Source organism: Henckelia pumila, chromosome 4, assembly GCF_033568475.1.
Source record: "Henckelia pumila isolate YLH828 chromosome 4, ASM3356847v2, whole genome shotgun sequence".
Classification (NCBI taxonomy): Eukaryota; Viridiplantae; Streptophyta; class Magnoliopsida; order Lamiales; family Gesneriaceae; genus Henckelia; species Henckelia pumila.
This window is the reverse complement of record NC_133123.1, coordinates 28852678-28924766: the sequence shown is the minus strand read 5'-3', so window position 1 is coordinate 28924766 and position 72089 is coordinate 28852678.

The following is a 72089-nucleotide window of genomic DNA, read 5'->3' as shown; positions in this document are numbered from 1 at the left end:
TCCCAAAAGGGTGCGACCGCCCCCTCTGAAGTTATAAAAAAAATTAAGTACTATATACATAATATATCTTTTAAATGTAAATTTAATTGTGCGACATCCTTTTTGAAATTTTTCAAAAAAACTTAGTACTATATATAATATATTTTAGAATGTTGATTTAATTTTATATTGATTAGGATGATCTTTGATGAATAAAGATAAGAATATATTTATTTAAGACTATAACAGAATTGACAGTATGCTTTGTATTGACCCATAATTGTTTTTGAAAAACGAAAAACCTTTTATGCTTGAATGTGACGGGGGAAATTTGATTCGGTTTTCTCAATTTTATCCAACTGATTTCTTTTTGATGGAGTTAATTCATCTTGAGCATCAACTTTATAACTTTATTTTTGACATGCAAAGTAACGATCTGTTCCCTAAAGCTGCGGGAATTATCGAGCTTGCTAAAATGATGTTATAATCGAAGAAATATCGATTATATCATTTGGTATATTTGTTTTGAAAGTTAACATTGTTATTACTCGTTGCAATTGTTACCGTATAAAGAGTGTTTCAACAATAAAAATAATCAAAATATCACCTCATAATCGGTTGGGAAATGATGTGTTATATGATGTTTTGATACCATAGAGCATGATGTGTTTGATACAGTTGATATTGAAACTATTATTCAACATTTTCAAGCTATAAAATTTCGTATTGTGTTATTTTAAAAACATATGAAGTTGATATATGACTTATTATATACTTTGTGTTGTAATAATTATTTTAATTTATTGAATATGCCCCTCCTCGTTGAAAATCCTGAGTACGCCACTGAGAACACCGCTCCATTATCGATAGCTAACAGAGCAAGAGCAACTGCAGGTCAAGGAGCATCATAAACCCAAGATCACAACATATTCAAGAATTCATAATTGCGTAATTATATGTTCAAAAAAGAAAAAAAGAAGTTGAAATATTACCAATCATCGACGATTTGTCTTGTTCATCTTTCTGGGGAGGATAGTTTATGCTACTTGAGGTGTCGATGGATTAACTGAACTGTTTGAGTGGCTCTGAAAAGATTATTAATTGACTTGTGATTGGCCGACCACTCGTTAGAATCCGAGCATATTATTAGGTGAATCAGCGGTCAGCCATTGACGCGTAAAGTTTTTTTTGGCAAATTGAAATAATTTTTGGCGGAAAAAGAATTTTTTTTTAATTTGAAAGGGGTTCCCGGAGCTGTGACTTTTTACTATTAAAAAATGGAGTAAAATTTTTCAAGGTGATGTGTGTTTTTTTTTATTTTGTGGATTCATTCTAATTATTTCGAGGATACGTTAATCGGAATATACAACCTAATGAAATTATTACTATTTTATCAGAATATTTGAATGATTTGGCTGATACTTATATCCTTCTTTATGTCCTTCAACTTCGTCACCACTCACCACTATGCATTGTTTTTGTGATACATATTGATTTGATAAATCACATTTTTTTAACGATATCTCAATGTAATTATTTGAATTATCATGTTTAAACGAATTAATTAGATATTTTGGCTATTCTTGGAATTTTAATTGATCAATGGGTTTATTAATTTACCATCGATCTTCAACAAAAACTCATAATTTCTACTTTTATTTCTCGGATTCAGTGTTTTGGTTTTTGCTGATTGAAAAATGTCAATTCGTTGCAAGTCATCAAAAACTACTGATGGTAATGGCTTTGAGTCCCAGCCATATAAATATTGGATACTCCCACAGTACCATATGCCATGAGAGTAATTTTGGTAACAAAATCAATTTATGGTAATTTTTTTAAGATTTGCTTTTGATAACCATTTTTTTTTTTATTTTCCCACGTTTTATAATTTTATTGATTTGTTTTCTAAATTTAAAATTTATTTCAGTTTATTACTTTGTATTATTATGTAGATTGATACATAATTTTTATTTCTTATTACAAATAATAATTGATAATGATAAAATTACAGATAAAAAGTAATAATATTATTATTTTTTTGTTGCTATAATGTTGGGCACCATAAAAGAAATATATATATATATATATAGTTTTGTTATACTACCCACCAACTATGCCCATCTCCCTGCCCACCATGTACAAGCCATGAGTTGACCCATACAATAAATGAGTTGACTTGTATATGGTGGGCACAAAGTTGGACATAATTGGTGGACAACATAACAAAATTATTTATTTATTTATATGTATATACGCAACGTGTACCAACAACACTAGTTAATGATTAATATTTTGGATTTTATGTCAAATAAAATCTAAACAAAACAATTAATTAATTGAAGGATACATTTGTGCGATATTAAATTCCTGTTAAATTTATTACCAAAATTATTTTTTATGAGTTATTTTCTCACAAGTACGCGTTTTTTTAATTTTCAATTTCATCAAATTAATATTATTTTACAGAAACAAAAAATAATAATATTATTACTTTTTATTTGTAATTTTATCATTATCAGTTATTATTTGTAATAAGAAATAAAAATGTATCAATCTACATAATAATACAAAGTAATAAACTGAAATAAATTTTAAATTTAGAAAAACAAATAAAATAAAACTATAAAACGTGGGAAAATAAAAAAAGTTAGCAAAACCTAATCTTAAACCGTTACTATAATTTAATTTTGTTACCAAAATTATTCTCACAGCATATGGTGTTGTGGGAGTATCCAATATTTATATGACTGGAACTTCAAAGCCCTTACCATCAATAACTTCTGATGACCTGCAACGAATTGACATTTCTCAATCAGCAAAAAATAAAACAATGAATCCGAGAAATCAAAGTAAAAATTAAGAGTTTTTGTTGAAGATCAATGGTAAATAAACCCATTGATCAATTAACATTCAAAGAATAGCCAAAATATATATCTAATTAATTCGTCCAAACATGATAATTCAAATAATTACATTGAGATATCGTTAAAAAATGTGATTTATCAAATCAATATGTATCACGAAGACATGCATTGAAAGGGTCCGTGTCCTGATTTAATATTTAATCAAACTACCAGGATTAATTAATGTAAACAGCGAAAAACGAGTTAAAAATTTGCGTTTTGGGCCTACAGAGAATTCGGCATGACCTATTCGTAAATAGGACATCCCAAAAAAACTGTACAACACAACCAGCAATATATACTCGAAAATAAAGACACAACCCCAATTTATAAACATATAGCCGCATTGGCCAGGACTAAACACATGCAGAGCCGGCAAGGCTCGATCACACAAATAACAATCCAAAACAAAGTCCAAAACTATCGATACAGATACACAGGGAATCACCCCAGCAATTATAAAACTCGCCAAATTGATATATACATATATCTTGGAACTTGACTCTACGCTCGACTCACTGGGTACCACTAGATCACGCTCCTCCAGATGCGTCAAATCCCCCTGGATAACCTGCTATGGAATCACAAACAACCACAACATAAAAAGAAAATAGGGGTCGGACCCCAGTACGACGAACTAGAAAAATTACGACAAATATAATTGACATGAATAAAATCAAGTACAATGCAATGAAATTCAATGTAATGCGTGACAGGTATCAATGGAATAAGGGATACCAAATGGAGTCCAAATAATCGTATCACAATAATCTCAGTGGCCACCCGTGCCAGGAACGCAGCAGACCTCGAATCATCACTGCTAATCCACACACGTAGCATCGAGGGCGACAAGAGATACCCGTCCGGCCTCATGCTGTCATCAGGAGTGTCGTACGTAGCATCGAGAGCATGGTTGCTACCCGCTCGGTCTCGTGCTAACTCAAGAGTGCACTAAATAATGTTACTCGCTCCATCAATGACTCAATACATCTCAAGAGATCAATATCAATAGCAATCAAAGGAGTCAAGACTCAACGTGCGATGAAAAATTGTAAATGAGTGAATGCAATCATATAATTCACATAAGCACATAAAGCACGTTATCACTCATTACAAAATATTAAATATCATTACATGTCATTATAGGCGTCGTAATATAAGCAGCTCATACGTACCTCAACCAACACTTAATTTACCACGGAAATATCTCAAGTATTTCTCGGATATTCCAATCCCAAATTTTCAGAATCTGTAATTCCAGAAAAATTGCTCATAAATCCTAAAATTCATATTTCATATTAAAACATCCTATCAATGACCAAATATCAAATATACGACTCTAAAACATCGAAATACTGAAATTAAAACAATCTGAATTTTTCCGAAAATTCCTACAAATTTCAAAAATTCGCATTTATATTTTCTAGAGCATCTAAACACTCCATTAATGAATAATCAACACTAAAATTCGAAAATCCCCAATTATAATAATCTGAAAATTCGAAATATTGCCCCAATAATTTCTGAAAAATAGTCAATACCTTCAATCGACTCCGATATAATACCTACAACCAATAATAAATCAAATATCGATTATCGAAAGTCAATTGAATCGAAATACCCAAAATTCGAAACCCTAGCTACTGAAAATAACCTCAAAGCGTGGAATTAAAGGGTTAAACAACTAACACAACCTACCCCTAAACTCCGGCGACGATCGGCGGTGGCAAACGGCCGCGAACAGTGGCGGCTGGACGGCGGCTGTTGAATACGGGTTTTCGAGACAGCGACGAAACCTTACGAAATTGGTATCAAAAGAAAGTTTACGTCACGAGGATTCCGGAACTATATTTATTTTTGAAAATCGATTACCGACGGCAAAGATACGAAGATTTGAAGCGATAGGAAAATTTTGAAATGAAAAGGAAAAGAAACAGACGAGAGAAGCGGTGGAGAAGATGGGTTTGAGGAGAGAGAAATGGTCTGACTATATATATCCATATCTATTAAATTAGATATGTATTGCTTTAATGTGTATCTTATTTTTATTCATTCGGGGTTAAATCTTGACCCGGTTCGAGTTATTTTAACTTTTGTGTGCTCGATAAATAAAATATGCATTTTAATATCGTCTATAACCCGATATTGAAAAATACATACACACAAATTAATTAACATCTTAAAATCGGGTCCTTACATTTCTCCTCCTCTAAAAAGAAGATTTCGTCCTCGAAATCAAACACACATCAAACTTATATACATAGTGGTCAAGCATCTACCACTGATAGTACATAGGAAAATCGGAGTACATGGCATAATTCATCACATTGTCAAACAAATGAGGCCATTCTTGACGCATTCTAGACTCCAATTCCCACGTAACTTCTTCTCTCCCATGTCTACTCCATTCCACCATAACTAAAGGAATCGTCTTATTCCTAAGTTGCTTTTTTTTACGATCAAGAATCTGCACTGGATACTCAATATAGCTAAGGGAACTATCCAACTCCACATCATCAGCCCTCAAGATATGAGAAGGATCTGGTTCATACTTTTGCAGCATAGATACGTGAAATACATCATGTATCGCAGACAAACTCTGCGGCAAGTTCAAATGATACGCCAAAATACCAATCTTCTCAACAATCTCGTACGGACCGATATAACGAGGAACTAATTTCCTTTTACGCCCAAATATCATAGTACCACGAAATGGTGATATTTTCAAGAAAACAAAATCGCCAACCTGAAATTCTAAAGGTCTACGCCTGTTATTAGCATAGCTGGCTTGACGATCCTGGGCTGCTTTCATTCTTTTTCTGATCAATTCAACTTTTTCTTTCATCTCTTGAATAAACTCTGGTCCTGACAACTGTCGTTCTCCTACTTCTTCCCAACATATCGGAGATCTACATTTTCTGCCATACAAGGCTTCAAATGGTGTCATCCCGATAGATACTTGATAACTATTATTGTAAGAGAATTCACCCAAAGCTAATGATTCTTGCCAACCACCACTGAAATCCATCACAACAGCTCGTAATAAATCTTCAAGCGTCTGAATAGTTTTTTCAGATTGACCACCTGTCTGTGGATGATAGGCAGTACTCATGGCCAATTTAGAACCCAAAGCTGATTGCAAACTAGACCAAAACTTAGAAGTAAATCTGGGATCACGGTCTGATACTATAGTAACTGGCACACCATGCAATCGCACTATCTGATCAATGTACATTTTCGCCATTTTCGTATATGTCCAAGTACGATCATATGGAATAAAATGGGCAGATTTAGACAATCTATCCACAATAACCCAAATGGCATCACAACCACAATTAGATCGAGGTAGGTGTGTCACGAAATCCATAGTAATGTATTCCCAATTCCACTGTGGTACTTCAAGACTAAGTAACATACCACCTGGTCTCATTCTTTCAGCTTTCACTTGTTGACACTTCAGACACTTAGCCACAAAGTCAAAAATATCTTTCTTCATACATTCCCACCAATAATGGGCTTTCACGATATGATACATCTTTCGAATTCCAGGATGTATACTATGTCGACTACAATGAGCTTCTCGTAGTATCTCTTCTTTCAAATCTATCAAATTTGGAACCACAAGTCTACCATTATAACGCAAACATCCATCAGAAGCAACAAGGAATTTCCCTGACTGACCAGCTGGAGTTAATTCTTTCAAGTGATGAATGTATGGATCAGTCTTTTGTGCTACTTTGATTTTTGAAATTATTCGTGGTTCAACTTGAATAGATGAAACTATGAAATGATTACCTTTAGCTCGATAAGTCCATCCTGAAGTTCCCAAATGCTCATGCAGTTTAGAAATAGTTAAAGATGCCAACATCTTAGTATGAACTTTTTTGCTCAAAGCATCTGCAGCTTGATTCACATTTCCTGGCTGGTATTGAATATCACAGTCAATATCCTTAAGCAGTTCCAACCATCGACGTTATCTCATATTCAAATCAGACTGTGTGAATAAATATTTCAGACTCTTATGATCGGAATAAATCATAAACTGTTCACCGTACAGATAATGACGTCATATTTTCAATGCATGCACAATGGCAGCCAATTCTAAATCATGAACTGGATAATGAGTCTCATGTGGTTTCAATTGACGAGATGCATACGCAATCACGCGTCCATTTTGCATCAAAACACAACCCAGTCCATTCAAAGAAGCATCTTTACATACAACAAATCCACCTGAGCTAAAGGTAATGCTAGTACTGGAATCGTAGTCAATTTTTCTTTCAAAGTCTGAAAACTAGCTTCACATTCCTCAGTCCACACAAAAATTCGATCTTTTTGAGTCAATATCGTCATAGGTCTTGCTATGCCAGAAAATCCCTTAATAAAACGCCTGTAATATCCAGCCAGACCCAAAAAGCTACGAATCTCAGAGACATTGGTTGGTCTAGACCAATTAAGAACAACTTCAACTTTACTAGGATCAACAGATACCCCTTGTGCTGATATCACATGTCCTAGAAATAATACTCTATCCAACCAAAACTCTCACTTAGAAAACTTAGCATATAATTGTGATGTTCTGAGTTTCTGCAGAACTAATGTCAAATGTTCTTTATGCTCCTTCCTTGATTTAGAATAAATCAAAATGTAATCAATAAACACGATAACAAATCGATCTATAAACTCCCGAAACACGCGATTCATTAAATCCATGAAAACCGCTGGAGCATTAGTCAACCCGAAAGGCACAACTAAGAATTCATAATGTCCGTAACGCGTTCGAAATGCTGTCTTGGGAACATCATCCTCTCAAACTCTAAGTTGATGATATCCAAAACGAAGATCAATTTTTGAATACACAGATGTACCCTGCAACTGATCAAACAAGTCATCAATTCGTGGCAAAGGATACTTATTCTTCATAGTAGCCTGATTCAATTGCCGATAATCGATGCACATTCTCATCGTTCCGTCTTTCTTTTTCACAAACAAACTGGAGCACCCCAAGGCGACACACTTGGTCTAATATAACCTTTTTCCAGCAAATCTTGCAATTGTGTCTTGAGTTCTTTCAATTCTGCTGGAGCTAATCGATATGGAGCTCGAAAAATAGGACTTGTACCTGACATCAACTCAATACTAAGATCTATTTCCCTCTGAGGCGAAAAACCCGGAATCTCATCAGAAAATACATCAGGAAAATCCTTGACGACAGGAATATCTGAAACTTTCAATTTCTCCTCCTTCATCACATCAAGAGCATAAATCATAAATCCTTCATTTCCTATCGACAATAATCTAAACATTTCCATTGCCGATACTAATGGAATGCGAGATTGTGAATCAGTACCATAAAAATTCCATTTATTGCCATAATACGGTCTAAATCTCACAATTCCATGGAAACAATCAACAGTAGCTCTATAATTCATCAGTGTATCCATACCCAGAATACAATCAAAATCAGACATAGCTAGTTTGATTAGATTGGTTATCATGATCTTATCCTCAAATCTAATCACACAATTCAAAGCTATCTCATTAGACATCAAGAAAACACCAACAGGAGTAACAACAGACACAGTATCCAATAACGGAGTAAAAGCAATCTCATGCTCATCAGCAAATGTAACAGATAAAAATGAATGAGATGCTCCTGTGTCTATCAAGATACGTGCAGGATACTCAAAAATATAACAAATACCTGCAATAACTCCCCTAGGTGCATCTTGTGCCTGATCCTGAGTCATAGCATGCACTTAAGCCTGCTGTGGACCTGAAAAACGCTGCTGACTCTGAGAAGATGGATACCTAGGCTGATGCGTTGGCTATACCGAAACATAAGGCTGTGTAGGAGCAAATTGCGGTACAGGAGCATATGGCCTGAACGATGGTCTTCCAGGAAACTGACCAAACTGTTGTGGTTGAGACTGTTGTCTTCCCGCATTTGGACACGCTCTGGCCAAATGTCCAACCTGACCACAGATAAAACAAGTCCCTGAAAATCCTATACAATGTGCACTCAAATGGTTACCACCACATCTATCACAGTACACTCTACTAGTCGATCCAACTGAACTTCCACCACGACTACCACTGGAACTCGATGAACTGGACTGCTGTTTCTTTTTAAATTGTTTTCCTCGCAGTTTAAACCAAGGCTTCTTTGCTTGCTGAGCAGACTGAGTAGGCTGATATGGAGGTAAACCCATCGGTGTCTGTGAACTGCTTCCAGCTCCTTGAGGAACAGATGCTGGAATTGATTATGGTTCACCCCTGAGTAGACTTGCTTCAATCTTTTTTGCCTTTTCTACGGCTTTCATATAAGTTGATGGAGTTCCAGTAGTTACCAACGTGTGGATAGTTCGTGTAATCCCCTTCAGAAAGTGTGAAAGCTTTGACCGATCATTCTTTGCAACATGTGGGACATAAGGCAAAAGAGCAGAAAACTGAGAAGCATATTCAGCAACAGATTTATTGACTTGCACCAACAGATTAAATTCATCTTCTTTAGCAGAATAATAGGAAGGTGGTGCATATTCTTGTGTAAACTGATTACGAAATACTTTCCATGTGATCTTTTCACCAGAAGCAGAAAGTGTTTCTGTCGTCGTTTCCCACCAAAGTTGCGCTCGGTCTTTAAGTTGAAAAGGAACTAACTTCAATCGAATTTCATCATGATACTCTAGTCCATTAAACATATTGTTGAGACTTTTCAACCAACTAGCAGCTTTCTCACTTCCATCATTGCCAAAAAACTTTTGAGGACGCAACTCCTGAAATTGAGAAATTATTAATCATATTCCTCCCATTTTCTCAGTCAATTGGGCTACTGGATCAGCCTCAGCCTGAATCGATTTTCCTTTGTCAGGATTTACCCGTGGCTGTTGTTCCACCTCTAATTCCACATCTCTCGGAGGATGAACAGCTGGTCGACCACGTCTTTCCCTGAAAATATCATCAAGATTTCGAATATTCTCTGCTGCAGACTCTTTTACAACTTCCTTTCCTTTTCTACCTTTTCCTCCTGGTGTCATTCTACAAGATACAAGGATTTAAATACAGACATAAAGAATGTAACGAACAGAAAACTATGATAGGAACTCAGAGTTCTAAAGATAATTCATAAACTAAGTTCTAAAGCCAAGAACTACTGGTTCAATCAGATAAGTTCAAATAATCAACACAACAAATAAGTCACGTAAGAACAAGTAGTCACACACATACGCAACCATTTTGTTAGTGTCTAAACTCGAGTGTCCTAAACTCTAATTCGAGCATATCCCAGTTTATGCTCTGATACCAAATGAAAGGGCCCGTGTCCTGATTTAATATTTAATCAAACTACCAGGATTAATTAATGTAAACAACGAAAACGAGTTAAAAATTTGTATTTTGGGCCTACAAAAAATTCGGCATGACCTATTCGTAAATAGGACATCCCAAAAAAACTGTACAACACAACCATCAATATATACTCGAAAATAAAGACACAACCCCAATTTACAAACCTATAGCCGCACTGGCCAGGACTAAACATATGTAGAGCCGGCAAAGCTTGATCACACAAATAACAATCCAAAACAAAGTCCAAAACTATCGATACAGATACACAGGGCATCACCCCGACAAATATAAAACTCGCCAAACTGATATATACATATATCTGGGAACTTGACTCCACGCTCGACTCACTGGGTACCACTAGATGACGCTCTACCAGATGCGTCAAATCCCCCTGGATAACCTGCTATGGAATCACAAACAACCACAACATAAAAAAAAAACAGGGGTCGGACCCTAGTACGACGAACTAGAAAAATTACGACAAATATAACTGACATGAATAAAATCAAGTACAATGCAATGAAATGCAATGTAATGCGTGACAGGTATCAATGGAATAAGGGATACCAAATGGAGTCCAAATAATCGTATCACAATAATCTCAGTGGCCACCCGTGCTAGAAACGCAGCAGACCTCGAATCATCACTGCTAATCCACACACGTAGCATCGAGGGCGACAAGAGCTACCCGTCCGGCCTCATGCTATCATCAGGAGTGTCGTACATAGCATCGAGAGCACGGTTGCTATCCGCTCGGTCTCGTGCTAACTCAGGAGTGCACTAAATAATGTCACTCTCTCCATCGATGACTCAATACATATCAAGAGATCAAACGTGCGATGAAAAATTGTAAATGAGTGAATGCAATCATATAATCCACATAAGCACATAAAGCACGTTATCACTCATTACAAAATATTAAATATCATTACATGCCATTATAGGCGTCGTAATATAAGCAGCTCATACGTACCTCAACCAACACTTAATTTACCACTGAAATATCTCAAGTATTTCTCGGATATTCCAATCCCAAATTTTCAGAATCTGTAATTCAAAAAAAATTGCTCATAAATCCTAAAATTCATATTTCATATTAAAACATCCTATCAATGACCAAATATCGAATATACGACTCTAAAACGTCGAAATACTAAAATTAAAACAATCTGAATTTTTCCGAAAATTCCTACAAATTTTGAAAATTCGCATTTATATTTTCTAGAGCATCTAAACACTCCATTAATGAATAATCAACACTAAAATTCAAAAATCCCCAATTATAATAATCTGAAAATTCGAAATATTTCCCCAATAATTTCTGAAAAATAGTCAATACCTCCAATCAACTCCGATATAATACCTACAACCAATAATAAATCAAATATCAATTATCGGAAGTCAATTGAATCGAAATACCCAAAATTCAAAACCCTAGCTACTAAAAATAACCTCAAAGCGTGGAATTAAAGGGTTAAACAACTAACACAACCTACCCCTAAACTCCGGCGACGATCGGCGGTGGCAAACGACGGCAAATGGCGAATGTTGAAGTCGGGTTTTTGAGACAGCAACGAAACCTTACAAAATTGGTATCAAAAGAAAGCTTACGTAGCGAGAATTCCGGAACTATATTTATTTTCGAAAATCGATTACCGACGGCAAAGATACGAAGATTTGAAGCGATAGGAAAATTTTGAAATGAAAGAAAAAGAAACAGACGAGAGAAGCGGTGGAGAAGATGGGTTTGAGGAGAGAGAAACGGTCTGACTATATATATCCATATCTATTAAATTAGATATGTATTGCTTTAATGTGTGTCTTATTTTTATTCATTCGGGGTTAAATCTTGTCCCGGTTCGAGTTATTTTAACTTTTGTGTGCTCGATAAATAAAATATGCATTTTAATATCGTCTATAATCCGATATTGAAAAATACATACACACAAATTAATTAACATCTTAAAATCAGGTCCTTACATGCATAGTGTTGAGTGGTGACCAAGGTGAAAGACATAAAGAAGGATATTTGTATTAGCCAAATCATTCAAATATTCTGATAAAATAGTAAGGGCATCCACAATGGCAGCTCAGCTCTTTGAGCTGCCATTGGGGTTACGTGGATATTGTTAAAGAGCTCCTCTCATAGTGGGAGGAGCTCTTAAAATGTAAGAGCAAATGGCGCTCTTGCTGTCAAGAGCACCCTTTGCTTTCTTTTTTTTTTTTTTAAATTATTTTTTATTATTTAAATATATATAAATATAACCATTATTATATATACATATATACATTTTTCTTTTGTCCTCTACCGTTTCTTTCTTTCTTTTTATCGGTTACTTTCTTTCGTTTTTTATGTTTTTAATTATTTTTTAATTATTTAATATTATATTATATATTAAAAAAAACTTTGAAATTGAATTAAAATTATATTTATTTTTTTATGAAATATATTTATTAAATATTTATAAAAATTATATTTATGTTCTTTAATGATAAAAAAAATACACAATTTCATTAATAAAATTAAATTATTTATATAAATTATGTATATATAAATATATAAAATAAATTGATAGTTGAGATATTTGAATTGAGTGTGGGTCCATAAAAAAGTTGTTTAAGTTTTTTGTTATAGTGAAGAATTGAATGAGGTTTTATGTTTTTGATGTGGCGTTGACGTGGCGGAGTGAGAAACACGAAAAAGCTTTCGGGTAGATCTTACTACTGTGGAAGCCCTAATCATTTTATTAAGTTATATAATCCGATTAATGTATCCTCAAAATAATAGAATGAATCCACAAAATAAAAAAAAAAAAATCACACCACCTTGGAAAATTTTGCTCGATATTTTCATAGTAAAAAGTAACAGCTCCGGAAACCCCTTTCAAATTTATGACTACTCATTTTCACGAAACCCTGTTCCGTCAAATGAATTGATTTCCTTAATTAGCTCATCAATTTCTTGAGCATTTATAAAAGTTTTGGAGTAGAGTGAGTTAGGTAAATGGTTGTTTTCTTGTTTTTCTACCTATTTACAATCGTATATATGGTGCTTACAAAATTATTACTAGAAAAAAGGCTTATAGTGACACTTTAATGTCAACATTTTTTAAAAAAGCGTCGTTAAAGAAATTTAATAATGACACTTATAAAAAACTCTTGATTTCAAAAATAAAAAAGCTTATTTTTTTATTTTTGAAACCGAAAATAAAAACGCTTATTAAACCACTTATCATGACACTTTTAATAAATGTAACAATTATTAATAAAGAAATCCATTAATTTAATTAAATATGAATCATAATAACTTATTTATAATGACAATTTTACCACTATGTCATTAAACAATTAACTTTTTTCTTTTTATTATTTTTCCCTCCTCTATTTTCAGAGTTCCCTCCATCTTTTTCTCACTCAAATAACATAGGGGTGTGATTGGGTCGGAACCCGTCCCGTAACTCCCTTACTTGATTTCCGTTTCGATAGGAATTGAGATTTTTTTTCTTTCGATCCCGCACCCGAGAAATATCGGGACCCGAATGTTCTGGATCCCGTCGGGTCGGGAGAGGGTAATCCCGAACAATAGTTTTTTTAAAAAAATTCTATTAAAATATTTTTTTTAAAAAAAAATTATGAAGAAACTCAAACAATTTTTTAGTACATTACAAATAAATTAAAATTTCTTTGTATATAACAATTAAAAAACTAAAACATCTTCTTAGTAAATTACAAATAAACTAAAACAACTACTTGATTAATACAATAAAAACATATAATTATTCATAATAATAAAAAAAACAAAATAAAAATTAATATCTCAATGTTAATATTAAGAAAGATAAATATAAATATAAAAAAATAATTATATGGTAAATAATTATAAAACATTAATATTAAAACAGAAAATTACAAAAAAAATTTTATTTTTTTAATTAAAAAATATTATTAAAAAATATTATTTATATATTCGGATCGGATAGGGTCGGGTCGGGAATTCCGTCGGGAAGAATTGTCTATCCCAATCCCGATATTGATCGGGTCGAAAAAAATCCCGACCACTCGAATCGAAAAAATTTTGGGAGGAAAAAAATTCAGGACGAGGACGGGTTGAATATCGAAAAGAATCGAGATTTTTCTAAAATTTATCAGCCCTAAAATAACATATACAACGACTCCTACACTAAAACACACGAAAGATGATCCTCTACAGTAAAGGGTGTTGTGGTGTGCCGTTTCTTCTTTCTTTCTTTTATGTTTTTTTATATATTTTAAATTCATTCTTTTTAATTTTTTGTTTTCTTTTCTGACGATTTAATTTTTAATGTATATATTAGCGTTGTTTATATTTTCAAATTTTATTGAGTAATTTTATTGTTATAATATATAATAACAATTTTTAGCATAACTACACAATTTGTTTGTAAAAAAATTTTTGGGGTATTTTTTTATAGATATTTTATTTTAATTTTTTTCCATTTTTTTGGGCTTTATTTTCCATCTATATTTAATTTCCTTTTTTTGAGTTTATCTTTAATTTCCTTTTTTGAGTTTATCTTTAATTTCCTTTTAAAATTTTCATTTTAAATTTTTTTTAGCCTAGTTTTTATATATTTTATATTCTTCCATTTTTTGGATTTTTTTCCCCTTTTGGCATTTTGTTTCTCTCTTTCTTTTAGTTTGTGTTTTATTTTTACTCATATTTCATAAGTTTAATTATTCTATTTTTCATTTTTTTTGATTCTATACATTTTAAAAAATTTATAACAAGGGATTATAAGATTTGTATGTGAAAAATGTGATTTTCTTGATCATTTACATTTCAGTTTTTTTTCTAATTGTTTGGATCCAAATTTATTTACTTTTGGATTAAAATATATAATTATTTATTTTTTTATTTTTATATTGACATATTTAATCAGTTTATGCATTATATTCTATTTATAATAGATGATGATATTATAGAAATTACTTTGATATATCAAGAACACACTAAATTCTTTGATATATCAAGAACACACTAAAATATTCTTTCACAATTACCCTCTTTACATTAATTTCTCTTTTAATTTTTTTTTAATTTTAAATATTTAAAAGTTTCTTATATTATTCTTCTCATCCCTAATCACTCACTAACAAAAAAATGAAAAAAGAAAACTTGCACTCATCTCGCCACTATTTCACGTCTGAGTTTGATAAACTAGTTCTTCAAAATTACTTCTTGAATACAAAAATCAAATTTTACTCCATGATAATTATTTTTTCGGCACACATTCAAAATATGTGTTCCGATTATTAGTTATATATTATAGAAGAACAAATTATAACAAAAAATTGATATAAAAAATTAACAATATAAAAAAATATTTTATAGTGTATAAAAAAAGTAAAAGGAAACAAAAGGCAAAAAATGTAAAAAAATGAATTTAAAAAAAGAAAGAAAAAAGAAAAATGGGTTGTGGTGTGAAACGAGCACCCTCTGCTGTGGGCTGTGGCCTTGCCACAGTAGATCAGGATCCACATACGTATAAAAGCTGGAACTTGTCTGAAGTCACGTATTCATTTGACTAGCTTTTAATATATTTAGTGGATTTTTTTGTGACTTGATTCTGTATACGAGTTGCCATTATTGTCCAGCACATCAAGAAATTGAGATATGTTTGTGGAACTAATTAAGTTTCTTGATTTTAGATTGTCAGAAATGAAAGTCCCTAGCTTTCCGATGGGAGAACAAAAATATCAATCAAATGGAAAGGGAAACGAATTGAGAAAAAGATCAGAAGTGGTTAGTTACAGATGCGACTCATTCAATGTTTCCATGAGTTCAATTTATACATAAGAATTTGGCGTGTTGACTTTGCGTACAAACAATGAGATTGGATGTTTGGGTTGGGCTGGCTTATATATATATGGAAAGTTAATGAACTAAATCGGATCGGAACTGTCTCTCACTGCTTGGGTATGCCTGTTGGGAGCCGCAGAGGGCGCGGTAGTCGCACTTGTGATGGAGAGGAATAACTTCAAAACATGATCTATACAATGGGATGCTAAGCTCTTTGCTGCTGCCTACAGTGTATATATGTGATAGATATCAATATATCATGTATTGAAAAAGTTTCATGCTCATTGTTATTTTTATGAGATTTGATATTGTGACACAAGGAAAAATGTATGCTTTTTTCTATATATCTAGCTAGGGTATATTTTGATCGGGCACTGCGAACTATCTCCAAGGGATGGTGCGATCGACCGCGTTCAGCCCGCTGACTATGGTCATTGTGGCTGCCTTGAGCCCTTTCATATATACTATCTGAGCAAATGTACCTATAAGGTACGTAAAAATCTCAACTTTGCATTTGGTCTCCAAAATCAATTTTGGAGAAATAAGATATATAATAATTATTTGGAGTGTGTAGGGTAATTGGGGTAAACAGAAAGAGAAGCCAGATCTGAAAGTGGACCTATCAGTTGACCACCCCCACGAAAGAAGTAATCATTCCGTCGAGCAGGAGCTACAACCCGCCACCACCGCCAAAACCGCCCCCCTTCCCCCTGAGTTTTACCACCATTAATCTCCTTGGTTGTGATTCGAAGTTTGCAGTTATCATTTTTGGGGGGAAAAAATACTTATTTTCTTTGGGAAAAAAATAAATAAATGAAGTTTGTTGAAATATTAATTGAATTGCTGGAGCAAAAATGAGCTTCATGGATACATTGTAATTGAAAAAATGAATGTTTTCAGAGGACCAGAACTAAGCTATAGCTAATTGCCACCTATTTATACTCCTCACTTTTACAAAAGCGGTAACACTTTTTATACAAAAGAACACCACAAAAGCAACTCTCGACAAAAAATTAGTGGATAGATGCTTTATTGTTTGGCCAAAAAAAAAAAAAAAATAATAATAATAAGTTTTGTTTTTTGATAAACAAAAAACAACGGTGCAGGAAAACCACACATCCACTTCAAAAATCATGGTAACCTTTGAAGGGATGCTAAGGTTTATATACCACACACACATATGATGTTAGCGATGTGAGACACTAGTCAGAAGTGAATCACCACGAAAGCTATCATCTAGCCACACCACTTCAATAAACATTTCAGTTTTTTTGATAAACAACACACACACGTTAGAGGAAAACCACGCATCCACTTCAAAAGCCATGGTAACCTTTGAAAATAACAAGTTTTTTGATACAATAACTTTACCCCCTTTAGGTTTTGGTCCATTAAATTTTTTGATGTGGGTTTTGGTACACTAACTTTGCATTTGCAGTTTTTTTGTCCAATGCATACGTGTCAGCTTTTGATTGATCCACGTCATCATTTAGGATCAATCAGAAATTGACACGTATGCAGTTGGACCAAAAAATACTGAAAATGAAAAGTTAGTGTACCAAAACCCATGTCAAAAAAGTTAATGAACCAAAACCAAAATATAGACAAGTTAATGAACCAAAAAACTTATTCTTCCCCAAAAAAAAAAAAAACTATCTTACTGTTATCTATCCTATATATCATACAAACGAAAGGATAACAATAAAGTAAAGGTTTATAATAAATCAAATTTATTTTGTCTCATAATATAAAACCCTCGAATTTTTCTGAAGTCAGCCATTCATTTGACTAGCTTTATCATCCTACGATCTTTGATCATGCATCCACATCTAGGATCGAAGTCGGAAGCTCAGATGCTAGTTAACATTGAGAATGCAAAGTTTTTTGTGACTTGATTCTGTAAGAGCTAATGATGCTAGCTAACAAAAGCAAAGTTTTTGTAGCAATCGTAGCTGTTTTGCCCCTCTTGTCGTTGGTGTTAGAGACACCGGAGACAACACTTAGTATATAGTACTGTTGATCTACGATTTTGATGTTCTTCAAATTTATTTAGGGTAGTTGAATCTGATTTCTTTATTATTCTAATAGTTTAGGATGCAATTTGATTTCTCAATCTATTGAGAAATTTAGTATTCACTGTTATTCTTTAGTATTACTTTGTAAGACTAATATACAATTTTCTAATGATTACTTGTGTATAATTATCTCTAGTCTTATTTATTTTACTCATTATTTTTATTATATTTTATTATTTTTCGCGGAATGTCATATATATCGAAACAGTAATCAAAGTTAATAATGTGAGTTAATGAATTTAGAATCATTAGTTGTACGTAAATGATAATATATTTAAATGTTAAATTTTATCATTCACAAATATTGTTTTTTTTTTCTCCTGAAATTGGATTTTATTTATTTTTTTATTGTGATATTCATATGTTCAGTCCAAAAATCAACATGTTATCGTTTCTTTGTTATTTTCTAATATAATACATATTTAAAAATGTTATCTTGAAGCGGAAAACCCAATATAATTTTATAGACAAATCCAGTTCTGTTCAAATTTTTAAATAGTATATTTTCATGGCTTATCCGATTATACAGTTCTTTAGTTCGTTTAGCTCTTTTATTTGGGAAAAAACACAATATTCCAAGAATTCAAATAATACAATGCTACATGATATAGAATTCTTAATTACTATTTTTTTTTCCAACGAAGTAGTATCATTCCACTTAAATAAATAAGAAGTATAAACAATCAAAAACATAATGTTATCATCTAACTAAATAATAATTAATTTATTAATCCTTTTCAAATCTAGGAAAATACTCGCATTGCTTATCCGCCACCGTATTATTTTGGAATCAAACTCCATGAAGAAGCAAAATTAGAGCAAGAATGTTGAATATGAAGTATTTTAGGCATCCACGATGTTTATCTTTTCCATGATTTTTTTTATCATTATTATTCAGTGTGATTATATACTCTTGATTATTATTCATTGAGAATCACTGACTTGAGCGTCGGAGTGCCTTCACCGGGAACCATTCCAGATCCTCTGACTTTGTTTTGTGATGTAGGAACAACTAACTAAAGATTTCGACAGGGAACATACAAGGATTTGTTGATACTTCGGATTTTGCAAAAGCAACGTGTTGGGTACAAGTAATTTTTGGCTACATCAGCTTGGCACAGTCTGTGGAAAACTATTCTCTACGTCATTGAGAGCACATATTACTTTAAAAATGTCTCAAGAAAATAATAACAATGAAAACGTACCACCAAGAATTACTCTCACCCAGGAAGCCTTGACGGCATTAATGAAAAACACAGCCGCATTCGCAGCAAAGGATGGAGTTGCTCAGTTCCTGGAATCCCGTAAGCCCAAAAGCACCAAAAAAAAGGTTCAGATTAAAGGCTCATCATCTCGTGACCTTCATAAAGAAAATTCAAAGAAAACTGAGTCTAAAGTGAATGACAAACATTCTGAGGAGACCAAGAAAAGTATTACTCATAAAGACGGTGAAAAAAGTGTTTACACAATTCATGACATCTCTGACGAAAACAAAACCACTAACCCAACCCAAAAATATGGGTCTCGCACATATGTAACTGGAGAGAATTCGTCAACAATCTTACCGTCGCGTCGAAGCCCCTTCATCGAAGACATCCTATCTGAAGCATTACCAAAGGGGGTCAAAATCCCAAGCTTACCAGAGTTCGATGGAAAAGTGATCCTTAAGACCATATTGACGAATTCTACGCGAAAGAAGATTTATATGATATCATGGATGATGCATACTCTAAAATATTCCGAATAACATTATCAGGACGAGCACTCACATGGTTTAATAAGATACCCTCTGGATCCATTGCCAGTTTGGAGCAACTTATTGACTGCTTCATCCAGCAATTCTCAATTAACAAAAAATACCCAAAAACAACAACATATCTATTCACAATCATTCAAGAAATACCCGAAAACAACAGCGTATCTGTTCACAATCATTCAGAAATAAGGAAAAAGTTTGAGGGACTATGTTCGGTGGTTTACTCACACGATCTATGAGGTCTTACACGTGAACCATGATTTGTTAGCTGAAATAATGCAGCAAAACTTGCGCCATCGAAAGTTCAAGGAATCAATAGCGGGAAGGCCGCTTAAAAACCTAATAGAATTGCTGAAAAAAGCTGAGAAATACATACGGGTTGAATAATCTGTAGAGCTGCACTATTTGAATAAAAAAAAGAGAGAAGAAGATAAACCAGATATTAGAAAGTGAGACGAGAAAAAACAGCACAGAGCCCCTGCCTCCAGAATATAAACCTCAATGCACGTCTGACCGATATATTTGTAGTGGCTGAAAAACAAGGATTAATTTTTGCGCCCTCCTCGCCCAATGCAGAATAACTCAAAGCGCCATTGTTCAGACAAGTAATGTCATTTTCACAAAGATAAAGACCATACTACAGAAGATTGCTTCAGTTTGCGAGCAGAAATTGAAAAACTCATAAGTTTGGCAGAATAACATAATTAGAACACAACCTCTTCCTTTGATGATGGCATGGACTTTTCAGCATCTTTCCTAACAGCATCTGTTTGATCTTTGTCTTTCTCAGTGCCCGATTTATGGTAATCTTTTGAACGTTAAGTGCAGTCGCATTTAAAGCTCTTAATTTCTCTGTTCTTTGATGTTGTGATGTATCATGAAAATCTCTTCATAAAGATGTTTGAATTACAACATATCTAATTTTATAATACGTTGTACATCATTTATAGCCGTTCGAGCAGTCGAATATCTTGGGATTCAAGAAGCAGTTATCATCATAACTTTTTTTCATGACTGGTCATGTTGCTTTAGGATACGAGTCTTGATTTGCTTGTTTTGATTGACTTGATACACTTTAGCTTGGAGAAGTTTGATATTCAATTGAGTTTTTCTGAGCAGTTCTCGTTAGCAGTCTAACTACTTTGAGCAGTTAGATTTTTTTAAACAGTTCCTTTGAGCAGTTGGGCTACTTGGTATGGATTTTTATAGTTATGTATCTAAATTCTGAACAGTGGAGATTGTGATTGGTAGCTTGTAGTACCAGATTCTGGCGCCGTCGAACACAAGATGTACATCTCGTATGGTTTTTGCGTGTTTTGATTGCCCATGCCCTTTAGGAAAATTTAACCGTTGGAATTCTTAAAAATTTACGGAAAATGGAGGAATCATATTCTGAATTCCGAACAAAATCTTTTCTTCTCGCACAACTTCTGAGTGTTTTGCTTGTACATCCGAAATTCAAACCGAATTTTTGGTTAAACTGAATTTTTTGTTCATTCGAAAAACATTATGAAAAAAGTATTCCCAAAATGTGTTTTTTTTTTTGAACAAAAAAAGTATATTTTTTAAAGAACAATTGAAATGTATGTTTTTGATGTTTTTAATATTGAAAGTAATGATAAGAATCGAAACATACTACTTTTTACTCGTAAAAAGTGGTTGTATAGATCAATAGTTGTCCAAACATATATTTATTTTTGAAACAATTTTTAAAATATTTTATAATTTTTTTTTTTGTAAAAAAATACCTTTTTGAAAATATTTTATAAGTACATAGTAGTGTTTGTTAGAACATTGATTGGTGCTAAACAAGGAACATTATCATGAATTGCTATGGTTTAGAAAAAGCTTAACAAATTAATTAAGGTAGATGGTTAACAGTGGTTGGATTTTTAGGTTGCCAAAGATGGCGTGAATTTAGTTCGTGTATTTAGTGTGACTTTGGTGAGGCCACTTGTCTGTAAAATACAATTCACACAAATATAAAACACCAAATAAAAAACTATCACATCACACACAGAAAATGGGAGATATGGGTCCAACACTAGCAACAGATGCACATAATAATTCTTCAAGCGTTTTCAATGGGAAGTCTATGTTGCCTTATTTCTACGGCTCCTTAGGTTTAGTGACTTTGCTGATTGCGACATCCTTGATCGTGTTAGCCTATTTATCCTGGAAATCCTGGAAGGGAACTCGGGAATCTGCCCCAGTCGCTTCCGCAAATAACACACCAGAGATAGTGGTGATCATGGCCGGACACAATAATCCAACCCAAATCGCAGTTCCTACCCCTTCTATGATTTGATATACAAACTGGTTATTTGAAGATTGGCTGTAAAATTATATTCTGAAATTAGTTTTTTTGGTCTTTAGTCCTGCAAATTTGTTTTGATCTTTACTGGGTATTTGTCTGCTTTGCATTTTGATGGTTTTGATGTGTGAAACACAAATCATGTTTTGCAGTTTATTATTTGAGTTTTATTTGAGACACGGAAAGACTAAAAAGCACTGTACTATATATATTTAGTAGAAGGCCAGACACCAATCTCTGATAAACTAATTAATAAGATCAAGATGATGAAGAAGCTAAATGAACCGCAGGCATTGGCACTCTATCCTGGGCCGTCGTTTCTAGGAAAAGCATGTGTTTGGAAGTATAAAAAAGAGGGATTTTTTAAAATAGCCTTCTACAAATACATATAATGATCAGATTTGACCTTAATGCAAATTAATATTTAAAATTAGCCTTAAGTTTCAATATGTCCTTTTAGTTCATTTTTACATTAGCACGAAAACATAATAACTTGAGCTAATACGATAATTTAATTTCTTGCATTTGTTTTAAATTCAAATTTTTATTTATTTAATTTATATTAATAATATAAATTTTTTATAAAATTATAATTTTTTTATTATGAATTAATATTGATAGTTGTTATTATCTTATCCATAAATACAAATTAGGTAAAGAAATAAAAATATAAACACGTTAATCATCATTTATTGTTATTAACATTATTATTGTCATTAATATTATTAGCTTATTCAATATTATTCCATGTTATTCTTCAGATTATGTATTTAATTTTTATTATTCCGTTTATGATTAATATTAATATTATTAATATCAAGTCATTAATTATCGTCAGTATTATACTTATTACCATTATTATAATTATCAATATTATTTCTATGTTTATCATTAATATAATTATTTTAATTAATTCTTACTATTAATAATATTATTTATTAATTATTATATGTATTAATATCACGTTATTCTTATTTTGGAAAATGATTCTTATTTCTCTAAGCTGTAATTTTTTATTAAGGTGATGTAAATGAATAAAAGAAAGGGTATTTTAGGATTATTAAACCATAAAAGACTATATTTTATAATCTTTAATAAAGAAGGATATTTTTAAAAAAGCAATATTAATATGGACTAGAATAAGTAATTTCTCTAAAAAAATGGAATTCGAAATTGAATTTGGATTTAAAATTGGAATTGAATTTTAAATCCATGAAATTTTTCATTTTGGTGTTTGAAAAAAAAATTAAAATATATTTTGAAATTTGATAGTATAAAATTTGGATAAATGACATTTTGTAAAAAAGAATTATAATGAAAACTCAAAATTTATAAGTATTTATTATTAAAATTAATTTTATTGTTTTATAAACTCAAATCCTTTGAAATCCCGTGAAATTCGACCAATTTTGTCAAGATTTCACTTAACTAAGTGAAGTTCTATGAAATCCCATCAAATACCAATATTATTTTAAAATCTTTTCTTACCAAACACTAAAACAGTATTTTCAATTCCAAATTTCATGCAGACTAATTCCAGTCATCCAAATCGCATCCTTCCTTAAGCAACATGCTTAATGTCGACTTCCTCAAGAATTCACCGGTGTATATATTAGAAACAATTCATCCCACATCAGCCGCATTTCCTTCTCGTACGCATTAATTTTAACATGAATATGATTTAAATAAACTGTCCCTTAGGCGACTCAATTGTTAATCGACCGCTACTGAACATTTAAATCGGCGTGCATGAAATTTTCGGTGAAGTTGAAGAATTCCATTGATTTAATTACGCTATCGATGATTGTTTGAAATGGGATCTGATGATGTCGAAATTTTACCTCGGGTTCGGTCTGGTAGAATGGATCCTCCAAATCTTTTAGAAAGTAGGTCGGGTCGGGTATGGCGGAACTGCACAAGCAACAGCTAGGTCAAAGGGACGCCGAAGGTATTTTTGGCGTAATCCCTCCGATGCCTAAGTCAGTGTCTTGAAGGCAGAAGGTATGATTAATGCGAAAACTGAGAGATATGAGTGCGTGAATGTAAAAGTGAGTAATAAATAATGAATAATACAACCATAACAATACCTATATTTATAGGAAAAATATAGTAAGTTACCTAGTCGAATTATAACATGTCCTGTACTGGGACTCTTCATCCATTGGACCGCCTTCAAGTTTATCCCCATCTCATAAATATCTCGAGATGGTCAAATTTATCCACAATGCATGTAAGAGAAGTCCATCCAGCCCATTAGGGGCCAGCTCTGGTCGGCCCATAAATAACAGCCCAGTTTAAGTAAAGCCCTAACAGGTGTAAAACTGGGCTGGACCTTACCTAATGATTATAATTCAATAATTGGGCCAACCCTCATAAACCCATAACGAACGGATTCGGGTTAAAATAATTTCACGGGGTATCAATAGTACCTCCCGAACTGGTCTAAAAGAAGAATGAGTTTAGACTAAGAATGGAGTCCGGTCCCCGCACTGTACATGTGTCCCTAGAACAGTCCAGCATTTTATTCATGAAATGTGTTTCTTTTGGACGGTCCAGATCAGGATCCGCGTGATGTGTTTTTCATGAACGACTCAGATGTCCCCTGACGGTTCATTTATCGAAGCCAAAAACCTTGACTTGTCCCGTCCCGAGCCGTAGATCCAGTAAAAAATCAACGGTCCAGATCGATTCACCATCTCTATATATATGAATCGGTAAAATTTTGTTTGTTACTTTTTACTTTTGTACTGTTACACTGCAAGAATTTCGAGAGCCCTCCCGACCTGGACTGCGCAATCCCGAGCTGCCTTTATCGTTTGTGTCAATCCCGGGCTACAACTCTCTCACCTGTAAGTCCTCCCGCCTTTACACTAGGTTGATTAACATGTCTTCCCCCGACGAAACTTCCGTTAAAGAAGTAGTATCTTTTATCGAAGCACCCAACTCTCCCTCTAACAACCCCGAGCCCTCTGATTCCAATAATCCAAGCTCCGAGCTGGATTTATCGAAGACTCGTATAGAAAAGTTAAAGCGACTACACAAACTTAGGTCGGATGAGGCCCGTTTATCTGCTAAGGGTAGACAATGGTATGAGGTCTTGGCCTCCCACCTGAGCCCTGACCTGGGTCCTAGTATTAGAGAGAGATCGGGAATGCCTGAGGGCTATGAGCTCATAATCCCGGGCCGTAAAGACCGAGCTCACAAACCACCTACTGGTTTTTTAAGTTTCAGCATAGATCAAGTAAGAATGGGTTTGAGATTCCCAATCCCGAGCTGTGTATCTCAGCTCTGTCAATATTTTTGTGTGTGCCCAAGTCAATTGTCCCCGAACTCGTTTAGTTCGATCTTATCCTTAGCTGTTCTATTTTGTTTTTTCAGAATTCCCTTAGACATAGGAAATTTTATTCAATTCCTTCAAATTAAGAAGACTGCCCCGGGCCGTTTTTACATTTCCATGCGACCCGAATACCCCTTTTTAAGGGGAAAGCCGAGCTCTCACAAAGGTTGGACCAATAGATATTTCTATGTTAAGCCTACCCAGGCCTGGGAGTGTCGAGGTAACTGGGCTATGAATTTCACCACTCTTGACCCCCCCGGCTCTACCATCCCATAATTTTACCAATTTTCTCAATACCATGTCTGTTCAAATTTTTGACATCGAGAACCTGATTGGGGATGATCTGCTCTGCCATTACGGCTTCAGTGGGAAAGGAGTAGAGATCGAAGGGGATGTAGGTAGTACCCCTGTTCTCGTACTACCAATATTTAGACTAATTGAGACATACAATTTATTTATTCATTGCACTTTTATTTGTTTAGAAGACAGAATCAGATCCGCCACCATGCCTGCAAATTTCAGAGCTGCCTTGAAGAACCTGAAAAGGAAAAAATCAGAGGACGCGGAGGCTAGCTCGAAACCCGAGGCTGAACTGATTGCACCGCCCAAGAAAAAATCCTCCAAGGCTAAGGAGCAAGGGCATACTACGGCTTCCGAACTGCCACCACCACCTTCCTCCTTATCATCTCGACCTCATGGCAAAAGCCCGGTAAAGGAGTTTGGATCTCTTCAGGACATGGAGCGCCGGGGTACGGCGGCTCAGCCCGAGCTACCTGACCTGTCCTTTTTCTCGAAGCCCGATCCCCAAGGGACCCTGGGCATAATGCAAAACTTGATCTCCCGAGGTGACGTAAAAATTCTACAAGCTGTAACTCATCTTGAGGCTGAACAAAACTTTGCTTTGGCCTTCATGCAGGTATGTTACTGTGTTTTAATTCCTAGCTTATACACCGAGCTAGTGTTCATCATTTTATATTATCACAGGCTTTAGCTTGGGGCGGGGAGATCACCAGTCGAGCTTCCCAGGAACGAGAAGACCATGCCCTGAATCAAGAAGCCTTCGTAGCTCGGATTTCCGAACTCACGCGAAAAACCCGTGAGATGAAAAAAGAGTATGAAGAGGAACAACTCAGTCTCCGTGCTGAAGCTGAGTCCTGCCGCACAGCTCTGGAGGCTGTCAACACCAAATGTTCCGAGCTGGAGATGGAGAAGATCGAGCTGGAGGTCCAAGTGCGGGCCTTGAACCAAGAACTGAAAGCTGCCAAGGAGCTTGGAAAAAAGGAGTTTTTGGACTCCGCGGACTTTGCTAATGCAGTAGCTGAGAAGGCGGCAACCTTTTTTGACGAGGGCTTCAAGGGATGTCTTGCCCAGTTCAGGGCTAATGGATATTCCGAGGCCGAGCACCCCGCTTCTTTCCTGGATTGCTCCAAAGCTCTTGATGACATGCCCGAAGAGGATTTTGAGGAGGCTGAGCAAGAAAAACCCTCGGATCCCGAACAAAGCTCTAAGCCCTAAGACGCCCCCGCCCCCTGATTATTTCTGTAATACCTGTTTAAAACATGACCTATATGGTAGACCCTGCGCGGTCATTTAGTTTTGTTGTTGCCCAGATCGGGCTGATACAATGTTATTCAATGAAATGTTTTTGCCCATCTTTGCTTGTTATGCATGTTTTTGCCCAACTCAAGTTTTTTATATGCTTGCTATGAATGCAAATAACAATTACGCCACGATTTTTTACCAAGTGTAAGAAGTTACACACCCGTCCTATATGTGACCGAGCTGATTAAATGATGAAATCTTGAAGACATGACCTTCCTGTGCTTGGACCGGGTTAAGAGCTTGGCGAGAACTCATGCAATATACTTTATTAAAATCCCGACCTCATACACCCGAACTGTCCAATATATATAAGAAACCATAAAATTTATTGAAAATTTTCAAGGGTCTAGGTACATTCCTGGAAATCAGACCTGCCTGGGCTTTGAATTCCACTGATGTGGGCCACTGAGGTGGACTTTGGGTGCCAGACCTGCCTGGGCTTTGAATTCCACTGATGTGGGCCACTGAGGTGGACTTTGTGTGCCAGACCTGCCTGGGCTTTGAATTCCACTAATGTGGGCCACTGAGGTGGAATTTGTGTGCCAGACCTGCCTGGGCTTTGAATTCCACTGATGTGGGCCACTGAGGTGGACTTTGGGTGCCAGACCTGCCTGGGCTTTGAATTCCACTGATGTGGGCCACTGAGATGGACTTTGGGTGCCAGACCTGCCTGGGCTTTGAATTCCACTGATGTGGGCCACTGAGGTGGACTTTGTGTGCCAGACCTGCCTGGGCTTTGAATTTCACTGATGTGGGCCACTAAGGTGGACTTTGTGTGCCAGACCTGCCTGGGATTTGAATTCCATTGATGTGGGCCACTGAGGTGGACTTTGTGTGCCAGACCTGCCTGGGCTTTGAATTCCACTGATGTGGGCCACTGAGGTGGACTTTGTGTGCCAGACCTTCCTGGGCTTTGAATTCCACTGATGTGGGCCACTGAGGTGGACTTTGGGTGCCAGACCTGCCTGGGCTTTGAATTCCACTGATGTGGGCCACTGAGGTGGACTTTGAGTGGTAAGTTCCATAAAACAAAATTGACTTTTGCATTTAAATTGTTCCCAAAAATTGACGCTAAACAGGACTGACCGTAAAGTAAATAAACCAGGATTGACTTTTGCAAAAGATTGAAAAATAAATAGCAAAAAGAGAATGACTAAGTGGTTATCCAGCTTAGGGAGCTATAGCATGATGAGGCCCGAGCTGAGCTACTAGGGATAGTATTTTTTCAAGTGTTGAGCATTCCATGGCTTTTTACCCCTCTTGCCTTGGGCATCTTACAAGTAATATGCAGCTATGCTAGCTTTTCCTATCACCTTGAATGGGCCTTCATACTTGGCCTCTAGCTTTCCTCTTTCCCTTGGATGTTGTATCTTTCGCATAACCAGATCTCCCTCCTGGAAAACCTTAGGGTATACTCTTTTGTTATAGGCCTGGGTCATTCGTTTGCGATAGGCTGCGAGCCTAATTGCAGATCGGGACCTGTGCTCCTCAAGTAAGTCCAAATCCATTGCTCGCAGTTCTTGATTGTTTGGGCCGTATGCCATGATCCTGGCACTCTCTTGTCCGATCTCTGCTGGGAGGACAGCTTCAGTCCCATACACCATGCTGAAAGGGGTTTCACCAGTACCGGATCGAGTTGTAGTTCGGTAAGACCATAATACTGAAGGGAGCTCGTCTGCCCACTTGCCCTTGGCTGCATCCAAACGTGTCTTAAGGGCTTGGACTATCGTTCTGTTGGTAACTTCGACTTGTCCATTCCCTTGAGGGTATGCTACAGAGGTGAAAACTTGTTCGATCTTCATTTCCTGGCACCATGCCCAAACTTTGGATCCACAGAACTGTCTCCCATTATCTGATGCCAACCTGCGAGGGATTCCGAAGCGGCACACTATATTTTTTCATAGAAAATTGAGCAATTCATTTTCTGTAATTTTGGCTAAGGGCTCGGCTTCAACCCACTTGGAAAAATAATCGACTGCGACCAACAAAAATTTTCTTTGTCCTGTGCTAACAGGGAATGGCCCCACAATATCCATTCCCCATTGATCGAAAGGACAAGCAGCCACTACTGCCTTCATGTATTCTGCCGGCCTCCATTGTAGGTTAGCATGTCTCTGGCAATTATAACAAGAATTAACCAGATCTGCTGAGTCTTTCCGCATGGTTGGCCAGAAGAATCCTGCCAAAAGTTCTTTTCGAGCTAGGGCCAGACTGCCCAGGTGACTGCCATAAGACCCTTCATGAATTTCTCGTAAGACATAATTGGCCTCATCAGGACCCAAACATTTTAACAAAGGCTGAGAGAAAGATCGTTTAAATAGAATTTGATCGATCACGACAAAACGGAGAGCCCTTCTCTTAACTTCCTTTGCTTTCTTATTATCACTCGGTAATTCTTTCTTGATTAGATATTTGTGCATATCATATCGCCAGTCTCCTTCCGGTACCTGAGCTATAATTTCATCCAGAGTTTCTAGTTGCGAAACAAGTACCCGACCTGCGACAATGGGATCAGATCGATTACTTAGAGCACTGGCTAAGCGGGCCAAGTGGTCTGCCTTCATATTTTCAGCCCGGGGGATGAGCTCTAAGTTCAACTCGGTGAACCCTTCTTTGGCTTTGTCTAATGCTTTGATATATCTCGACATCTTCTCATCTTTACATTCAAATCTTCCGTTGCTCTGTTGGATTGCTAATTGGGAATCAGAATACAGATTACTCGGGAGATGCCCAAGTTTCGTGCTGCTTTGAGCCCGAGCAATAATGCCTCATATTCTGCTTCATTGTTTGAGGCCTTGAAGTCTAACCTGATTGAAATATTAGTTTCTTCCCCCCAAGGCGAGATGATCACAATTCCAGCCCCGCATCCGGACTGACATGATGACCCATCTACGAAAATCTTCCATAATTCTTCTTGTTCTAGTTGTACTGTCTCTGCTAAGAAATTAGCTAGGGCTTGAGCTTTTATGGCTGTCCGGGGCTCGAATTTGATGTCATACTCACTCAATTCTGTAATCCATCTGATAAGTCTCCCTGATGCATCTGGATTAGCTGCAATTTTTCCCAAAACGCTGTTGGTGAGCACCGTGATGTGGTGTGACAAAAAATAAGGACGCAATTTTCTCGCAGTGATAACTAAAGCTAAGGCTAGGTTTTCCTGCGTTAAATAGTTGAGTTCAGCTCCCTTCAAGGCATGGCTCACAAAGTACACATGCTGATGATTTATTCCATCCTTCCTGACTAGGACTGAACTGGCTGCTCGGTTGGTCACCGCCAGATATAAGAACAATTCTTCCCCTTGGATAGGCTTATTCAGCACGGGCAACTGCTGTAAGTAAGCTTTCAAATCCTGGAAAGCTTTCTCACTTTCATCATCCCATTCGAAATTTTTCGTTTTTCGTAGTGCCTTAAAGAAAGGAAGGCTTTTATCTGCTGATCTGCTTATAAACCGGGCCAATGCTGTAATTCTTCCTGTTAATCTTTGTACTTCTTGTATATTCTTGGGGGAGCTCATAGTAATGATGGCTTGGACCTTTTCGGGATTAGCTTCGATTCCCCTTCTTGTAACCATATAACTCAGAAACTTTCCAGCTCGGACTCCGAAAGTACACTTGCTGGGGTTTAGCTTAAGCCGATAGTGCTTTAAAGTCTGAAAAGTTTGAGTTAGGTCGGTAATGAACTGGTCCGCAGTACGGGTCTTGACCAGGATATCATCTACATAGACCTCAATATTTTTCCCAATTTGCTGCTCGAATACTCTATCCATCAACCTTTGGTATGTAGCCCCTGCGTTTTTGAGTCCAAACGGCATGACCACATAGGAATAGGTTCCTGTTGATGTGACAAAACTGACCTTGTCTTTGTCCTCTTTTGCCAAGGGAATTTGGTGATATCCTTGGTAAGCATCCAAAAAGCTAAGTAATTCATGCCCTGCAGTGGAATCGACAAGCTGGTCTATTCTAGGTAGGGGGTAGCAATCTTTAGGGCATGCTTTATTCAAATCTCGAAAATCTACACACATACGCCATTTTCCCGTAGATTTCGGGACTAAGACTATGTTAGACAACCAGGTCGGGAAGTGGATTTCTTCAATATGCCCAGCCCTGAGTAGCTCGTCCACCTGCTCCTTTATTATTGCATCTTTTTCAGGACCGAAGTGCCTTTTTTTTTGAATAATAGGGCGACAGCCCTTTATTACATTGAGCTTGTGCTCTGCAATTTCCCGATGGACCCCTACCAGGTCTGAAACTGACCACGCGAAGACGTCTTTATTTTTTTGCAAGCATTCTAGTAGTAGTTGCTTCACCTCTGCTTCAAGGGTACGGGCAATTTTTACCATCCCCGAAGGAGGAGAGATAATTATTTCTTCAATTTCTTCTTCAGCGGTGACAGATGTGTCTTCTATCAAGTTGACTTTTTCCATGCCAGCAAATCCAGGTCTGTCAACATTATCAGTCCTGGCTACTTTTTGCTCTATTCTGACTTCCTCCACATAACACTTTCGTGCAATAACTTGATCACCTTGCACCTCACCGACCTGATTACCCACTGGGAACTTAATTTTTTGATGCAGAGCTGATGCGACGGCCATGAAAGTGGTCATGACAGGTCTACCCAGTATAGCGTTATAGGCAAACGGAGCGTCTACTATAATAAAACTCACAATCCTGGTCTTGCAACCGTTGCCTTTCCCAAGAGTTAGGGGCAGATGTACTAACCCCACAGGCCGGATTGCATGACCCGTGAAACCAAAGAGTGATGTGACAACGGGCTCTATTCTATACTGCCCCAGGTCCATTTGATTGATAGCTTCTTGAAATAGGACATTGACAGAACTGCCTGAATCCACAAATATCCGGGCCACATCGTAATTCGCTACCATGGCCCTTATTACCAGTGCATCATTATGGTTGTTAGCAACCCCTTTTAAATCTTCCGGACCAAAAGAAAGGGTCGGGCCAATGTTGACAGTTTGATTGTCAATTTCCATATTTATTAATTTTCGGCTGCTAGTTTTCCTAGCTCGATTGGAATCTCCATCAGTAGGGCCTCCTGAAATCATATTGATAATTCCCCGAGCAGGCGGAGCCGGTCTTTGATGAGCTCGGTCATCCCTATGATGGTCCTGATTTGGGCGATTGAAATCCTCCTGAGGAGGAGTAGTCCTGGCTCTCTGTCTCGATCTTCCTCGTTGTTTCCTTTTCGGACGGTACCCCTTTTGTCGGATCAAAATATTTTTTATTTCAGAATGTTGTTGTATTATCCTCTCAATCTCCTGATCTAATTGTCGGCAGTCTTCTGTAGTATGCCCATATTCATTATGAAAGTGACAATATTTATCTGATTGTCTGTTTCGGGGTCCATTTTCCGTCCACGGAGGCCTTTGTGTGAGTTTTCGATCTTCACAAATTTGTAGGGCTCGGACTTTACTCATGCGTAAAGGAGTGAAAGAGGTGAATTCTCCCAACAATGCAGGTCGAATGGCTGTCCCATCCCTGAATTATTGTTTGGAACCCTATTGTTCTTTGGACTTTTTGGCCGTTCCCTCTTCACAGCTGCCCGCGAAACCTGTATCTCTTCCATGTTGACATATTTTTCAGCTCGGGCAAGTAATTCTTCATATGTTTCTCGCGGCCTCTTTATTAGAGATTTAAGAAAATTTTTTGTATCCAGCCCTTGCATGAAGGCACTGATGAGCAGGTCTGGAGTAGCCATGGGTACCTCGAGAGCCAAGGCACTAAACCTGCGGATGTATGCTCTCAAATTTTCATGTTCTCGTTGCTTGGTTGCAAATAGGCTGAAATTAGTGGTAGGATGCTTTTTGCTGCTAGCAAAGTGATGCAAAAAGGATTTGCTGAAATCCTTGAACTCCTTGATCTCCCCAGGACGTAGCATATTGAACCATTGCTGTGCTGGTCCTATGAGAGTAGTAAGGAAAGACCGGCACTTAATTTGATCAGAATATTTATGCAACAGAGCTGCATTCTCAAAGCGTGCCAAATGGTCTTCAGGATCCCCTTTGCCATCATACTCCCCAACATGAGGCAATTTGAACTGATTGGGGAGGTCGGCGTCCAATATCTCCTGAGTAAAAGGAATGTTTCTAGTTGTGGTAGCTAGGTACCCGGCCTGCTTCTTCCTTAACTGCTCCATCTCCTCCTTCAACTTTTTGATCTCCTCGAGGTGGGCATTATGATCGGGGTGCGGAGGGTTGGCCTCATCTCTTTCCGCCAAAGCCCTCTGAACAGCCTGAGTTACTAACTCCTCTAAATTTGGGTGATTTCCATTCTGATTAGCCATCGAAACTCTTTTTTTTTTTTTTTTTCAAATTCCCACAGACGGCGCCAATTGATGATGTCGAAATTTTACCTCGGGTTTGGTCTGGTAGAATGGATCCTCCAAATCCTTTAGAAAGTAGGTCGGGTCGGGTATGGCGGAACTGCACAAGCAACAGCTAGGTCAAAGGGACGCCGAAGGTGTTTTCGGCGTGACCCCTCCGATGCCTAAGTCAGTGTCTTGAAGGCAGAGGGTATGATTAATACGAAAACTGAGAGATATGAGTGCGTGAATGTAAAAGTAAGTAATGAATAATGAATAATACAACCATAACAATACCTGTATTTATAGAAAAAATAGAGTAAGTTACCTAGTCGAATGATAACATGTCCTGTACTGGGACTCTTCATCCATTGGACCGCCTTCAAGTTTATCCCCATCTCATTAATATCTCGATATGGTCAAACTTATCCACAATGCATGTAAGAAAAGTCCATCCAGCCCATTAGGGGCCAGCTCTGGTCGGCCCATAAATAACAGCCCAGTTTAAGTAAAGCCCTAACAGGTGTAAAACTGGGCTGGACCTTACCTAATGATTATAATTCAATAATTGGGCCAACCCTCATAAACCCATAACGAACGGATTCGGGTTAAAATAATTTCACGGGATATCAGAATCTCATTGCCTTTGACCGCAAAGAAATTTACATTTTTTTAAATTATAATAAATTTAGTGATTTCCAATTTCAATAATGCTTTTTCTCTCATCGTCATGTCACTATCATAATTAAGGGTGAAAATCTTTGACGGATTTTTAAAAATTCTTCCTTACATGAATCGGATTATTGCCGATACAGTATGTAAAGGATCGTGATTCGTTCGAATTGCTATTTTTTTTTACTTAGTGCGAGCAGCTCAATTGTTTAATATGTCTGCTGTTGGACAGTTGAATTCGTGTTTCTTCAAGTATGAGTCCAGTTGTGATAAGCAACCAAACTCTGATTTTTTTTAGTGTGTCAATGTTAACCAATCAACAAATAAATGTTCGCAATAAGACAAGCTAACATATTGAATAAATATCAAATGACTTATCGGAAGAAAGTAAATAATGCAGACTTATTCATGGATGTTCGAAGAATTAATTACTCCTATGTTACCTCTTATTCTTCACGAGAAGGATACACTAGATTTTGTTTATAAAACCCTTGTTATAATTCACTCCAATCGTAGGACTTATCTCTTACATAGATCGAAACTCCTAGCACAACGCAAGTTAAGATATCAAATATTAACACTAAAACAACTAGTGAAATGACAGTTTGAATGAATACTAAGATTCTAACTGGTGGAAAACTTCTCTTCAACAATTTGAAACACGTAGTTGGAAGTTTGTGATACTAGATGATCAGATAAGTAACTGTTATATGTGGAAAATATTAGCATGTAGGATATATGAATATTTTCGAAGTGCTCGGAGGATGTTTAGAAGACTTGTAAATTGATGTGTGGATTTCTCGTTGTTGCTATCTTTGTGTACATCTCTTATTTATAGTCTTTTCGAGAAACGTTTGACTGAAATCTTCGTTAAATGATTGTTCCAATCATTTTAACTCTTCTGCATCCCTTCGTAAATGCGAAATGAGACTTTTGCCAATTGAAGTAGCAGTTCTGCGGAGTTTGAAGTGAGCTTCTTGCAGGTTTCATTTATGGTAATCTTTTGAACGTTAAGTGCAATCATATTTAAAGCTCTTAATTTCTTTGATCTTTGATGTTGTGACGTATCATGAAAATATTTTAATTACAACGGTTCTAATTGTATAATATGTTGTCCATCATTTATAGTTGTTTGAGCAGTCGAATATCTTGGGATTCGAGAAACAGTTATCATCATAATTGTTTTTCGTGACTGGTCATGTTGCTTTAGAATACCAGTCTTGATTTGCTTGTTTTGACTGCCTTGATATACTTTAGCTTGGAAAAATTTGATATTCAGTTGAGTTTCTCTGAGTAGTTCTCTTTAACAGTCTAACTACTTTGAGCAGTTAGATTTTTTTAAATAGTTCTTTTGAGAAGTTGGACTACTTGAAAAGTCGAAATTTGTTGTGATAAGCAGAATTGGTTCTACAACTAGTTGATAGAAAAGACAAAACTCATTTGACTCGTTTGTTTTCCTTTGAATAGTTTGGAACGGTGAAAGTACTTGTATTTGATTGCTTGGATTGATTTTTTTTTTTTTCAGCTCTTGATAAATCATTCTCAGTTATATCACAACTTAGTTTGTCAAACACTAAAATTATATACCAACAGTACTTACAGCCTTAGCGCTTGAATATACATAATATACATAAATTATTTTTGGTCCATTCATGTATCGATATTATGTATATTCAAGCGCTAAGGCTGTAAGTACTGTTGGTATAAATGTTTATAGTTATGTATCTAAATTTTGAACGATGGAGATCGTTATTGGTAGCTTGTGGTACCAGATTCTGACCGTCGAACACAATATGTACATCTCGTATGGTTTTTGCGCGTTTGTTTTTTGCCCGAGCCCTTTAGGAAAATTTTAATCGTTTGAATTTAAAAAAATTCACGACATCTGTTTGGAACAAATACATGATCATTCTGGAAGGTGGGGAATCATATTTTGAATTCGAACAAAATCTTTTCTTCTCGCACAACTTATGAGTGTTCTGCTTGTAAAAGCTCTTGCAAAATATCTAACCCTTGGATTTCTTTGAAATTTTATCACGTATTCATCACATCTTGACGCACATTCTGGACGATGGAGATCATGATTAAGATCTTGAATAGTTGGTTTCTGACCGTCGAACAGAAGATGCCTTTCTAGCACAGTTTTATGTGTGTGCTACTTACAGAAGTCTATTTGAAAAATATAACGGCTGGATTTCTTCGAAATTTTTACCACGTTTTTATCACATCTTGACGCTCATTTTGGATTGAGAAGATCTTTATTAGTGGTTGCATCAAGTCGGTTATTTGAGAAAAAGATAAATTTTTTTGCCATATATCCAAAGTCATATCATCGACAACACATAAACGAAAGATAAATATTCCAATTATCTTTATTTTGTCATCAAATTATCGAATTTTAAGTTTTTAAAATTTATTATTCTTTTCTAAATAATATTATAAGGCATATCAAATATCCTACTATCGAAATTATATGTTCGTATTCTTGGGATAAATTTGTTGGAAATAATTATATACATGGTACAACTCAGCCTATTAATTATTAGAAATTAATTTTCAACAAGTTCGTCATTCTACAAGTTTATTAACTTGGCAAAAATCATGAGTACGACCAACTCGACACTATAAGCCTATTAACTTGGTAACGTAGACAAGTTCATTAACTTGGAAATTAAAAAATCATAAGGCTGGCCAGTTCGGCACTATAAGCCCATTAACTAAGCAATGAATACAAGTCCAATAACAGGGAAAAAATCATAAGTCCGGCCTACTCGACACTATAAACCCATTAACTTGGCAACAAAGACAAGTCCATTAACTTGACATTCTAAAAAAAGTCTGACTAGCTCGACACTATATAAGCCTGTATCAACGCGACATCCCCGAAAAGTTCGACCAGCTCGATACTATATGTAATGCCTAGAATTTTTTTTACATAAAACGTGTGCATAATTAGGAGATTTAATATTTTTAAAATATAATAAAATAAAAATAAAATAAATTTATTGGTTAAATGACTTTTAATTGTCTTGTTTGTGTGTTTTAATTTATTTAGGGCATTTAGCCCGGGTATGTTATGCGTTATGAAATTTTGAAGAAAATATTATTTTTCGGACACGTAGTCGGTCGGTTATCGATCGAGATAAATGTTTTATTGATATTTTTGCCTCAGGAATTTTAAGAGCCTAGATAAATATTTTAAGGTTTATTTTATAAAAAAATTTAATTTTTATATATATAAATAATTTGGAAACCCATTTTTCATCTAAATAGGCCATTTTTAGTGCTTTAAGGGCACCTTAAAATTTTTGGGCCTTATTATTTCGAAAATTAAGATTTTAATGGTCCAAAAATATAGGTGTTGGAATCTGCTTCTTAAATATTTTTACAAGCCCATAACAAATTATTAGTTGGGCCCATGATCTTATATTTTTAAACTCGTCTGAGAATAGCTCTGCTCGGTCTTCTTCTTCTTCACGACTTCCTCTGAGAAACAAGAAACCTTGTGCCGCCTCACACATTTCACACACATCACACGAAATCTTTATCAAATTTCAAGAATTTTACGGAATTGAGATCACCTCGTCGCAGCCTTCCTTTTCATACTCTTATTTTTGTGTTAAGACATTCTCGATTTGTTTTCTATGCACCATTAGATCGATATATTCCCTGCCATTGAAGTTTCTAAACGTGTGTATGCATTTGTTTTGTGGTTTGGTAGCTCAAAAATTACATAGCTTGCATTTTTTTTTGTTTGTGCTTCAAGGCTCAGTTTTCTGTTGTGGCCGATTAAAGGGTGGTTCAAGCTGCTGTGGAACCCTGTTTGGCGGTCTAGTAGGGATCCTAGAGTCATGGTTGGGTGATGGAAGTGGGCTAGGACTTTTCAGGATGAAGGGCCGAGGCGTGTTTGGAGAAAATGTCTGAGATGCGCAGCTGTCCTGCGCTAGGGGCGTTGATGCGTGGGATTCATGGCCCTGGCCGAGCCATGTACTCTATGGCTCGAGCCAGGGATGGGTCAGGTTAGCTCGACATGACCTTGGGGCGGTCCTGCCGGCGCGGCTCCGGCCAAGGGTGGCCGTGTGGGGAAGTAGGCGGAACCGGGGTGCAGTCGGGTGTAGTGGCGTGGGCTGTGAGAGTTTGGGCTCAGCCTTAGTGTCTGGGTCTGGGCCGGATCCGAGTCGGGTCAAGTTAGGTTATAGGTTTGGGCCGGGTTAATTTATTTGGGTCGGATTAATTTAATTAGGGTCCAATAGCTATTGGGTTTAAAATTGGTTTTGAGCCAAATATTCATCTTGGGCTTAACTAGATTTAGTTGGGTTTGGAGTATAATTATTTGGGCCTAAATATTGCATTTATCGGTTAAATTATAATATAAATTGGGCTTGGGAATTTATTAAGTTATTGGGATCAAATCATTCTACGTGAACCCAATCTGTTTTATAGGGCTTAAGTATATAATTATTTGGATTTGAGCTTAAGTATATAATTATTTGGGTTTGAGGTATTAATTTGGGCTGGAGAAATTTATTAAGTTTAAATGGGTCAGACTTAGTTTCAGGGCCTAGGTTAAGGGGCAGCAACTCGAACCAGCCGTGACAAACTAAATAGTTCGTAATATATATTTAATTGACGTATATGTAATATTTTGATATGAATATTATTTTTTTAAAAAATAGAAATTAAATATATATTTACGGGCAAAAATTTTAAGGAAAAAAATTGATTTTTTAAAATTCATGATTCATGCATATATTTTATGTTAAGTTAATGACATGTGAAGAAAAATATTTTGGGATAATTGATGTGATTTGTGACAAACACAGGACTCGAGGTCGCGATACCGAGCTCGATGACCTTTCGACTTACGATTATGAGTCTGTGGATCCCCAAATGTTGGGTGAAGTGGCTTAGGGCGTAAGGGGTCACACCCCATAGGCCGCCATCACGTACGATGAATTTAAATTGATCAATCGAATTAGGTTGCATTTCATTGATATATATGACCCACACGTTAAAAATTTTATGATTACAACATGCCATGATTATGCTACGTATTTATGATATGATTATATTTACGACGTAATTTATGCATACGATTTTATGATCATGCATACATTAAAATTCTCAGGTTATTTTTATATACGATATGTGCTTGCATGTGGTTTTATTTAATAGTACTTGTTATTATAGGTAGAGCATGCTATGCCTTTAGGCTCACTAGATCTAAATGGTGTGCATGTGAGTTTGATACAGTTACTGATAATGTGGTCCCGACTGGTGGCGATGACCTCTGAGCATCTGCGGCTTGCTGGCTTGCCCGTGACCTTTGCAGTATTTATTTCCGCACTTTATTGAGATTTGAATGAGAATTGTATTAAACTATTTTACCGTGCATGTTTCCTACATTACTATTCGTATTTCGATTTGGTTGCGTTTGGGATTTAAACTATGTAATATCGTATTTCGCGTGCATGGATTCCCTTTAAATTATCCGGGCGTTTTAAATTGATAGAGTTCAATCAATTTATTATATACTATATTACTTGGAGTAAAACTATTTTCAGTAATGACGCATATATGTATGGACATATATGTAGTATACATATAAAAAAAATCCCTCAAAGTAATCGGGTGTTTCACTATATAAGCCCACATCGTGGCATTCCCAAAATTTACTTAACCGTTTCAAGGTTGTTAAACCGTGGGAATGCGTGGAACAAGAATTTCAGGAATTTACAGATTTTACTTGGTTATAATTAGGGCATAATACACCATAGTTCGGATGCCCCGGTTTGAACTTTTCAAATTTTAACTAGCTCATTTTCATGGGTACAATTACATACGTGCTCAGGCTCCATAGTTTTGGGAATTCCAATTTATATTTGGACATTTTTATGGTTAAGAGCACATATATGCTTGAGCCATTTGCGGTTCGGATGATTTCAATTTACACAACCAACTTCTTGGTTCCAAGGTACCGGTCACCCCAGATCAAAATCCCATTAGTCCATAGGACACGTCAATTTACGAAACAAGCACATAACATGTGCATATGGTACGCTAGCTAGGGCTCGGGATCCGACCGGACCACATAGTCTAAACTCCATACTTTCTTTAGATCAAAATGGGGAGGTACTTTTGATGCCCTAATAATATTAGAAACCAGTCCGATCCGAGCCCATTAATCCATACCCAAGAGATTTGTTCCAAATTCACTAGGCCCTATTATATTAAAGCTCAAGCTCGATGAAGGCATATATGCAGAGTCGAAAAGACAAGTTTATGGTTGAAGCCCATGCTGCTGGGTCCAAAGAGCTGAGCCCTGTCAAGGTAGGGAAAAATGCCGACCCGGTCCTAACAGTGGAAGCCTCACTCAAGACTCTCGAATAATTAAAACACTTGTGAATCTCTAAAATATAAAGAGATATACCTATAAAATCGGGATTGGATCAAAATCACTAGGCCGGTTCGAGAGTCCTAACTGCCATGGTGATTGAGTCCTACCGACACTAGTCTCCTACCTTGGGTGGAGTCATGTGTTGAAGAACGCGACGATCAGATCAATCAGAATTGATATCCGGTGCAGCGGAAGTTTAAAAATTTTATATGGAACGATTCCATAATGGGTATCAAAACTTTACGATTAAATTGTGTGTGTAAAAATTAAATAACAATTATAAATTTTTACCTCCAATCTCGAAGCGAGATTATGGACACCAACAGATTGCTCTGCTCTTGTTGTATATCCTTGGAACTGATGGACGAACTGTTCTTCAATCAGGTCCACGAACGGATAATTAATCCCTCTGATAGATTGCACTAGAAAATCTATCAGAAGTTTCTACGAAGAGAATTAACGAATTTGATCCGTTAAACCAGACTGTAATTCAAAATTCACAGACTGGATTTTTCCGAGCAGAGGGGAGGGGGGCGGCCACTGTTAGAGAAAAATACTAGAGTTTTCGAAAATTGTGACCTGTTGTGTGTAATTTTTGTACTGCAATAACTTATTTATAATGTAGGCCGCTAACAGCTTAGGGCCCATTAGTCATAAGTTCAAGCCCGACAAGCAAAGCCCGCATGTTCAGAAATTAATATAAAATTCATCATGACTCCGATTGATAAACCGATTTCACCAATGTGCACAGAAACCATTTCTGCACCTTTTAAAGTCAAGATAAATTTTTCTGAATCCGAATTCAGTGATTTCCAAAAATGCCCATCCCTATGTCATTTTAGGAAATCTTACTCCTCTACTCTTAAATAAGAAGTCCAACTTCTTTGTTCATTAAATTTAACTCTTTAAATTTATCTATCTCAACGGGGATTAAAAATCCATTACTCTGTGTGACCCTCAATGGTTCAGGGATACAGCTAGCCGTGGGCTCACAACTCCTTGTGACACGGAACAACAATTTTCGACTTGCCCATCGAATCATGGTAAGAGCGCCTAGCAACATCGCCCCATGATTCCCTAGGTATCACTGATAGTGCCTGCAAGAACCAATAGATTTTGGTTAGCGTACAGTACGGTCCCTTCATCCATATATCCCGATCGAATCAACAACCATTGGTAAATCGAGAGTCGTTCGAGATTCGATAACTATGCAATACATCTTGAAAATCAAATAGTGACATCGCATGTGCTACTAAGAAACCATTTCTTAAAACACATCATGTACGCTGGCCAGAGATTCGTCACACTAATATCTCCTCAGATCGCATAGGATATCCACACTCGCAAGTATGTGGTGAATCCTTGACAACAAAACATCGACTCCTATATGTGTTGTAACTGTACCCAATCCCGACACCTGATGACCCCAATAGAGTCGGTAAACGAGTCAAAGTACAGTACTAGCATATAGAGTCTCAATGATGTTTCAAGTAGTAAGGACTAATGGTGTACAACCAAAACCGCGGACTTTATCCACTCGATAAGTGATAACCACTTGGAATGTCCGGATAGGGTAGTTCGATCATTCATCATATGAATATCCATTTGCATGCTTCGAATATCTCTATGTTCCTTACCAATGAAACATGGTACTCTGCATCGCAAATGCTAGTCTCAAACTCGAGCGATCCTTATCCTTATTAACGGACGGCTCAATCGACTAGGAACAGTTTAGAATATACAGTGACTATAAGATGTGTTTCATGATAGACATCCCCATGTTCTACCACATCTTATATACACTATAGTATATTCAAGGTCTTTATCAAAACAACAATAGTATATCACAATATAACAATATGAAGAAAGATAAAGTCATTGCCATTAATAAAAGTGTAAATTATATTAAACAAAAGATTGTTTATACAAAGAGTCATCAAAGCCCTTAGCCACAAGTTGGCTCACCGGGCACCCACTCTTTCAATCTCCCACTTGCCCTAAAGCCAACTAGTCATACTACGTAGACCCATTGCTTCGCGATGTTTGTCAAATAATGGTCCTGGCAAGGGCTTAGTAAGTGGATCAGCGATATTGTCTGCAGAGGCCACTCTTTCGACACTGATGTCTCCTCTTTCCACAATCTCCCGGATGATGTGGTATTTCCTCAGTACGTGTTTGGATTTTTGATGAGACCTTGGTTCCTTTGCCTGAGCAACGGCACCCGTGTTGTCACAGTACACCGGGATTGGACCAACAACTTCAGGAATGACGCCCAACTCTTGGACGAAATTCCTCATCCAAACGGCCTTTTTAGCAGCAGCTGATGCTGCAATGTATTCTGCCTCAGTGGTGGAATCCGCTGTGGTGTCCTGCTTGGAACTCTTCCAAGAGACAGCACCGCCATTGAGCATGAACACAAATCCAGAGGTTGACTTCGAGTCATCCACGTCACTTTGGAAGCTAGAGTCGGTATAGCCTTCCAATTTTAGTTCTCTTCCTCCATATACCATGAACATATTCTTAGTCCTTCGTAAGTACTTAAGAATGTCCTTCACGGCTTTCCAATGCATTTGACCGGGATTAGCTTGATATCTGCTCGTGACACTCAGAGCAAATGCTACATCTGGTCTGGTAGATATCATCCCATACATGATACTACCTATGGCTGACGCATATGGTACATGTGTCAATTTCTCTATCTCTTCATCAGTCTTGGGACACATAGACTTGGATAGAGAAACTCCATGACACATGGGTAGATGTCCTCTCTTGGACCCATCCATTGAAAACCGTTTCAATATGGTGTCGATGTAGGTTGATTGAGTGAGTCCTATCATTCTCTTAGATCTATCTCTATAGATCTGTATCCCTAGAATATAGGATGCCTCACCCAAATCCTTCATCGAGAATCTACCTGATAACCATATCTTTGTTGACTGCAACATCCCTACGTCATTCCCAATGAGTAGGATGTCATCAACATAAAGTACTAAGAATGTCACCGCATCCTTAACTACTTTATTGTACACGCATGGTTCCTCCGGGTTCTTGATGAAACCAAAATCCTTTATTGTTTCATCAAATTTCTGGTTCCAACTTCTTGATGCTTGTTTTAGACCATAGATTGATCTCTGAAGCTTGCATACCTTATGCTCGCTTCCCATGGATGTGTATCCCTCAGGCTGCTTCATATAGATTTCTTCCTTAATGTCTCAATTAAAAAAAGCAGTCTTCACATCCATTTGCCATATCTCATAGTCATACCAGACAGCTATGGCAATAAGGATTCTTATGGACTTGAACATTGCAACTGGTGAAAATGTTTCATCATAGTCAACTCCTTGTCTTTGAGTATAACCTTTCGCCACCAATCGCGCCTTGTAGGTCAATACCTTACCATCAGGCCCAAGCTTTCTCTTGTAGATCCATTTACACCCTATTGGAACAATTCCATCGGGAGGATCTACTAAAGACCAAACTTGGTTTGTATGCATCGAATCTATTTCCGACTGCATAGCTTCAAGCCATAAATTTGAATCCGCATCAGAAATTGCTTCCTTGAAGTTTCTTGGATCACATCCAACATCGGGTTCATCTTGATCCCCTTCAAGAAGAAGATCATATCGAATAGGAGGTCTAGAAGTCCTCTCGGATCTTCTAGGTATAGGCGTGTCTATCAATGGTTCCTGAGGTGTAGGATCGTTATTTTGTATTTCAGGTTCTTCTCGAATTTCTTCGAGTTCCATCATCTCGCCTTTCTTATCCAATAAGAACTCCTTCTCCAAGAAGGTGGCATTCCTTGAAACAAACACCTTTGTTTCAGAAGGATGATAGAAATAATATCCGATTGAATTCTTCGGATACCCTACAAAATAACATAAGGTGGATCGACTATCCAACTTATCTCCCACTGTCTGCTTCACGTAAGCAGGACATCCCCAAATTCTCAAGTACGAATACTTAGGAGCTTTGCCATTCCATAACTCGTATGGTGTTTTGTCCACTGCTTTAGTGTGGACGTTGTTCAACAACAATACCGCCGTTTCAAGCGCATAGCCCCAAAACGAAGGTGGAAGCTCAGTGAAGCTCATCATGGATCGAACCATGTCCAACAAAGTTCGATTACGACGCTCCGATACACCATTCAGCTGAGGTGTCATAGGAGGAGTCCACTGAGAGAGAATCCCATTCTCTTTCAGATAGTCCAAAAACTCGGTACTCAAGTATTCTCCACCTCGATCCGATCGAAGTGCTTTAATACTTTTACCTAGCTTGTTTTCTACTTCAGCCTTGAATTCTTTGAACTTTTCAAATGCTTCAGACTTATATTTCATTAAATATAAATACCCATACCTAGAATAATCATCAGTAAAGGTAATGAAGTAGGTGTGGCCGAATTGAGTACCAATTCTAAATGGACCATAAACGTCTGTATGGATCAAATCCAACAGATTTTGACTACGCTCAGGTTTCCCCTTAAAAGGAGATTTAGTCATTTTTCCTTTCAGGCAGGATTCACAAGTAGGTAGAGAGTTAATATCAGACATATCAAACATGCCCTCTCCCACTAGCTTGTTCATCCTCCTTGAGGAAATATGACCTAGCCTAGCGTGCCAAAGGTTTGCCGGGTTTTGACTATCGATTTTCCTTTTGTTTGTTGTTACCGGTTTATCAACATAATTTATTGGAACGTCTTTTAATTTTAAGTTATATAGATCGTTTTCAAGTTGTCCATTTCCAATCAAACATTCATTCTTGTAAATATTGCAAATCCCATTCACAAAATTGCAAGAATAACCATCTCTATCAAGCATAGAAACAGAAATAATGTTTTTAATCAAATCTGGAACAAATAAAACATCTCTCAAAAGTAACTTAAAACCGTTCTGCAAAATTAAATAAACATCTCCCACGGCTTTAGCTTCAACTCTGGAACCATTTCCGAGCCTCAGCTGGGTCTCACCCATTCTAAGCCTGCGACTTCTTGTCATCACCTGCAAATCATTGCAAATGTGAGATCCATATCCGGTATCCAATACCCAAGAAGTAGTATTAAGTGAAACATTTATTTCAATATAGAACATACCCTTCGCAGTTCGCAACTGCTCAAGATATTCCTTGCAGTTACGCTTCCAATGACCAGGCTTCTTGCAGTAATGGCAAACATCCTTGGACTTTTCCATGTTTGAAGCCTTTGTCTTGTACTTCTTCTCGGGTTCGATTTTCTTGGGTGGGGCAGAACGTTTCTTACCCTTTGTACTCGGCCCCTTCTTAGCAGAAGAAGAGGAGCCCACCAAGAAAGCCGGTTTATCCTTCTTTAAAGTGGATTCATATGTTACAAGCATATTGACCATCTCTTCAAGGGAGGCCTCTATCTTGTTCATATTGAAATTCACCACAAATCCGTCAAACGAAGAAGGAAGAGATAGAAGTAGTAAGTCCACGTTGAGTTCATGCTCCAACACCAAATCAAGCGTTACCAACTTCTGTATGAGCCAAATCACTCGTACCCCATGATCACAGACCGAAGTCCCTTCACGCATGCGACACGTCATTAGCTCCTTTACAGTAGCGAACCTTTCAGCTCTCGATTGAGCCCCAAAAAGTTCCTTGAGTTGTACGTGAATGTCAGCAGCATTCACGGTGTCCTCAAATCTCCTCTGGAGTTCATCAGACATCGAGGCTTGCATATAGCATTTGGCCTTGATATCATGGTCCCACCATGTATCAAGTTTGGCCAACTCTTCCGGACTTATGTCAGCTGGTGCTTCCTTCGGAGGAGATTTTTCTAACACGTAGAGCATTTAAACAATTTTAAATTTCCTTTATTTATCTTGATATCAATTTTAAATCATATTTAAAATGAGGGATTTTAATTTTGAAAATTTGTCTCATCATTTTAAACTTTTGTATGCTTGCCGGATTCACACAATTTTGTCTAAAACATGCATACAACAATAATATCATATATTATATAGGATGATCGATTCCATTTCTAATCGACCTGTGGTTGCCAATCACGAGTCTTAGTCCAATCCTAGGTAATATGCAGTATGCAATGCAATCCTATTACATTGAGCTTCCAATTTACATTTCTTCTGTCTTTATTGTCTGCTGGGCCCACCTCCGTCTTCAAATCTTCATCTCCCACTAAATCTAATGTATTTACAATAAATAACAATGACAAGTAGGGGATACATTTTTAAGGGGTAGAAACGGGCCATAAACCAAGCCCACTTTTATTACATATGACAATTCATATTGGGCCATAAACCAGGCCCATTAATAAATCCAACAACAATAAAAATAAATATAAATTCCTAACATACACCTACAAAATTGGTCATGGCAATCGATCATCCTTATCCAATAACATTTAATTCAAAATTAATTTATTGGATAACATGCAATGACAATTTAAATTTAAAAGGATAAAATCATATTCCATATATAAAATCTTATTTTACATACAAAATCATATTTTATCTTTTTATCAAATAAAATCATATTTTACATATAAAATCCAATTTTATACATAAAATCATATTTTACTCAATATATCCATAAGATCATATCTTATCATCAATTGTACCAAAAATAATTAATTTCATAAAATCTGATTTAACGGATAAAATATTTAAATTTTCCAAAAATTAAAATTTATCCAAAAATCAATTTTAAAATTTTCGGACTCGAACAATTCGATCCGATGCCTCGTGGACCAATCAAAAACAATTTTCGATCGGACCAAAAATAGAATTTTAACATATTAAAATTTAATTTTAAAATTAAAAAATTAATTTTTCGCGGGCCGCCCGGGACACTCCCGGGCTGCCCGCGCCCCAAAAGGGGCTCGGGCCGGGCAGCCCGGCTGCCCCTAGGGCAGCGATCACGTCGCTGCCCATGGGCAGTGCCGAGCGCTGCCCTGCGCAGCGCTCAGCTCTACACTGGGCAGCGACCATCGCTGCCCCCCCCGGGCAGCAATCCAATCGCTGCCCCCCCGGGCAGCAATCCAATCGCTGCCCGGGTTTTGCCCGAAATTTTTTTTTATTTTTAAAATATTTATTTTGTTTCAAAAACCGAGGCTTAAAAATTTTCGTACAATCGATTAATTTAATCGCTTGATCTGAGCAACCTGGCTCTGATACCACTGTTGAAGAATGCGGCGATCAGATCAATCAAAATTGATACCCGGTGCAGCGGAAGTTTAAAAATTTTATATGGAACGATTCCATAATGGGTATCAAAACTTTACGATTAAATTGTGTGTGTAAAAATTAAATAACAATTATAAATTTTTACCTCCAATCTCGAAGCGAGATTATGGACACCAACAGATTGCTCTGCTCTTGTTGTATATCCCTGGAACTGATGGACGAACTGTTCTTCAATCAGGTCCACGAACGGATAATTAATCCCTCTGATAGATTGCACTAGAAAATCTATCAGAAGTTTTTACGAAGAGAATTAACGAATTTGATCCGTTAAACCAGACTGTAATTCAAAATTCACAGACTGGATTTTTCCGAGCAGAGGGGAGGGGGGCGGCCACTGTTAGAGAAAAATACTAGGGTTTTCGAAAATTGTGACCTATTGTGTGTAATTTCTGTACTGCAATAACTTATTTATAATGTAGGCCGCTAACAGCTTAGGACCCATTAGTCATAAGTTCAAGCCCGACAAGCAAAGCCCGCATGTTCAGAAATTAATATAAAATTCATCATGACTCCGATTGATAAACCGATTTCACCAATGTGCACAGAAACCATTTCTGCACCTTTTAAAGTCAAGATAAATTTTTCTGAATCCGAATTCAGTGATTTTCAAAAATGCCCATCCCTATGTCATTTTAGGAAATCTTACTCCTCTACTCTTAAATAAGAAGTCCAACTTCTTTGTTCATTAAATTTAACTCTTTAAATTTAACTATCTCAACGGGGATTAAAAATCCATTACTTTGTGTGACCCTCAATGGTTCAGGGATACAGCTAGCCGTGGGCTCACAACTCCTTGTGACTCGGAACAACAATTTCCGACTTGCCCATCGAATCATGGTAAGAGCGCCTAGCAACATCGCCCCATGATTCCCTAGGTATCACTGATAGTGCCTGCAAGAACCAATAGATTTTGGTTAGCGTACAGTACGGTCCCTTCATCCATATATCCCGATCGAATCAACAACCATTGGTAAATCGAGAGTCGTTCGAGATTCGATAACTATGCAATACATCTTGAAGATCAAATAGTGACATCGCATGTGCTACTAAGAAACCATTTCTTAAAACACATCATGTACTCTGGCCAGAGATTCGTCACACTAATATCTCCTCAGATTGCATAGGATATCCACACTTGCAAGTATGTGGTGAATCCTTGACAACAAAACATCGACTCCTATATGTGTCGTAACTGTACCCAATCCCGACACCTGATGACCCCAATAGAGTCGGTAAACAAGTCAAAGTACAGTAGTAGCATATAGAGTCTCAATGATGTTTCAAGTAGTAAGGACTAATGGTGTACAACCAAAACCGCGGACTTTATCCACTCGATAAGTGATAACCACTTGGAAAGTCCGGATAGGGTAGTTCGATCATTCATCATATGAATATCCATTTGCATGCTTTGAACATCTCTATGTTCCATACCAATGAAACGTGGTACTTGGCATCGCAAATGCTAGTCTCAATCTCGAGCGATCCTTATCCTTATTAACGGACGGCTCAATCGACTAGGAACAGTTTAGAATATACAGTGACTATAAGATGTGTTTCATGATAGACATCCCCATGTTCTACCACATCTTATATACACTATAGTATATTCAAGGTCTTTATCAAAACAACAATAGTATATCACAATATAACAATATGAAGAAAGATAAAGTCATTGCCATTAATAAAAGTGTAAATTATATTAAACAAAAGATTGTTTATACAAAGAGTCATCAAAGCCCTTAGCCACAAGTTGGCTCACCGGGCACCCACTCTTTCAATCTCCCACTTGCCCTAAAGCCAACTAGTCATACTACGTAGACCCATTGCTTCGCGATGTTTGTCAAATAATGGTCCTGGCAAGGGCTTAGTAAGTGGATCAGCGATATTGTCTGCAGAGGCCACTCTTTCGACACTGATGTCTCCTCTTTCCACAATCTCCCGGATGATGTGGTATTTCCTCAGTACGTGTTTGGATTTTTGATGAGACCTTGGTTCCTTTGCCTGAGCAACGGCACCCGTGTTGTCACAGTACACCGGGACTGGACAATAGCTTCAGGAACAACGCCCAACTCTTGGACGAAATTTCTCATCCAAACGACCTCTTTAGCAGCAGCTGATGCCGCAATGTATTCTGCCTCAGTGGTGGAATCCGCTGTGGTGTCCTGCTTGGAACTCTTCCAAGAGACAGCACCGCCATTGAGCATGAACACAAATCCAGAGGTTGACTTCGAGTCATCCACGTCACTTTGGAAGCTAGAGTCGGTATAGCCTTCCAATTTCAGTTCTCTTCCTCCATAAATCATGAATATATTCTTAGTTCTTCTCAAATACTTAAGAATATCCTTCACGGCTTTCCAATGCATTTGACCGGGATTGGCTTGATATCTGCTCGTGACACTCAGAGAAAATGCCACATCCGATCTGGTAGATATCATCCCATACATGATACTCCCTATGGCTGACGCATATGGTATGTGTGTCATTTTCTCTATCTCTTCGTCAATCTTGGGACACATAGACTTGGATAGAGAGACTCCATGACACATAGGTAGATGTCCTCTCTTGGACTCATCCATTGAAAACCTTTTCAATATAGTGTCGATGTAGGTAGCTTGAGTAAGTCCTATCATTCTCTTAGATCTATCTCTATAGATCTGTATCCCTAGAATATAGGACGCCTCACCCAAATCCTTCATCGAGAATCTACCTGATAACCATATCTTTGTTGACTGCAACATCCCTACATCATTCCCAATAAGTAAGATGTCATCAACATAAAGTACTAAGAATGTCACAGCATCCTTAACTACTTTCTTGTACACGCACGGTTCCTCCGGGTTCTTGATGAAACCAAAATTCTTTATTGTTTCATCAAATTTCTGGTTCCAACTTCTTGATGCTTGTTTGAGACCATAGATCGATCTCTGAAGCTTGCATACCTTATGCTCGCTTCCCATGGATGTGAATCCCTCGGGCTGCATCATATAGATTTCTTCCTTAATGTTTCCATTAAGAAATGCAGTCTTCACATCCATTTGCCATATCTCATAGTCATACCATGCTGCTATGGCAATAAGGATTCTTATGGACTTGAACATTGCGAATGGTGAAAAAGTTTCATCATAGTCAACTCCTTGTCTTTGAGTATAACCTTTTGCCACCAATCGTGCCTTGTAGGTCAGTACCTTTCCATCAGGCCCAAGTTTTCTCTTATAGATCCATTTACACCCTATTGGAACAATTCCATCGGGAGGATCTACTAAAGTCCAAACTTGGTTTGTATGCATCGAATCTATTTCCGACTGCATAACTTCAAGCCATAAGTTCGAATCCGCATCAGAAATTGCTTCCTTTAAGTTTCTTGGATCACATCCAATGTCGGGTTCACTTTGATCCCCTTCAAGAAGAAAACCATATCTAATAGGAGGCCTAGAAGTCCTCTCAGATCTTCTAGTAATAGGCGTGTCAATCAATGGTTCCTGAGGTGTAGGATCATTATTTTGTATCTCGGGTTCTTCTCGAATTTCTCCGAGTTCCATCATCTTGCCTTTCTTATCCAATAAGAACTCCTTCTTCAAGAAGGTGACATTCCTTGAAACAAACACTTTTGTTTCAGTAGGATGATAAAAATAATATCCGATTGAATTCTTCGGATACCCTACAAAATAACATAAGGTGGATCGACTATCCAAGTTATCTCCCACTGTCTGCTTCACGTAAGCAGGACATCCCCAAATCCTCAAGTACGAATACTTAGGAGCTTTGCCATTCTATAACTCGTATGGTGTTTTGTTTACTGCTTTAGTGTGGACGTTGTTCAACAACAATACCGCCGTTTCAAGAGCATGGCCCCAAAACGAAGGTGGGAGCTCAGTGAAGCTCATCATAGATCGAACCATGTCCAACAATGTTCGATTGCGACGCTCCAAAACTCCATTCAGCTGAGGTGTCATAGGAGGAGTCCACTGAGAGAGAATCCCATTCTCTTTTAGATAGCTCAAAAACTCGGTACTCAAGTATTCTCCACCTCGATCCGATCGAAGTGCTTTAATACTCTTACCTAGTTTGTTTTCTACTTCAGCCTTGAATTCTTTGAACTTTTCAAATGATTCAGACTTATATTTCATCAAATATAAGTACCCATACCTAGAATAATCATCAGTAAAGGTAATGAAGTAGGTGTGACCAAATTTTGTACCAATACTAAATGGTTCGCAAACATCTGTATGGATCAAATCCAATAGATTTTGACTGCGCTCAGGTTTTCCTTTGAAAGGAGATTTAGTCATTTTTCCTTTCAGGCATGACTCACAAGTAGGTAGAGAGTTAATATCAGACATATCAAACATGCCCTCTCCCACTAGCTTGTTCATCCTCCTTGAGGAAATATGACCTAGCCTAGCATGCCAAAGGTTTGCCGGGTTTTGACTATCGATTTTCCTTTTGTTCGTTGTTACCGGTTTATCAACATAATTTATTGGAACGTCTTTTAATTTTAAGTTATATGGATCGTTTTCAAGTTGTCCATTTCCAATCAAACATTCATTCTTGTAAATATTGCAAATCCCATTCACAAAATTGCAAGAAAAATCATCTCTATCAAGCATAGAAACAGAAATAATGTTTTTAATCAAGTCTGAAACAAATAAAACATCTCTCAAAAGTAACTTAAAATCGTTCTGCAAAATTAAATAAACGTCTCCCACAGCTTTGGCTTCAACTCTAGAACCATTTCCGAGCCTCAGCTGGGTCTCACCCATCCTAAGCTTGCGACTTCTTGTCATCACCTGCAAATCATTGCAAATGTGAGATCCACATCCGGTATCCAATACCCAAGAAGTAGTATTAAGTGAAACATTTATTTCAATATAAAACATACTCTTCGCAGTTCGCAACTGCTCAAGATATTCCTTGCAGTTACGTTTCCAATGACCGGGTTTCTTGCAGTGATGGCAAACATCCTTGGATTTTTCCATGTTTTAAGCCTTTGTCTTGTTCTTCATCTCGGGTCCGGTTTTCTTGGATGGGGCAGAACATTTATTACCCTTTGTACTTGGCCCCTTCTTAGCAGAAGAAGAGGAGCCCACCAAGAGAACCAGTTTATCCTTCTTTAAAGTGGCTTCATAAGTTTCAAGCATATTGACCATCTCTTCAAGGGAGGCCTCTATCTTGTTCATATTGAAATTCACCACAAAACCGTCAAACGATGAAGGAAGAGAGAGAAGTAATAAGTCCACATTGAGTTCATGCTCCAATACCAATTCAAGCGTTACCAACTTCTGAATGAGCCAAATCACGCGTACCCCATGATCACGGACCGAAGTCCCTTCACGCATGCGACACGTCATTAACTCTTTTACATTAGCGAACCTCTCAGCTCTCGATTGAGCCCCAAAAAGTTCCTTGAGTTGTACGTGAATGTCAGCAGCATTCACGGTATCCTCAACTACAAGATCATTGTTCTTGAACTATCCTAAGATGACAACAACTTGATATCTAACCGGATCATCACTTTATTCTCTCAAGTCTCTATTATTCAAGCTCGTCTTTGCCCTGTTCCTGAACCACCTGTTGTCATGCACACATACAAACACGACAAGAGCTGGATAACTCCGGTGAGAAACATATTTCCTAGTAAAAGCGACAAACATGCAAATAAATGTTGGAACACGGTCGTCTCCGGATCGAAAAAGAAAGTGATACCCGGTGCAGCGGAAGTTTTAAAATTTTATATGGAACGATTCCATATGGGTATCAAATTCCTACGATTAAAATTGATAATATAAAATTTAAACAATATAAATATTACCTTAAAATCTCGAAGCGAGATTATGGACACCAACAGATTAAACTACTCTTGTTGTATATCCTAGAAACTGATGAACGAACAATTCTTCAATCAGGTCCACTAACAGAAGTTTAATCCCTCTGATAGACTGCACTAAAAAGTCTATCAGAAGTTTCTACGATGAGATAGAACAGATATGATCTGTTAAATCAGTCTGCAAATTCAAAAATTCACAGACTGGATTTTCGAACTCTGTGAGAGAGGGGGAGGGGTCGGCCGAATTTGAAGAGAGGAGGCTCTCTAGGTTTTCGAAATTATGACCTTGTGTTGTAATTTCTGCACTGCAATAACTTATTTATAATGTGGGCTGCTAACAGCTTAGGGCCCATTAGTCATAAGTTCAAGCCTGACAAGCAAAGCCCGCATGTTCAGAAATTAATATAAAATTCATCGTGACTCAGATTGATAAACCAATTTCACCAATGTGCACAGAAACCATTTCTGCATCTTTTAAAGTCAAGATAAATTTTCTGAATCCGAATTCAGTGATTTCCAAAAAATGTCCATCACTATGTCATTTTAGGAAATCTTACTCCCTCTTCTTTTAAATAAGAAGTCCCACTTCTTTATTCACTAAATTTAACTCTTTAAATTTAATTATCTCAACGGGGATTAAAAATCCATTACTTGTGTGACCCTCAATGGTTCAGGGATACAGCTAGCCGTTGGCTCACAACTTCTTGTGACTCGGAACAACAATTTCCGACTTGCCCATCAAATCATGGTAAGAGCGCCTAGCAACATCGCCCCATGATTCCCTAGGTATCACTGATAGTTCCTGCAAGAACCAATAGATTTTGGTTAGCGTACAGTACGGTCCCTTCATCCATATATCCCGATCGAATCAACAACCATTGGTAAATCGAGAGTCGTTCGAGATTCGATAACTATGCAATGCATCTTGAAGATCAAATAGTGACATCGCATGTGCTACTAGGAAACCAAGTAACCTAAAACACATCATGTACTCTGGCCAGAGATTCGTCACACTAATATCTCCTCAGATTGCATAGGATATCCACACTTGCAAGTATGTGGTGAATCCTTGACAACTAAGCATCGACTCATATATGTGTCGTAACTGTACCCAATTCCGACACCTGATGACCCCAATAGAGTCGGTAAACAAGTCAAAGTACAGTACTAGCATATAGAGTCTCAATGATGTTTCAAGTAGTAAGGACTAATGGTGTACAACCAAAACCGCGGACTTTATCCACTCGATAAGTGATAACCACTTGGAAAGTCCGGATAGGGTAGTTCGATCATTCATCATATGAATATCCATTTGCATGCTTTGAACATCTCTATGTTCCATACCAATGAAACGTGGTACTTGGCATCGCAAATGCTAGTTTCAATCTTGAGCGATCCTTATCCTTATTAACGGACGGCTCAATCGACTAGGAACTGTTTAGAATATACAGCGACTATAAGATGTGTTTCATGATAGCCATCCCCATGTGCTACCACATCTTACATACACTATAGTATATTCAAGGTCTTCATCTAAACATCTTATAGTATGTCACAACATAATAATATGATAAAAGATAAAGCAAATGCCATTATAAAAGTGTAAATTATATTAACCAAAAGATTGTTTATACATAGAGTCATAAAAGCCCTTAGCCACAAGTTGGCTCACCGGGAACCCACTCTTTCAATAAATTTATATATCAAACTCATGATATAAATAAAATACAATGCATAATTAAAAACAGGTTTCTCTCAAGAAATCTCTCATTTCATTGGTTGGGATCCCAAGAAGAGATATCGTAACTGAACCACCGACACTCTCGATCGAGGTAGGTCTACTTATCTTGCTTCTCTAGACTTTGAAGCCACCATACATGTTAATCAGACGCAAGGCTACCTCAACCACCCAGGACCTACATATATAGTTCCTCAAATCGTCTAATCGAACGCTTCCGTTCATTTCAAAATCAAGGAATAAGTCTCACAAGATGAATGCAATATATAACATTAATATAGCATTCATTAATATCATAAACTCAATCAACAATTCACATAAGAGCAAATAGTCAAACACGTATGTGGTTTAGGGAACTCGACACAAACCATCTCGAGTTTTAATCCCATTCAAGTAGAAGTCCACTTTTACCTTTCAAATGTGGTTTTAAAGGTGTCGTCAAGCTATCCAATCTGTACAAGAAACAATCATCACACTTCAATAACACTTGTACTTGCACCTCAACTCAAGTATCAAGCTATAACTCTCAAACCTTGCTCTTTTCTTTGTCGATACGATTTGGAACTTCTCGATCTCGTCAAGCTCTCACCCAAATCTGAAAAATTAGATACGTCATGCTAAAAATTTCAGCAACCAACTCAACAATATCACATCTTATCACAAGATAACGAAACAACCTCAAATCACAAGTTCAGCGGCGTAACAACATAAATTCGATAACCGAAACTACAATCTATCAACATTCTAACAACCATAGCATCACATATCCATCAAAACCAGAACATACACATTAAAACCTAGCAAGATCATATGCTAAGAATTTTGAATTAGAGCTGTCAAATCATAACAATTGCATACGATCACCATTTATTAATCCGTCTTCGAATATACGGTATATATAACGTCATGAACACAAACCATGATCCAATCTGAATTCTCCTAACATGATTTCGAAAATAGCTGGAAACAAAAATATTCTTACATCACTTTCAAGCTCTTCTTGCCAGGATTCCAAAACCGTGCCCAAATATGAAATCGGTTGAACGGATCAAAATATATTGAATTTTTAAGATGAAGAATGGACTTGAGTTTTCTTTTCTCTTCCACTCCCAGTTCCTCCTCTAAATTTCTGATGAAGATGGTGGTCATTCACGTGAATACATATAACAATAACAAGTGTCCAACCAAATTTCAATATTTTTACTTTGGCCCCTCAAGTCTTCATCATTTGCAATTCAGTCCTCGACCAATAATTTAATTCAATTTCAATCCTAAATAATTTAAGAATCTTAGAATTTAAATCAAAACTCCAATTATTCTCAAATTAAATATTCTCGATTTAAAATTAAATAATTTTGGGTGTTACAATTCTCCCCCGCTAAGACATGATTTCGTCCTTGAAATCTCAATGACTAACATCACATAAGATAAAACAGATAACATAAAGACTGAAGGAGAAACTCACATCATTGAAACATCTCTGGAAATCGTTGTCTCATGTCCGATTCAGTCTCCTAAGTAGCTTCTTCAATACCATGACGACTCCACTGAACTTTCACAAGCGGAGTAGTTTTCGTTCGAAGTTGCTTCTCCTTACGATCAAGAATTTGAATTGGCTTTTCAAAATAGCTCAAGTTTTCGTCGAGTTCAGCCTCATCAGGTTGAAGAACATGAGATTCATTAGCAAGATTATTTCGAAGCATCGATACATGAAAAACATCATGTATTCCAGATAAATATGGAGGAAGAGCTAACCGATAGGCAAGATTGCCTATCTTCTCAAGAATTTCATAAGGACCAATATAGCGTGAAGACAACTTCTCTTGCTTGAAAAATCGTACAGTGCCTCTGAACGGAGAAATCTTTAGAAACACCTGATCCCCATGATAAAAAGACAAAGGTCGACGTCGAACATTTGCATACTTGGCTTGTCTTTCCTGAGCTGTCTTCATCCTTTTCTGAATAATATTCACCTTTTCAGTCATTTCTCGAATCATGTCAGACCCAATGTCAGGTATCTCTGAAATATCATCCCAGTAAAGAGGAGATCGACACTTTTTACCGTACAAAGCTTCAAACGGAGCCATTTCAATACTCGCTTGATAGTTGTTGTACGAGAATTCACAAAGTGACAGTGAATCTTGCCAACTAGTGCCAAAATCAAGCACTACAGCTCTCAACATATCCTCTAAGGTCTGAATAGTATGCTCAGACTGTCCGTATATCTGTGGATGATAAGCTGTGCTCTGGTGTAGTTGAGTACCTAAAGCACTCTGAAAACTGTGCCAGAAGTGTGATGTAAATCGAGGATCACGATCTGATACAATAGACTTCGGCACTCCATGCAATCTGACTACTTCTCGGTCATAAATCTCTGCCATCTGGTCGTGTCTATACATCATACGATAAGGAATAAAACACGCTGATTTCGTCAATCTATCAATAATCACCAAGATAGCATCGCAACCTCTAGAAGATCGAGGTAACTTCGTACCAATATCCATGGAAATATGATCCCATTTCCATTCAGGGACTGATAAGCTATACAATAAACCAGATGATTTCTTTCTTTCGGCTTTCACTTGCTGGCAATTAAGACATCGATAAACAAAATCAGTGACATCCGACTTCATTTGTTTCCACCAGTATTGAGTCTTTAGATCGTTGTACATCTTTCTGCCACCAGGATGAATGCTATAACGACTACAATGCGCCTCTTTCAAGATTTGTTGTCGCACATCAAAAATATCAGGCACTACAAGGTGGTTGTTGACATAGAAAAGCTCATCTCGAACCTTGTATTTGGATAAACGCCCTGACCGGACTTTCTCAATTGAATTCTGTACATTCTGATCAAGTTTCTGAGCATCTTTAATTCTCAAAAGTAACTTTGGTTCAACTTGAATTTGATAAATTTGAAGAGGCTGACAATTCGTTTCAAATACTAATCTAGAAAGACAACATTCTTCAATTAGATTTGATACACCAATCGTCGATAGAGACAAAGAGCATACCTTTCGACTCAGTGCATCAGCAGCTTCATTGGACTTTCCCGGATAGTATTTAATCTCACAATCAAAATCTTTAAGCAAATTAAGCCATCTGCGCTGCCTTATATTCAGTTTTGACCGTGAAAACAAATATTTCAGACTCTTGTGATCAGAATAAATTTCAAACTGTTCCCCGTATAGATAATGTCGCCAAATATTCAAAGCAAATACAATGGCGGCCAATTCAAGATCATGAATCGGGTATCTGGTCTCGTGAGGCTTCAGCTGTCTCGAGGCATAATCAATCACATGCCCTCGCTGCGTCAATACACATCCCAAGCCTCGATGAGATGCATTACAATAAACGGTGAAACCACCAGTAACTGAAGGAATCGTCAAGACTGGTGCACTGGTCAGTCGTTTCTTTAACTCAAGAAAACTAGATTCACAAGCTTCGAACCAGATAAATGGAGAGTAATTGGCTTCACAATGCTAATAAAATCTTTAATGAAACAGCGATATTACCCAGCCAAACCCATAAAACTACGTATCTCAGGAACACATGTTGGTCTAGGCCAACTGATCACAACCTCGACTTTACTTGGATCAACAGATATACCATCTCCGGATATAATATGTCTAAGAAAGACTACCTGTTTTAGCCAAAACTCACATTTCGACAGTTTAGCATACAGTTTCTCAGCTCTCAAAGTCTGTAACACAGTTCTCAAATGAATGATCAATCAGATTCTTCGAGTATATAAGAATATCATCAATAAAAATGATAATGAAATCATCAAGATATTTTTAAAAGATACGGTTAATTAAAGCCATAAACACAGCTGGAGCATTCGTCAGACCAAACGGCATAACTATAAACTCATAGCTGCCATACCTGGTTCTGAAATCAGTTTTCGAAATATCAGAATCTCTAACTCTCAGCTGATAGTAGCCAGATCTCATATCGATCTTGGAATAAATAGAACTGTTGGAAAAAACTGGCGGTCAGATCAATCACGATTGATACCCGGTGCAGCGGAAGTTTAAAAATTTTATCATGGAACAATTCCATGGTGTGGGTATCAACCATTCAACGATTAAATTATTGTGTGTGTAAAATTCAAATAACAATTAATTAAATTTTACCTTCAATCTCGAATCGAGATTAATGGACACCACACAGATTTCTCTGCGCTTCTTGTATCTCCCAGGAACTGATGAACTCCTTCAATCAGGTCCACGAATGGGGTTTAAATCCCTCTGATAGATTGCACTAGAAAATCTATCAGAAGTTTTTCTGCGAAGAGATTAAACGAATCTGATTCGTTATTCCTGACTGCGATTCAAAATCACAGACCGAAATTTCTCGGGCAGAGAACAGGGAGGGGACGGCCGAAAACTTTTGAGAGAGAGGAGGGTTTCGATTTTCTGTCTCAAAAATTATGAGCTGTTCTCTGTAATTTCTGTACTGCAATAACTTATTTATAATGCAGGCCACTAACACCTTAGGGCCCATTAGTCATAAGTTGAGGCCCGACAAGCAAAGCCCGCTCGTTCAGAAATTAATATAAAATTCATCGAGACTCCAATTGATAAACCGATTTTACCAATGTGCACAGAAACCATTTCTGCACATTTTAAAGTCAAAATAAATTTTCCTGAATCCGAATTCAGTGGTTTCCAAAAATGTCCATCCCTATGTCATTTTAGGAAATCCTACTCCCTTACTCTTATTTAAGAAGTCCAACTCCTTAGTTCATTAAATTTAACTCTTTAAATTTAACTATCTCAACGGGGATTAAAACTCCATTACACTGTGTGACCCTCAATGGTTCAGGGATACAGCTAGCCGTGGGCTCACAACTCCTTGTGACTCGGAACAACACTTTCCGACTTGCCCAACGAATCAAGGTAAAGCGCCTAGCAACATCGCCCCATGATTCCCTAGGTATCACTGATAGTGCCTACAAGAACCAGTAGATTTTGGTTAGCGTACAGTACGGTCCCTTCATCCATATATCCCGATCGAATCAACAACCATTGGTATATCGAGAGTCGCTCAAGATTCGATAACTATGCAATACATCTTGAAGATCAAATTAGTGACATCGCATGTGCTACTAAGAAACCATTTCTTAAATCACATCAAGTACTCTGGCCAGAGATTTGTCACACTAATATCTCCTCAGATCGCATAGGATATCCACACTCGCAAGTATGTGGTGAATCCTTGACAACAATGCATTGACTCCTATATGTGTCGTAACTGTACCCAATCTCGACACCTGATGACCCCCATAGAGTCGGTAAACGAGTCAAAGCACAGCACTAGCATATAGAGTCTCCATGATGTTTCAAGTCGTAAGGACTAATGGTGTACAACCAAAACCGCGGACTTTATCCACTCGATAAGTGATAACCACTTGGAAAGTCCGGATAGGGTAGTTCGATTATTCATCCTATGAATATCCATTTGCATGCTTCGATCATCTCCATGTTCCCTACCAATGAAACGTGGTACTCCGCATCGCAAATGCTAGTCTCAAACTCGAGCGATCCTTATCCTTATTATCGGACGGCTCAATCGACTAGGAACGGTTTTTAGAATATACAGTGACTATAAGATGTATTTCATGATAGACATCTCCATGTTCTACCACATCTTACATACACTATAGTATATTCAAGGTCTTTATCAAAACAACAATAGTATATCACAATATAACAATATGAAGTAATATAAAGTCATTGCCATAAAAGTGTAAATAATATTAAACAAAAGATTGTTTATACAAAGAGTCATCAAAGCCCATAGCCACACAGTTGGCTCACTGGGCACCCACTCTTACAAGAAGAACCCTGCAACTGATCAAACAAATCATCAATACGAGAAAAAGGGTATTTATTCTTTACCGTTGCCTTGTTCAGTTGCCAGTAGTCAATACAAAGTCTCATGGAACCGTCTTTCTTTCTGACAAATAATACTGGAGCACCCCAAGAAGAAACACTGGGTCGAATGTATCCCTTAGCCAGTAAATCTTCCAATTGTTCTTTCAATTCCACTGGTGCCATTTGATAAGGTGCTTTAGAAATCGGTACAGTACCTGACATCAGTTCTATGATGAAATCTATCTCACGATATGGAGGTAATCCCGGAATTTCATCAGAGACGTCAGCAAATTCACTAACCACTGACAAATCAGCCAATTTAGGGCTAGTTTTCAGTACATCAACTGTATATACAATATATCCCTATGCTTTTTTTGTAATAATCGAGTCATAGATAATACTGAAATTAGAGGAATCTTAGCACGAGAACCCTTACCATAGAATTTCCATTCTTCAGCCATTTCAGGTCGGAATCTCACAACCTTCTGGAAACAATCTATGGTAGCTCTGTACTTGGTTAGCATATCAATCCCGATAATGCAGTCAAAATCATACAAACCAAGAACAATACAATCTAGTTCTATCCTACTACCCTCATACTGTAGCAAACAATTTTTAACCATATGCATGGATATAAGATATCTCCCCAAAGGTGAAGAGACAGATACTACAACAGGTAATGATTCAACAGGTAAAGCATGTAATAATTCAAATCGTTCAGAGATAAACATATGGGATGCACCTGTATCTATCAATACATATGCATGATAACCACAAAGAGAATATTTACCTGCAATCACATCATCTGGTGCTCCCTGTGCCTGTTCTTGTGCAAACACATGAGCATGTTGTCTCGGGGGTTGACTACCTGTCTGGCTCCCTCCTGGCCTTGTCTGTTGCTGTGGATGTGATGGTTGGAAGGAATGAACAGAAGAGGCTTGCCTCTCAGGCTGAGTCACTGATTGTGATGACTCTGTACCTTGTGATTTTCCGGAACCTCTCTGAGGACACACCCTCGCAAAATGGCCAGGTTGATGGCATATATGGCAACTCACAAATACACATCGGCACTGATCAGTCGGATGACCTCCACCACAACTGTTACAATACACTCCTGACTTCGGTTTTGAGCCACTGGAACTCGATAAACTGCTCCCTGACTTTTTAAACTGTTTTCCTCGCGCTTGCAAATATCCTTTCTTCCCACTGCTACTACCACCACTTTCAAATCGGGGAGATTGTTGTGGAACCTGAGCTGAAGGTTGTGGCTGTCTCTGGGGCTGAGCGGCATACGAAGCTCCTCGCTACTTTATCAAGCCAGCTTCTGCTCCTTTAGCACTGTTCAGAGCATCGACAAAAGTAGTCGGTCGCCCTGTGTTTACCAAAGTAAATATCTCTGGATTCAGTCCATTAATGAAATGATCAGCCATTGCCTCGTCACTATCAGCAACATGTGGAGCAAAGCGTAGCAAGGTAGAAAACTTTGCAACATATTCTTCAATGTTTAAATTCCCCTGATTCAGATTGGCAAATTCAGCACCCTTGTCTTTACGATAAGACACGGGGAAGAAGCGTTGGTAAAACTCAGTTTTGAAGACTTTTCAGGTGATCATAGTTCCTCTATGCTCCAAATCTCTTTTGGTTGTGAACCACCAACTCTTTGCAACTTCATGCAACTGGTGCCCTATCAGTCTGACTCTTCGCTCATCACTATAATCAAGGGAATCAAATAACATCTCCATATCATCTAGCCAACTCTTACACTCAACAGAATTCTCAGTACCCTTTAGTGTTGGCGGCTTGAAAGATTGAAATCGCTTGAGTGATGTTTCCATTGGAGAGGCAGTCATATCTGTCATGTCTCTAGAGGTACTTCTGTGTTCAGTGCTAGGATTTGCTGTAGCTGGTGGCATTATCGGTACTACAACTGTCTGTTCTGGCAGAGAAGTCGTAACTGGCGGTCTAAGAGGTGGTAGTCCTGGTCATCGAGACATACCTGTTTATCAAAATGGCTAGAATACCATAATCATCAAATCTATCTCAGTCCTCCACTGATCATCATACCTCCGATCAAGACTCGGTTTTGATTCAATCTTAAATAAATAATCAAGGTACAAATACAAAACATGCTTTCAGTCAATTCAGATTGTCGGGTAAACATGTCATAAAGCAACAGAACACATGTTTCTAATCATTTCAGATATTCCAGTAAGGATGCGTCTTAAGCAATTGTACACATACTTTCAAATAAAATACAAAATCATGTAATCAAATATTTGAAAGCAATATATGCGAGCTTTTAAAACATGTAAGTCAATCACATAAATAAATCATATCATGATAACATAAATAAGAAAGGAAAAAGACTCGATCTACCCCACTCGCTATCTATCTCAGTCCAGAATTTTCTCGCTCTGATACCACCTGTTGTGACGACCCGATTCTTAATCTCTCAAATCATAATATTAGTTCCAAGATTCATGAATTAAAGCCAAGCAACCAAACAAATTTTTTTTAAAAAATAAAATGTCGTGCGCGAGCGCGGGACTCACCCCTCGCGCGAGCGTAGGCCAATGGCGCGCGCGCAAGCAATAGGCTCGCCCAACGAGGGCCAAAGCTCTAGAAAAAAAATGTTTGGCACAGCTGCTGTCCCATGCTTCTTTGTTCCAACTACATGCTTTACCAAGTCCAAGAAACATCATCAAGCAACAACATAACATTCACCATATCATTGCTAGAGTAAACACAACATGATCGAGTGTTATACATATTCAAGTAGAAAAATCTCTAGACAAAAGATCAAGTCTATGAACGACAAGATCATTGTTCTTGAACTATCATAAGATGAAAGCAACTTGATATCTAACCGGATCATCACTCTATTCTTTCAAGTCTCTATTCTTCAAGCTTGTCTCTGCCCTGTTCTTGAACCACCTGTTGTCATGCACACATACAAACATGACAAGAGCCGGATAACTCTGGTGAGAAACATATTTTCCAGTAAAAGCGACAAACATGCAAATCAATTTATATATCAAACTCATGATATAAATAAAATACAATGCATAATTAAAAATAGGTTTCTCTCAAGAAATCTCTCATTTCATCGGTTGGGATCCCGAGAAAAAGGTATCGTAACTGAGCCACCGACACTCCCGATCGAGGTGAGGCTACTTATCTTGCTTCTCTAGACTTTGAAGCCACTATACATGTAAATCAGACGCTAGGCTACCTCAACCACCCAGGCCCTACATATATAGTTCCTCAAATCATCTAATCGAACGCTTCAGTTCATTTCAAAATCAAGGAATAAGTCTCACAAGATGAATGCAACATATAACATCAATATAACATTCATTAACATCATAAACTCAATCAAAAATTCACGTAAGAGCAAATATTCAAACACGTATGTGGTTTAGGAAACTCGACACAAACCATCTAGAGTTTTAATCTCATTCAAGTAGAAGTCCACTTTACCTTTCAAATGTGGTTTTTAAGGTGTCGTCAAGCTATCCAATCTGTACAAGAAACAATCATCACACTTCAATAACACTTGTACTTGCACCTCAACTCAAGTATCAAGCTATAACTCTCAAACATTGCTCTTTTCTTTGCCGAAACAATTTGGAACTTCTCGATCTCGATCTCGATCTCGTCAAGCTATCACAAGATAACGAAACAGCCTCAAATCACAAGTTCAGCGGCATAACAGCATAAATTCAATAACCAAAACTACAATCTATCAACATTCTAACAACCATAGAATCACATATCCATCAAAACAAGCACATACACGTTAAAACCCAGCAAGATCAGATGCTAAGAATTTTGAGTTAGAGCTGTCAAATCATAACAATTGCATATGATCACCGTTTATTAATCCGTCTTTGAATATACGGTATATATAACGTCATGAACACAAACCATGATCCACTCTGAATTCTCCTAACAAGAACAAAAATTTTGTCCTCCAATCTGGCTAAGTATTCCAACTTTTTCTCTTCAAACAGGAGAACAGGGGGTGTAGTCGGGTTTAGCGCTACAGAGAAATATTACTCGCAATAGTCAACAATCGATGCAAGCCAATGTGAATAATTTGAGAATATGATATTTGTCTTTGTTAAGTGAACCACTCGTCAAATTCTCGTAGCCGAAATCGGACTGCTCTGAGAATGCCAGAAAGAATAAGCAATGCTTCAACTTTAGCAACAGAGAGCATCTTGGATGGAGGTAGAAGAACTCTTTTGCCATTTTCTAGAGGATTGATTATGGTTTTGTTACTCATATTTTGAGAAGATGGCTCAGTGATTGTAATCCCTTTGGTCGGATAGGAAAGAGAGACAATGGATGAGCTGACTTGTTGATCAGTGCATATAATCACACCTTCAGAAAGTTGGAGTAAATTCCTTAATAAACGATGGTGAAATGGGTGTAATTGTAACATATGTGCTGTTTGTCAGGGTAGGTAGCGAACGTAGAGGCAATATTACCTGAGCAACGGATGATATCAGCAACTCACTTAATGAGATAAAAAACTTCAGCTAGTGAAGAAATTATCAGTGCTGATGGTGCTGAGACTTCTGTAGATGAAGTTGTAATCTGCAAAGTTGTGGAACACTTATTTTGAAGATGAGGTATACCACCAATAGTTATATGTTGGTCAGCTCCAATTTCCTGCAAATGACTCGCAGATGATCGGCTGTGACTTTGTTCTTTTGTAAAAAAAAAAAAAGGGATAGTAACTGGTTGAGCCATTTTGAGACATGCAATGTCTCAAACTCCGACGAGTCGACACCAAGTAGTTTGAGTATGTGACAGATTTCGAAGAGAATCCTTTAGATTGGCCTTTACCTCGAATCATCTCACAGAGTGTGAAGTATAAATGTAACGCCCCAAAAATTCGTCACGTCACATGCATAACTAGGGGATTTAATGGTTCTAAAATAATGTAAAAAGAGTTCAATGACTTTTATGTGCTATTATGTGAATTTTTTGATTTATTTGCATGATTTAAATGTTATTACGACATTTAACATGATATTATAGAATTTATGAATTTTTTTGATAAAGGTTGTTTTGCGATAGCGCATATGAGACCGTGGACGAAAGAGATTAAAGTTTTCATGGAAATTTGTGTCTAATATTTTTTAAGGGTCTTAAATAATTATTTTAAAGAAATTTTATTTGTTTTATACATGTGAATATGTAAAAGCTCATTTTTCACCAAATAGGTCATTTTATGGACTTTTAGTGCACTTTTAAAAATAGGGCTATATTAATTACGAAAAATAAGATTTATTATGTTGAAAAAACTTATGTTTAAATCTTATAATTAGTGGGCTTTAATGTTTTAAAACTTGGTTTAATTATTTATTAAGCCTAGCCCATTACATACCCAAATATATAACAAGATTTCACCCCATTCTTTCGCCTTCATCACGTTAAACACCATCAGTCGCCACCAACAGATTTTTCAGTCACCTCATCACTCTCAAACACACAGTACACATTAACTTTGAAGAAAAAGCAAGGGTTCGTCGTCTCGTTCGTTCCGGAGAGCGTAATACGCATCGGTATCGTATTTTTGAGCATTTTAAACGCAAAGTCACATCTAGAATCCATTATTGACCACCATTTAAGTCATACTAAACTGATTTTAACATGATATGTCTGATTTTGCATGATGTGTGTGATTTGAATGAAGAACAACCAAGCATACATGAACAGTCCACGTTTTATGCTATATGCATCACCTTTTCTAATGTTTTTCTACCATGGATTGTTCTAGAATGTTGCACCAAGTCTTGGGGTCTGAGTTAGGGTCCCTAGTGTTGAGCAAGGTCAGGGTTTTGGGCTGGAATGGGCTATAACCAAAGAAATCTCTTTTGGTTGCACAACCAGTCGCAGTTTGAGCGATCTGCGTAAAATGACTCGTTCGCGGTCCATAGGAAGATTTTAGGCCTGGTTCTAGTTGGGTTAAAACCACAAGACCTTGGGAAAGTTCTTGAAGGTGGTTCTTTGGCTGGTGATGGCCGGAGTTTGGTGACTAAACGATCGGAAGTCAGTGGTCACATTCTGCCCGCATAGCAGCAAAGGGGATCTGTTGTTTTGGTTTGTTCTTCTTCTACAGAGCTTGGTTTAAGGTCAAATTTATTGGTTAGAACCATCTGGATGTTGGATAATTATGGGCAGTGGTTTCACGGCCAAAGATGGCTTGAGCAGACGGCATGAACATATTTTCTGAAACTGCTTAGGGCTACCGCGAGTTGAGCTTAGGGAGAGGAAGGCTAGGGTTGTGTCTTGTGTTTAAGTGGACCGGGCTGGGGTTTTCGGGTCCAGGTCGGGTCCAAAAAAATTATGGGTCAAGTTAGTTTGGTCCGGGTCTGGGTTATATTACTTGGGCTCAGGTATTTTATTTTAAATTAATTAAGAGTTTAAGTTAATAATTAATGGGCTTGGGATTGGTATAATTAAAGAATTGTACTATTTTAATGGTAAATATGAGCTTAATTAATTAATAAAGTGAGCCCACTAATTTTTCATGGGCCGTGTGATCTATGAGAATTATTGGGCTAAGTTATGTTGGACTTAATAATTTAACTGTCTAATTTTTAGGTTAATTGACAAATTCATAATTAATAGATTAATTTATGAGTTTAGTATTTTAACGAACTTAATTAATGTTTTAGTGAGCCCATTAGTTTTTCATGGGCCCGAGGGTCCATGAGAATTAATGGACCAGGTCATGTTGGGCTAAATGATTATTGGGACAATTTAGGAATTTATGAGTCTAAGTTTAGTGGTCAGCAGCTCGAACAAGTCCTTGGAAAAATAAAAGGTCCATAAATATATATTTAATTCATGCATGCATTTTTATTAGATATATAAGTATGTTTTTAAGAAAATAAATTAAATATATATTTACGAGAAAATTTTCATGGAATAAAAAAAATAATGAGAATTTTTAAGTTCATGCATCATGTAAGAATTTTTATGTGAAGTTTAAGAGCATGTTATGAAAAATAAATTTTTATGAAAGTTGAAATAAAGGTGGAAAGTGATGTGGTTGGAGGCCGGGATACTTTGGCCCCGTGACCTTCCTGATAATGTATATGTTATAATGAACATATGGATCCAAAATCGAGTGGTGGTGAAGTGGAAGCACAGAGGTGGAAACCCCACCGCCACGTACGTTGGTTTTTATGATTGATCAATCGTTAAGTATGAGGCCACCGACATGGATACGACATGTTTAGAACTAAGAAAATAAGACATGCCAATTTTATGAAATGTATTAAGTGTTGGAGAACGCGGCTTCCAGATCAAACAAGATTGATACCCGGTGCAGCGGAAGTTTAAAATTATTTATTATATGGAACGATTCCATATTGGGTATCAAATCTTTACGATTATATTGTGTGTGTGTAAAAATTTAAATAACAATTATAAAATTTTTACCTTTAATCTCGAATCGAGATTTTGGACACCAACAGATTTCTCTGCTCTTGTTGTATATCCCTGGAACTGATGGACGAACTGTTCTTCAATCAGGTCCACGAATAGAGATTTAATCCCTCTGATAGATTGCACTAGAAAATCTATCAGAAGTTTTCTACGAAGAGATTAACGAATTTGATCCGTTAAACCAGACTGTAATTCAAAATCACAGGCTGGATTTTTCTGTCAGACAGAGGGTAGGGGGCGGCCACTCTTTTGAAAAATACTTAGGGTTTTCGAAAATTGTGACCTATTGTATGTAATTTTTGTACTGCAATAACTTATTTATAATGTAGGCCACTAACAGCTTAGGGCCCATTAGTCATAAGTTCAGGCCCGACAAGCAAAGCCCGCATGTTCAGAAATTAATATAAAATTCATCGTGACTCCGATTGATAAACCGATTTTACCAATGTGCACAGAAACCATTTCTGCACCTTTTAAAGTCAAGATAAATTTTTCTGAATCCGAATTCAGTGATTTCCAAAAATGGCCATCCCTATGTCATTTTAGGAAATCTTACTCCTCTACTCTTAAATAAGAAGTTCAACTTCTTCGTTCATTAAATTTAACTCTTTAAATTTAACTATCTCAACGGGGATTAAAAATCCATTACACTGTGTGACCCTCAATGGTTCAGGGATACAGCTAGCCGTGGGCTCACAACTCCTTGTGACTCGGAACAACAATTTCCGACTTGCCCATCGAATCATGGTATGAGCGCCTAGCAACATCGCCCCATGATTCCCTAGGTATCACTGATAGTGCCTACAAGAACCAGTAGATTTTGGTTAGCGTACAGTACGGTCCCTTCATCCATATATCCCGATCGAATCAACAACCATTGGTATATCGAGAGTCGCTCGAGATTCGATAACTATGCAATGCATCTTGAAGATCAAATAGTGACATCGCATGTGCTACTAAGAAACCATTTCTTAAATCACATCATGTACTCTGGCCAGAGATTCGTCAAACTAATATCTCCTCAGATCGCATAGGATATCCACACTCGCAAGTATGTGGTGAATCCTTGACAACAAAGCATCGACTCCTACATGTGTTGTAACTGTACCCAATCCCGACACCTGATGACCCCAATAGAGTCGGTAAACGAGTCAAAGCACAGTACTAGCATATAGAGTCTCAATGATGTCTCAAGTAGTAAGGACTAATGGTGTACAACCAAAACCGCGGACTATATCCACTCGATAAGTGATAACCACTTGGAAAGTCCGGATAGGGTAGTTCGATCATTCATCGTATGAATATCCATTTGCATGCTTTGAACATCTCTATGTTCCTTACCAATGAAACGTGGTACTCCGCATCGCAAATGCTAGTCTCAAACTCGAGCGATCCTTATCCTTATTATCGGACGGCTCAATCGACTAGGAACAGTTTAGAATATATAGTGACTATAAGATGTGTTTCATGATAGACATCTCAATGTTCTACCACATCTTACATACACTATAGTATATTCAAGGTCTTTATCAAAACAACAATAGTATATCATAATATAACAATATGAAGAAAGATAAAGTCATTGCCATTAATAAAAGTGTAAATTATATTAAACAAAAGATTGTTTATACAAAGAGTCATCAAAGCCCTTAGCCACAAGTTGGCTCACCGGGCACCCACTCTTTCAATCTCCCACTTGCCCTATAGCCAACTAGTCATACTACGTAGACCCATTGTTTCGCGATGTTTGTCAAATAATGGTCCTGGCAAGGGCTTAGTAAGTGGATCAGCGATATTGTCTGCAGAGGCCACTCTTTCGACAGTAATGTCTCCTCTTTCCACAATCTCCCGGATGATGTGGTATTTCCTCAGTACGTGTTTGGATCTTTGATGAGACCTTGGTTCCTTTGCCTGAGCAACGGCACCCGTGTTGTCACAGTACACCGGGACTGGACCAACAACTTCAGGAATGACGCCCAACTCTTGGACGAAATTCCTCATCCAAACGGCCTCTTTAGCAGCAGCTGATGCTGCAATGTATTCAGCTTCAGTGGTGGAATCCGCTGTGGTGTCCTGCTTGGAACTCTTCCAAGAGACAGCACCGCCATTGAGCATGAACACAAATCCAGAGGTTGACTTCGAGTCATCCACGTCACTTTGGAAGCTAGAGTCGGTATAGCCTTCCAATTTTAGTTCTCTTCCTCCATATACCATGAACATATTCTTAGTCCTTCGTAAGTACTTAAGAATGTCCTTCACGGCTTTCCAATGCATTTGACCGGGATTAGCTTGATATCTGCTCGTGACACTCAGAGCAAATGCTACATCCGGTCTGGTAGATATCATCCCATACATGATACTACCTATGGCTGACGCATATGGTACATGTGTCATTTTCTCTATCTCTTCATCAGTCTTGGGACACATAGACTTGGATAGAGAAACTCCATGACACATGGGTAGATGTCCTCTCTTGGACCCATCCATTGAAAACCGTTTCAATATGGTGTCGATGTAGGTTGATTGAGTGAGTCCTATCATTCTCTTAGATCTATCTCTATAGATCTGTATCCCAAGAATATAGGATGCCTCACCCAAATCCTTCATCGAGAATCTACCTGATAACCATATCTTTGTTGACTGCAACATCCCTACATCATTCCCAATGAGTAGGATGTCATCAACATAAAGTACTAAGAATGTCACAGCATCCTTAACTACTTTCTTGTACACGCATGGTTCCTCCGGATTCTTGATGAAACCAAAATCTTTTATTGTTTCATCAAATTTCTGGTTCCAACTTCTTGATGCTTGTTTTAGACCATAAATTGATCTTTGAAGCTTGCATACCTTATGCTCGCTTCCCATGGATGTGAACCCCTCAGGCTGCTTCATATAGATTTCTTCCTTAATGTCTCCATTAAGAAAAGCAGTCTTCACATCCATTTGCCATATCTCATAGTCATACCATGCAGCTATGACAATAAGGATTCTTATGGACTTGAACATCGCAACTGGTGAAAAGGTTTCATCATAGTCAACTCCTTGTCTTTGAGTATAACCTTTTGCCACCAATCGCGCCTTGTAGGTCAATACCTTACCATCAGGCCCAAGCTTTCTCTTGTAGATCCATTTACACCCTATTGGAACAATTCCATCGGGAGGATCTACTAAAGACCAAACTTGGTTTGTATGCATCGAATCTATTTCCGACTGCATAGCTTCAAGCCATAAATTTGAATCCGCATCAGAAATTGCTTCCTTGAAGTTTCTTGGATCACATCCAACATCGGGTTCACCTTGATCCCCTTCAAGAAGAAGACCATATCGAATAGGAGGTCTAGAAGTCCTTTCGGATCTTCTAGGTATATTCGTGTCCAGCAATGGTTCCTGAGGTGTAGGATCGTTATTTTGTATTCCGGGTT